Source organism: Pelobates fuscus, chromosome 1, assembly GCF_036172605.1.
Source record: "Pelobates fuscus isolate aPelFus1 chromosome 1, aPelFus1.pri, whole genome shotgun sequence".
In the NCBI taxonomy this organism is placed as follows: domain Eukaryota; kingdom Metazoa; phylum Chordata; class Amphibia; order Anura; family Pelobatidae; genus Pelobates; species Pelobates fuscus.
In genome coordinates this window covers 71196275-71268363 of record NC_086317.1, presented here as the reverse complement: position 1 = coordinate 71268363, position 72089 = coordinate 71196275, and positions in this window count along the sequence as shown.

Sequence of the window (72089 nt, the reverse complement as noted above, 5' to 3'; positions counted from 1 at the left end):
CTTGTTGCTAATGGGCTGTCGCAATTAACAAAAGTCAGTAGCAGTTACTAATTATCAGCCAGTTTCCAATTCTGAAGGTTTTGTTTTTTTACTGCCTGACCATCAATAACGTCCGTTTCCAAAGATACTGACAACTTGCAGACTAGCTACTTACAGATAAAGCATATAAATCCCGGTTTTCTAAGTTGGAAAGAAGATGTCTGATGGTAATCCACGATTATTAAAGTATTAGCCCCACCTGCTAAACAAGTGGGGCTTGGGGGTGAACAGTGATTTTACCACCACCATTATTTAATTTGAAGCCTCCATTCAATGCCTGCAACTGGGGGCATAGATGACTTATTTTAGCCCCCTTCGTTATATTACAGGCAGTGCAGAATTATTAGGCAAATGAGTATTTTGACCACATCATCCTCTTTATGCATGTTGTCTTACTCCAAGCTGTATAGGCTTGAAAGCCTACTACCAATTAAGCATATTAGGTGATGTGCATCTCTGTAATGAGAAGGGGTGTGGTCTAATGACATCAACACCCTATATCAGGTGTGCATAATTATTAGGCAACTTCCTTTCCTTTGGCAAAATGGGTCAAAAGAAGGACTTGACAGGCTCAGAAAAGTCAAAAATAGTGAGATATCTTGCAGAGAGATGCAGCACTCTTAAAATTGCAAAGCTTCTGAAGCGTGATCATCGAACAATCAAGCGTTTCATTCAAAATAGTCAACAGGGTCGCAAGAAGCGTGTGGAGAAACCAAGGCGCAAAATAACTGCCCATGAACTGAGAAAAGTCAAGCGTGCAGCTGCCAAGATGCCACTTGCCACCAGTTTGGCCATATTTCAGAGCTGCAACATCACTGGAGTGCCCAAAAGCACAAGGTGTGCAATACTCAGAGACATGGCCAAGGTAAGAAAGGCTGAAAGACGACCACCACTGAACAAGACACACAAGCTGAAACGTCAAGACTGGGCCAAGAAATATCTCAAGACTGATTTTTCTAAGGTTTTATGGACTGATGAAATGAGAGTGAGTCTTGATGGGCCAGATGGATGGATTGGTAAAGGGCAGAAAGCTCCAGTCCGACTCAGACGCCAGCAAGGTGGAGGTGGAGTACTGGTTTGGGCTAGTATCATCAAAGATGAGCTTGTGGGGCCTTTTCGGGTTGAGGATGGAGTCAAGCTCAACTCCCAGTCCTACTGCCAGTTTCTGGAAGACACCTTCTTCAAGCAGTGGTACAGGAAGAAGTCTGCATCCTTCAGGAAACGTGATTTTCATGCAGGACAATGCTCCATCACACGCGTCCAAGTACTCCACAGTGTGGCTGGCAAGAAAGGGTATAAAAGAAGAAATTCTAATGACATGGCCTCCTTGTTCACCTGATCTGAACCCCATTGAGAACCTGTGGTCCATCATCAAATGTGAGATTTACAAGGAGGGAAAACAGTACACCTCTCTGAACAGTGTCTGGGAGGCTGTGGTTGCTGCTGCACGCAATGTTGATGGTGAACAGATCAAAACACTGACAGAATCCATGGATGGCAGGCTTTTGAGTGTCCTTGCAAAGAAAGGTGGCTATATTGGTCACTGATTTGTTTTTGTTATGTTTTTGAATGTAAGAAATGTATATTTGTGAATGTTGAGATGTTATATTGGTTTCACTGGTAAAAATAAATAATTGAAATGGGTATATATTTGTTTTTTGTTAAGTTGCCTAATAATTATGCACAGTAATAGTCACCTGCACACACGGATATCCCCCTAAAATAGCTATAACTAAAAACAAACTAAAAACTACTTCCAAAAATATTCAGCTTTGATATTAATGAGTTTTTTGGGTTCATTGAGAACATGGTTGTTGTTCAATAATAAAATTAATCCTCAAAAATACAACTTGCCTAATAATTCTGCACTCCCTGTACAGGCACAGTCCCCAGAAATGACCAGTCACTAACTTAAGGTTATAGTAGCTTCTCACTGTTTAGCAGATATTCCCCACCAACAGCATGGCATGCGGCAGTATAAGGGAGGTTAAAACCTCCCCTATATAGTAAAACCTCCACTATATATGATAGTCATATTGACCCACAGGGGATTTTTCTAAAGGAACGCTATAGGACTGGAACACAAACCTGTATTCCTGATCCTATAGTGTTAAAACCACCATTTAGGTGGCTTGCCCTCTCTTAGCCACCTTAGAAGGGGTTAAAACATACCCTATTACCAGCGCCGCATGGGTCCGCCAGCGCTGATCTGCCTCCTTGGTGACATAATCAGAATTCACGATTTTTAGCCAATCCAATGCATCTCTTGAATCAGTGCATCTCTATGAGAAAATGTCAGCGTCTCCATGCAGAGCGTGGAGATGCTGAACAGCAATGCTGCCTACTGTGCAACACTGCCCCAGGAAGCACCTCCAGTGGCCATCTGAGAAGTGGCCACTTGAAAGTGTGCCTAGGGGTCAATGTAAACACTGCCATTTCTCTGAAAATGCGGTGTTACATGAAAATACCTGCAGGTAAAGGCCCCAGGGAGAGTGCGCAGCTTAGCAGACAAGGGCACATGTATGAGTGTGGGATGGATGATGCATTATTGGCTATGTGCTACGTGTGGGTGTGTGAGATGTGAGTAAGTGGGTGGTGACAGATTAGACTGACCTCAGTGCCACTTAGGAGCCGGGCCAGCAACAAGTTTCCCGCCCACCCTCCCTTTGCTGCTTTGCGCCCGGGGTGTTGTCACAGCAAGGCGGGGGCATGTCCTTGCCAAATAAGGGATGGTTTTGTAGGTTAGATGAAAAAAGGGGGATAATGGCTGGGTCTCATTCTCTCCCTGTCTCTTATGGTGAACCTGGAGGGGGTCCCAGGTTGGACATGTCCCCACTGTGTTGAAAGCCGACTGGTGGGGAGCATTATGGTTGGGCCCCACCGAGCGGAAAACCAGCTGGTGGGGAGCCCTGAAAAGGAAGATGTTTTTATTATGTCGAGGGGGGGAGTTGAGAGCCTTTGGGAAGAAGGACTTAGATTGGCAAGGACGGTTTTTATTCGGTTATATGTTACAGGAGTTATACAGTATTTGGTTGTGTTAATAAATGCTGTGGCCTGTTTTATCCAAGAAGTTGTGTCTGTCATTATTTGAAGGGGTAAGTTATGGTTTTATTGGGGATGAGGGGAATACAGTTGCAAGAAAAAGTATGTGAACCCTTTGGAATGATATGGATTTCTGCACAAATTGGTCATAAAATGTGATCTGATCATCATCTAAGTCACAACAATAGACAATCACAGTCTGCTTAAACTAATAACACACAAAGAATGAAATGTTGCCATGTTTTATTGCATGTATTGCATCCAGAACTGGCATGCCCTGTGAGGAGAATGCAGCCGGAAGAACAACGGGATGCTGGCCATAGACAACGTAAAAAGGGGTTTTGCCGGAAGAATCATGAGTGCCGTTATTCCGAGCAAACTCAGCCCAAGGAAGAAGGTCAGACCAATTGTTTTGATGGTGGGACACAAAACAACGGAGGTACTGCTCCAGAGACTGATTGGCACGTTCTGCAGCTCCATTAGACTGGGGATGGTAAGCGGAAGAAAATGAGAGAGAAATACCCATTTCTGAACAAAAGGCTTTCCAGAACCTGGAAATAAATTGGCTACCCCTATCGGACACAATAGATACGGGAATACCATGTAACCGGAATACCTCTCTAGCGAAGATAAGAGCTAGTTCCCTGGATGTGGGCAACTTGTGAAGAGGCACAAAGTGAGCTTTTTTGGAAAACCGATCTACTATCATCAGGATAGCTGTGTAACCATTCGAAGGAGGTAATTAAACAATAAAATCCATGGATAGGTTAGACCAAGGTCTCTCGGGAATGGGTAACGGATGCAGAAGCCCACAAGGAACTCTACGAGAAGATTTCATACAGGCACAAGTAGTACAAGCACCTATATAGTCACTGACATAATACCGAGAAACAGCTGACATCGTTTTGGAAATACCAGGATGTCCAGCAGTCTTAGTATCATGATATAACAACACAATATCCCATCTCTCGGGAACATCAACAAACAATTTATCAATAGGCCTCTCGCTAGGTACTATGCTTTATTTCGCCTGTATGGCCTGCAAGAGGGATGAAGAAATGGACAAAATAGTAGTAGCTATTATCCTGTCTGGGGGAATGACAGGAGTAACATCAATCTCCTGTTTGTCAGCAGTTTCGAACTGTCTGGACAGAGCGTCTGCTTTAATGTTACGATCACCTGGTCTATAGGTGATAATATAATTGAAACGGGAAAAAACAGTGACCACCTAGCCTGCCTAGAAGATAATATTTTAGCTTCACCAAGGTAGGATAGGTTCTTGTGATCCGTAAAAATGAGGATAGGATCCTTAGTTCCTTCTAACAAGTGTCTCCATTCTTTAAGAGCTAAGATAATAGCAAGGAGTTCGCGATTACCCACATCATAATTCTTTTCAGCTTTGAATATTTGTCTAGAAAAGAAGCCACAAGGATGCAATGGCTTTTCAGGCGACTCTCTTTGGGACAAAACAGCACCTACCCCGATATCAGAAGCATCAGCTTCAAGAATATAAGGCAGTGAGGGGATAGGATGCTGTAAAATAGGTGCAGAGGCGAATGTATTTTTAAGAAATTCAAAAGCCTGAAGTGCTTCGGGAGACCAGACACGACCAGACGCTACAATAGAAGAAAAACCCTTAATAAAGCGTCTATAATAGTTAGAGAAACCAAGAAAACGCAGAATGGCTTTCAAACCTTGTGGTTTCTATGACAGCAGAAAGCTTCTGGGGATCCATACGAAAACCTTTAGCGGAAATCAAATACCCCAAAAACTGGAGTTCGGATTGGTCAAACAAACATTTTTCTAGTTTACAAGACCATTAGCAAGAAGGGTCTTCAGGACTGTTGTAACATGTCTGTAATGAGTGTGTAAATCTGTAGAATATATTAGTATGTCGTCCAAGTAAACAATTACAAATGTGTGAATAAAGTCTCTTAAGACGTCATTAATAAATTCTTGAAATACTGCTGGGGCATTGCAAAGACCAAATGGCATAACAGTATACTCGTAATGACCGGATCTAGTGTTGAATGCCGTCTTCCATTCGTGGTCTTTCTTAATACGTATTAAATTGTTTGCACCTCTAAGGTCCAATTTAGTGAATACAGTAGCATGTTTCAGCCTGTCAAACAATTCTGTGATTAAAGGTATAGGGTATGCATTTTTGATAGTGATTTTATTTAGACCTCTATAATCGATACACGGTCTTAAATCACCTTCTTTCTTAGATTCGAAGAAGAACCCCGCTCCAGCCGGAGAAGAGGATCTCCTAATGAACCCCTTTTCTAGTGATTCCTTAACATAATCCATAATACGGTTTTCTTGAATAGATAAAGGGTACACCCTGCCCTTTGGAGGTGTAGTGTCAGGCAATAAATCGATAGCGCAATCATAGGGTCTGTGAGGTGGTAATTTATCAGCCTCCCTTTTATCGAATACAGTCTTGAGAAACAAGTACTGAGGAGGTATAACAGTAGACAAAGGAGGAGTAGTAGGAACATTAATAGAATTTAAAGGGGTGACTTTAATCATACAAGATTCGTGGCAGGCTTTGCTCCATGATTTTAATTGCCCCGACTCCCAGTCGAAAATGGGATTGTGAGAACGTAGCAATGGGTACCCTAACACGATATGAGAAGAGGGAGAGGTGATAACCTGGAACTGAACAGTCTCAAAGTGTAAATCCCCTGTATACATGAATAATGGTACAGTTTCATGGGTAACAACTGGAGTACTTAAAGGTCTACCATCTATGGCCTCAATGGCCAAGGGTATCTCCCTCTCTCTGATGGGAATGTTGTTTTTTGTAACAAAACCAGAGTCTATGAAGTTATCAGCAGCCCCGGAATCAACCAAGGCTAGTATGCTTTCAGCTATACAACTCTCTCCCATATGAAGAGAAACAGGGAGAAGCAAACGGTTAGGAGGCAATTTAGGAGACTTAGATATCACACCCAAGGCCAGTCCCCTAAAAGGTCTTAGCACAGGACATTATTTTATCATATGGTCTCTCCTACCACAGTATAGGCAGAGTCCGTCCCTTCTTCTATGCAATTTTTCAGTATCAGAGAGTTTGGCAACCCCTAATTGCATGGGTTCCTCCTCAGATACTCTGAAACTCTCAGGTTTATCAACTTTGAGGTTATTAGGTGTAACTAAACGTCTATTCCTGTTCTTGGTATAGAGCCTGTCACGAATTCTGTTATCTATATCAATGAGGTAGTCAATAAGGTCCTCTAATGCAATAGGAAGCTCCCTAGCTGCTACCTCATCCAATATATTGTCAGATAAACCTTCCATAAATGCAGTAGTTAACCTATTGTTGGTCCAATCTACCTGTGAAGCAAGGGTACGAAACTGAATGGCATAGTCAGCCACAGACCTAGAGCCCTATTTGATTCTCGTTAATGTTCTGGCGGCATTCTTTGACCTTTTAGTTGTGTCAAAAGTTCTACGGAAAGCCGTAAGAAAACTATTGATATTATGCACCATAGGTCCATTGGCCTCCCAAATAGGATTTGCCCACTCAAGTGCTTTGTCAGTAAGTTGATGCATCAAAAAACCCACGTTAGACCTATCAGTGGGAAAGGAACGTGGATACATCTCAAAGTGGAATTCTATTTGACTAATGAAACCTCTGCATGTCTTAGCTTCCCCTCCATACCTAGGAGGGGGTGTTAAATGGGGCGAAGTATTAGGCATAGTGGATACTTCGGGAAGAAGAGGTGTAGGAGGGTTAGGTGCGGTTGCAGGAATAGATCTAGACAAGAGCGTCTGGAGAGCCTGGGCTATCTGATCCATACGGTGGTCCTGCTCTACAAACCTAGCCTCATGAGAAGCCATTTGCTGAGCTAAATCTGCAGGGTCCATGGCCCTATCGTAATGTAACGAAAATATACCCCAACACGCAGGATTCAACTCAACAAAAGACAACACAGAGGTGAGATACGTCTACCGGACCTTAGAGTGCCCGTACTCGACGTATATAGGAGAAGTACAGAGTCAGGAACGATCTAAAGGTCAAGGGCACTAAGAGACAGCGTTAACTAGGACTAGCCGAGGTCTGGTACACAGTAAACAGCAAGCCGGCAAACAGAACAGATAAGGATAAAGAAATAACGTAGTCAGAAAACAAAGCCAAGGTCAAGTACGAAGGAACACTACTGAACACAACAAGCGCTAAAGGGAACTGAAACAGAAACCACGATAGGGCAAGGAACCAAGGGAAAAATGTGAGTATAAATAACTAAACAACTATTTTGATTGGTCCCTGTCATCTCCACGCCCCCAAAAGGTAAGTGTATCGGGAGTGTGGCATGACAGGGACCAATGGGAGGCCTTTTCCAATTTAGGCTCCCACTGTCCATTTAAGCCCGAGACCCGCGGCGCGCTCTTAGAGTCAGGCGGGACACGTGACCGCTTCTCGCGGTCACTGCCCGCCTTCCTGTTCCTGCCTTCCTGTTCTTTGGAATTTTCCCACTCTGTGTAAAATGACAAAGAGCACTCTGATTGGTGGGCTTGAAATCCATCCAATCACAGTGCTCTGTGTCATTTTACACAGCGTGGGAAAATTCCAAAGAACTTTCCCACGCCGTGTAAAATGACACAGAGCACTGTGATTGGATGTATTTCAAGCCATCCAATCACAGTGCTCTATGTCATTTTACACAGCATGGGAAAGTTCTTTGGAATTTTCCCACGCTGTGTAAAATGACAAAGAGCACTCTGATTGGCTTAAACCAGCCAATCAGAGTGTTCTTAGCCTAATTGCAGGGCATGGCAAGGCTTTATAAGCCTTCCCCCGCCCTGCAGAGATCAGTCTGCGCGGAGCCCTCCATGGGTGAAGATGGCTAATTTTTTTTTGCGCTGTTTTTTTTTTTTTTTATTGCGTCGGTTATTATGTTTTTTTATTTGGACTTTTTTGGGGCTGAAAAAAGATTTTAGAAGAAAGAAAACATCGAATGGTAAGTTGTTTTTTTCTAATTTTTTTACAGGTTCTTAGTTAAAGGTCCCCCCCGCATTATTTTTAGGGTAAGGGGGGTAATTCTTTTTTTGGGGGGGTGGGTGACTAGGGTCCCCCCCCGTTTGTATTTAGGGCCCCCACCCGCCGCTCAGGGGTGGGGGCCAGGGGGGAGGACATTAGGTCCCCCCCTTATTGTTTTTTTTTAGGGCCCCCACCCACCGCTCAGGGGTGGGGGCCGGGGGGGGGGGACAGTAGGTCCCCCCCTTATTGTTTTTTTTAGGGCCCCCACCCGCCGCACATGGGTGGGGGCCGGAGAGGGGAAGGACAGTAGGTCCCCCCCATTATCTTTATGGCCCCCACCCGCCGCCCAGAGGTGGGTGCCGGGGGGGGGATGACAGTAGGTCCCCCCCCTCATTATCATTTTGGCCCCCACCTGCTGCCCAGGGGTGGGCGCCGGGGGGGAGGGCAGTAGGTCCCCCCCATTATCATTATGGCCCCCACCCGCCGCACAGGGGTGGGGGTCTGGGGGGGAGGACAGTAGGTCCCCCCCTTCATTATCTTTATGGACCCCACCCGCCGCCCAGGTCTCCCCCCCCACTTCAATCACTATTGTGACCAGAAAGAGTCCCTGTGGGTTTTAAAATTCACCTGCCTATTGAAGTCTATGGCGGTTTGCCCGGTTCGCGAACATTTGCGGAAATTCGCGTTCGCGGTTCACAAACCGAAAATGTTATGTTTGCGACATCACTAAAGCGAAGTAAACACAGTCCTCAAAACAAACATGGTTAGATACTAGTCAATGGATTTAGTCTAAATAGCCAAAAATGACAATTCTCATATTTACTAATGCAAAAAAAAAATTACTGGCAAAAATGTTTTATTTGTATCCTGCACCCTTTACTAAAACAATGTTAATATAGGGCAGGGGGAACATTAGGTCCCCCTTGGTATTATAAAATGAATAGCCTCCACCCACCACCTATAGGTAAGAGCTGAGGGGACATTAGACCCTCCCCCCCGGGTTTTTTAAAATTAATAACCTCCATATGAAGCCTATGGGTAGGGGCTGGTACAACCTTCTGGCTGGAGATGGTGGCATGGTGGCTGGAAAGTGATCCTATCCATAGGATGGGGCATTTCTAGAGACTGGTCTGAAATAGCTGCCCAGTCATTAGTTTTTAAATACAGCATGCAGCTGCTAGCTTCTCACTATTTAGTACTTACAATGTGTCTCTAAAGTATATTAAATCAGTCTGTGTAAATAGGATACATTTATTATTAAGTGTTATTAGTAAGTGTAATTAAGTCATGTAAAATTTCTCAGAACAGTCCCGACCCTGGCCAAACTCACACTCACACCTATAATTTAAGCATCTCGATGGATGGATGGATGGATATATATTGGCTAGTTAGAGCAATGGTAATATTACTGATGTAGAACTGGGCAACTCGGGTTCAAATCAGGCTAGATCACCAGCTGGTGGGTAAGACACCAAACGATATATCTGCTCACCTTAATCTTCATAGATTATACGTTTGTTTAAGCAGGGCTTCCCATGATTACATTTTCTATAACTGTAAATCACTGCCAAATATGTTGGTGCTATATAAATGCTAATAATAAAATATATACTCGGTATAAATGTGACATTAAAAATCCTGGTAAGTGACAGTTCACCTTCAAATTATATTTATTTTTGAAAAGTAAAATATATGGCATTAAAACCCACCCACAAAATTATGGACCCCATCCATGCATACGACACTCATCCTCATATTCTTACCAATGGTAGGGGGAACCCATTCCAAAGCTTGCTCACTGTCCAGCCCCGGGAAAAGGAATGGCCGTCTTCATAGTCAGCTGGCAGAAACCGTGTAAACCCTGTATTATCCTGAATTATCCTGGGAATATATTAATCACACAGTGATATTATCTCAGCATTTTTGCTTTAATATCTATATCACTTGCCATGATTATTTATTTTATGTTTACTATTGCCCTACATTTAATTAACATACCGTATATACCCGAATATAAGCCGAGGCCCCTAATTTTACCCCCAAAAACTGGAAAAACGTATTGACTCGAGTATAAGACTAGGGTGGGAAATGCAGCAGCTACTGGTAAATTTCTAAATAAAATGAGATCCTAAAAAAATTATATTAATTGAATATTTATTTACAATGTGTGTATATAATGAATACAGTGTGTGTGTATGAATGCAGTGTGTGCGTATGAGTGCAGTGTGTGTGTATGTGTGCAGTGTGTGTGTATGTGTGCAGTGTGTGTGTATGAGTGCAGTGTGTGTGTATGAGTGCAGTGTGTGTGTGTATGAGTGCAGTGTGTGTGTGTATGAGTGCAGTGTGTGTATGAATGCAGTGTGTGTGTATGAATGCAGTGTGTGTGTATGAATGCAGTGTGTGTGTATGAGTGCAGTGTGTGTGTGAGTGCAGTGTTTGTGTGTGAGTGCAGTGTTTGTGTGTGAGTGCAGTGTGAGTGTGTGTGATGCAGTGTGTGTTTGTGTATGTGTTATTGGTGGGTGAGCATTTTGATTATTGTTATTTTATTAATTATTATTTTAATAATTTTTTTGTTCTATTATTATTTATTTTATTAATTATTATTTTAATTTATTTTGTTATATTATTTTTTTAAATTATTATTATTTTTAATATTTTATTATTATATTTATTTTTTTCGTCCCCCCTCCTTGCTTGATACATGGCAGGGAGGGAGGCTCTCACTCCCTGGTGGTCCAGTGGCATTGGCAGTTCAGTGGGGGAGGAGGGGGCTGGCAGAGCTGTAACTTACCTCTCCTGCAACTCCTGTCAGCTCCCTCCTCCTTCGCGCCGGTCCGGTCAGCTCCCCTGTCAGCTCACACTGTAAGTCTCGCGAGAGCCGCACTATGACCCCACGGCTCTCGCGAGACTTACACTGGGATGGAGTTGGTGTTGGAGGAAACCTCAAAGGATGCAGCTATAAGAAAACACATACTCTATGCTAATCTCTTTATCTAATTAATGTTTTCATCTTTCAAGTAAATCCATACCCCATAACAGCAGTGTCCATGGGCGGGGTAAAAGGGTGCACCACTGACTCGAATCACGTGACCAGAACTGCCAAAAGGGGCGAAAATGCCCAAAAAGGGGCATGTCTTTCCAAAGAATTGGAAGGCCAGTCTGGCATCAGTGTCCCCATGTCGCCCAGACCCCTAGTCTCCCAGTGTCTGTGTCCCCATTTTCTCCCATGTCTCAGTGTGTCCCGTGTCACTAGGATACTAGGGGACACTGAGACACATGGGGACACTGAGAGACATGGGGGCACTTGTGAATACATACATCGGGACACTGGGAGACATGAGGACACCGACATTTGGGGACACTGGGAGAAATGAGGAGACAGACACTAGGGACACAGACATGAGGACACAGACACTAGGAGACATGGGGACACAGACACCAGGGACACTGGCTGGGAGGCATGGGGACATAGACATGGGGACACTGGGAGGCATGGGGACACTAAGGACACAGAGACATGGGGACCCAGACACTGGGAGACATGGGGACACTGAGACACTAGGGACACTGGTTGGGAGACATAGGGACACTGGGAGACATGGGGACACTGAGACACTAGCTGGGAGTCATGGGGACACTGAGAGACATGGGGACATTAAGAGACATGGGGACACAGAGACATGGGGACATGGGGCACTTGTGGACATAGACATGGGGACACTGAGACATTTGGGAACACTGGGAGACATGGGGACTCTAAGAACATAGAGACATGGGGACACAGACACTGGGAGACATGGGGACACTGAGACACTAGGGACACTGGCTGGGAAACATAGGGACACTGGGAGACATGGGGACACTGGTTGGGAGTCATGGGGACATTGAGAGACATGGGGACACAAAGACATGGGGACACAGATACTGGGAGACTAGGGGACACAGACATTTGGGGAAACTAAGGGACACAGAGACATAGCGACACAACCACTAGGGACACTGGCTGGGATGCTTGGGGACACAGACACATGGGGACACTGGGAGACATGGGGCACTTGTGGACATAGACATGGGGACACTGGGAGACATGGGGACACTGAGACATGGGGACACTAAGGACACAGAGACATGGGGACACAGACACTGCGAGACATGGGGACACAGACACTGGCTGGGAGACATAGGGACACTGGGAGACATGGGGACACTGAGACACTGGCTGGGAGTCATGGGGAAACTGGGAGACATGGGGACACTGAGAGACATGGGACACTGAGAGACATGTGTCCCCATGTCTCCCTGCTGCCTTTCCCCCCATCCTTCACATACCTGAGCTGTAGTCTGTCTCTGCAGGCTGGGAGCTGCTGTCTGGACTCTCTGTGCTGTGTAGCAGCTCCCCCGTGGATCAGGGAGTAGAGAGAAGCAGGAAGATGCTGTAATCCCTGCCTCTCTCCACACACAGTGACCCCTACTGGCCGGTGCTGGTATTGCAAGTAATCTCCATTTATCCGGAGAAAAATATTTGCATTTGTATTGCTGGTATTACTGCAGTACCGTCATGGCCAGGCAGTCTCCAATACCAGCTGTGCCTTAAAATACCAGTCAGGTGGTAAACCTAAGAGTAGTCTGTAAAAGAATAAAAAAAATAAAATAAAAGTAAATAAAACATTTTATTATTTTTTTTTTTTACAATGGGCCTATTCCATGGGCCTGGGCCTGGGCCTGGAGCTGCAGCTCCATCAGCCCCTATGTTAATCCGGCCCTGCCAGTCTGTATTATGGCAATGTAAATTGCCATAATACAGACACTGACTCGAGTATAAGCCGAGTTGGGGTTTTTCAGCACAAAAAATGTGCTGAAAAACTCGGCTTATACTCGAGTATATACGGTATATGAGTTTGGGAACTCTGAAATATAAAATGAATTGTAGAATTCAACAATGCTATGTCTACCTATATCCTGGAACTGAGTTCTTCCACCTTGTTGCCCTGACTATTAGTACTATAAGTGCTGCAGTATTTGTCAAGAATGAACTGGAATATGATGTCAATTGGTACATCTTTATTTCGTATTTAAAAGAAAACAAAACCACACACGGAAAAGGTCATAACTTGTGTCTTTCAATGTTTTATTCAGTGGCATAATTAGAGAAGTTTTGGTTCCCTTTTAAGCACATATGACAAGCTATCTGCTCTGTTCTTTGTTTAACCTATTCAAAAATGAGAAAAGTAAATACATTTTGATTATTATTATTATGTTGTGCTGGCCAGATTAACCAGACTGTGATCACAGGAAAGTGAAACATTAGATTATTAAAAGGACACTCCAGACCCACTTAAAGGGAAACTCCAGTGCCAGGAAATCAATCAGTTTTCCTGGCACTGCAGGTACCTTCTCCCTCCCACCTCCCATCCCAGGTAGCTGAAGGGGTCACTTACCTGAGACCCCACCGATGTCCCTCAGTGGTGGTTTCGGGTCGGCGTCGCTCCTCCCAGTAATCACGTCAGCCGGTGGGCGAGACTGATCCCGCCGGCTGAGGAAACCTAATGCCCATGCGCGGCAATGCTTTTCAATGCTTTCCTATGGGGAATTGAGCAACGCACACAGCGTGCGGATGTCCAGCGACGCTCTAGCAAAGAAAATATTTGCTATGAATCAGGAAGTGCCCTCTAGTGGCTGTCTAGTAGACAGCCACTAGAGGTGGAGTTAACCCTGCAATGTAATTATTGCAGTTTATAAAAAAACTTCAATAATTACAGTTGCAGGGTTAAGAGTAGTGGCAGTTGGCACCCAGACCACTCCAATGGGCAGAAGTGGTCTGGGTGCCTGGAGAGTCCCTTTAAACTTTAGCTTACCGAAATGCTTTCTTTGTGAAAAACATCTTTTGTTTTCTACCAAAAAGTACAGATTTCAATAGAAATTGACATTTTTATAAATTAAACTTGTTACACCACCCTGGTTTGTTTAGTTCAGTGGAGCTAAACTCAAGAGGCAGACAATAGCTCAAAGCACCTGCTTTGCAAAGACTTCTCATTAAGCTGCATTGGGAAGTCTGTGATTGGACAGTCACAGAAAGTCTGGGCGTGGTTTGAAGAGGATGGGTTGTGAGGCAGCAGACAAGAGATCTGTAGCTTTTGCAAGCTGTTTTTTTTTATGTATACCCCAAACGAAAAAATGCATTATTAAATGCAAGCATTGTTTCATTTTGGGTTATTTGTCATTTTGGGTTATGTCTACTTTCTTGTTTCATTTGGGTAGTGGAGTAACCTATTTAGATTTTAATGGAAACTTTCACTTAAGATCATTTTCAATATTAGGTTTTTACATACCCTATGTCTCACAAATATATACTTGTGAAGTTTGTAAAATGAAATGTAGAAATCCACCTCTTCCATCTCATTACCCAGTTGATATTTAGTAAGTTTAGTAAAGTGAGAGAAGGACCTAGACGAACACTTATTCTGATTCATGGTCACTTCAATCTGGCATCATTATTGATGCGACCTCATGTGTTCATGGAGAGTCATGCCATTCCTGCATCATCTATGATGAAATTCAAAGTGTACCTGTAGAGTTATATCATTCTTGCGTCGATTTTTACGTGACTCAGAGTGTGCCTGCGTGTTAATTTTTTTGATGTGATTCAGAATACAATAAAAGAGAAAAGTCTGTCCTATAGAATATATAAATCGCAACGTATACAATAGGTGAAGAACAGTTAAAATACCCTTTAATAGAAATGGGGTAAAAATCGTGAGACCTAATTTAACGAAAAAGGTAAAGAGGAGAGTGTAGAGACACACACGAAAAGGAAAAATTGGTGTGTCAAATAGTAACTAAATATTGACTGTAACTACTAGTGGTGCCCTAATGTCATAAGGCTAGCCCAGTGCTGTTAGTGCCGCACTTAGTCCAAATGCTGGTAATTCGTACCACAGAGGTAGCTGTTGCTCGGTGTGCTGACATGTGATAGTGACCAACAGTTGGTATGGCGGATGACAGTAAGGGATACCAAATATCTCGTGGTTAAAATAGTAGTTTACGTGTGTTAATTTAGATACAGCAATACCGATACCTTGCACAAAGAGTCAGTATGTCCCCAACACAGTCTCAGTTGGAGAGTAGGAAAGCCATGTATTGGCATAGAGAGTGCCACCGACCAATCTTTTCACTTGACCCACTAGTAACTGAAGTAGCGTTTATTGTCTAGGACATACAATCCTAATAGGCAGTATAAGTGAGGAAAGATTAGCCGGGTATCGGTTTTGTGGAGGGAGTGAGCCGTGTGCCGACTGGAGGGATATCTAATCCCAGTGTTCCTCCCTCCGAGTGTGAACATACATACCCATGAAAATATTGTAAGTATATTTTAGGGTCGAGAATATTACCTATGGTTTGCTAATGTTGGGCAAACCGTACGGGTAATTAGATTCTAGTATCAAAGGTTAGTCTCGTTACTTAAGCTAACTCGTTGTGACCTATGGTTGCCGATGTCAGGAAAACCAAGGTAGTAACAAAGTAGTAAGATCGAGACAAAAAGAATATCCTTGCCCAGCTACCTGCCTATAGTTGGCAATGGTTACCGGTGTTTGGTAATAAATAGAAGATACCTAGTAACCCCCTGTTGCATGTATATATTGCTGTAAGATAAACAGAAAGTTTTTAGTACATGGAGGGTAGAATGGTGCCTTCATGGGTACCAGGTATAGTAAAGCAGTAGAAGACAGGGAAGAAGGAAGGGCATGTAATCACTGCCTAATAGTTCCTTTTCAAAATTTAAAAAATAATAATAATATTGTTATTATTAGGTAGTACCCTAATGGATACTTCAGGTTACTGTTCGTCCGGAGCCCAATTGGGCATCCCGTACATGTCGGGTAGTAAGCCGGGATGCTGGACAATAGTAAGGATATCGCTAGAGAGCAAGGTTCTGGTCAACCAAGAGATTTTCGTAACAGTGTCCGTGGAGTTAGGGTAACCTTAAGGTGACCGGGTTATTGTCTGACCCGAGACCGATAATAGGTGCCACACTTCAGCCCGACGCGCGTTTCGCCTGTTGTGTAAGGAGGCTCATCAGGGGGAGAAGTCTTCCCTGATTCGTCAGGTTTAAAAAGCCCGCTCCCAAATCTTATTGGTTACTGCAGATAGGGAAAGGAGGGGCCAGATTACGGTGGTCCATAGGGCTCAAAATAGTGCCAATTGCGAAATTTGCAATAGGAGTCTGTACGGTAGAGATCTCCAGTGGATAAGTTTGTAACCAACATTATCCTTAGGAGAAGTATGAGAATTGATCGGAATTGCGCTAAGTCCATCAGGGATAGTACAATGCCCACTGTGTTTAACGCAGAAAGGAGTATGACGAAAATAAAAATTAAATTAAATTAATTTGAATTCAATTCAGACAGTAAATACCAGTCAGCTGTTCACATGACCTAAAGGCTTGTTGCCATAGATCCATAATGATAAGGATTAGTGATCGTATAGTTGAATGACGATCCTAGGTAAGCCTTGACGATTAAAATTGCAAGGGGATAGGATACTAGACCGGCATTTTGGTTTAAATACTGTGACACAAGCTGGTAAGACCTTGTCAATAGGTTCCAGCGTATAGTAAGTTGTCAACTGTGGTTAGTGCGACACGAGACGAAGTCTGGTGGTCAGTCCCGGAGATGGTGATCCGAGACAGACTCTGGTGGTTTAGCCCTGTTAGTAGATCATCGGGATTTCACATACAGTGCGGCTGGAATCTAGGGATAAGACGCTACAATGAGTATAGAGGTGAATACTATGTACCGAGTTCTACAGAGAATCCCGGTGGTCAAGTATTAGATCGGGAATGGGTACCGGTGGAAGAGCGAACAAGGGTAAGCTAGTTGTTCGTGGTGGTACCCCCTAATTGCACGGATTAATGGATTGTGGTGAAACAGGTCCCTGAAGCGGAGTAATGATCACATAGGTACATCCCCTTTAGTGTATGAATGGGGTATAGTTGAACTCCTCATTCAAGCCGAGAGGGGATAACGTCTTGAAGGAAAAAATCCACTGGGACTCTTTGCGCAGCAATGCTTTATTGAAGTCGCCCTTTCTGGGGTTAGGGAGCAATTTCTCTATTGCTTGAAATTTGAGATTGTCAGGTTTGCCCTCATGAAAGTTTTGAATGTGCCGAGCCACCGGGGTAGGAGTTACCCTGTTGTTAATTGATGTAACATGCTGTAATATTCTCCGCCTGAATTGTTGGAAAGTTTTCCCAATGTACTGGGTACCGCAGCTACAGGTGATTAGATATATAATTCTGGTAGTACTGCAATTTACCAGAGCATTAGTCTCTACAGTATAGTTAGTCTGGGTGGAGGTGGTAGACTTAGAGGGTAGAATGTACTGGCAGGCCTTGCAATGTCCGCATCTATATGTTCCTTTAGTCCCTGATAGCCAGTTTGTGGTTGGCAGAGGGGATGCTAGATGGCTCCGGACAAGTTGATCTTGCAGATTGCAAGGCCTACGTGCTGTGATTGAAGGATACTTTGGTAACAATTCGGAGAGTACAGGGTTATGGAGAAGTATTGGCCAGTTGGTTTGCAAAATTTTGGACATTGGTCCCCAACCTTGATCGTAGGTGGCGATACACCGTGGGGCCTTGGATTCTTGTCTTCGTATGGTAGGTGATAGGGTTGAAGCTCTGTCCAACAGGCAAACCCGATGGAAGGCCTTTTTCAGAACCCGATTGGGGTAGCCTAGTTCCTTAAAACGAGATCTTAGGATTTGGCATTCTTTATGAAACGTATGGTCTACTGAGCAGTTCCTTTTAGCCCGCAGGTACTGGCCGTATGGGATCGAGGCCTTCAATTTGAACGGGTGATGGCTGTCCCAGTGGAGAAGGCTGTTGGTGGAGGTGGCCTTCCTAAATAATTCTGTTTCTATGGTCCCATCCATTAGTAGCAGGATCTTTAGGTCCAAAAAGACCAGCTCGTGTTCGTCTATAACATAAGTTAGCTTCAGGTTGATGTCATTTGCGTTCAGGTCCTTGACAAATTCCTGAAACATGGGGACGGATCCTGCCCACATAATTAAGAGGTCATCTATGTACCTATGCCAACTTAGAACAAATTCACGGAAATGGTCAAAACGGGGTGAGGAGACAATACACTGCTCCCACCATCCCAGGAATAAGTTGGCATAGGTAGGTGCGCAAGCCGTCCCCATGGCAGTCCCAGAGATCTGTAGGTAGTGTTGGCCATTAAAGACAAAGTAGTTGTGAGTTAATATAAATTCAAGTAGGGTTAGAATAAACTCAGTCTGAAGGTTGCTATAAGCAGTGTTCTCCAGGAAGAACCTGCAAGCCCTGAGGCCTTTGTCATGGGGGATGTTGGTATATAAAGCAACAACGTCAAGGCTGGCCAGCTGGGTATACGGTGGGACTGTCAAGTTCTGTAGCATCAGCAGGGTGGATTTCGTATCCTGTAAGAAGGATGGTAGTTTTAACACCATGGGGTGAAGAATGCTCTCGATGAATTTACTAGGCGACTCTGTTAGGCAATTATTACCCGACACAATGGGCCTGCCAGGTGGGGGATATGAACCCTTGTGTATCTTTGGTAAGCAATAGAAAGTTGCTATGGTGGGATTTTTGTGTGGTAGGAGAAACCGGAATTCATCTTTGTTAATGATGGAACTGCTCAGGGCCTCGTTGAGGAGTCTCTCTAGCTCGTCCACGAACATCTTGGTTGGGTCTGAGGGGAGAGCCCTGTAATATAATGGGTCGGAAAGGTGTGACATGCACATCTCAATATAGTCAGGGCGGTTCATTAGTACAGTGTTTCTACCTTTATCAGCTGGTTTTATAATGATTTCTGTTTGTTTTCGGAGATCTTTTAGGGCCTGCCGTTCCATGAAACTGAGGTTATTAGTGCCGGGATTGTGGGTCGGAGCGGAATCCAGCTCTTTTAGTGACATCTGGACAAAAAGATCTACATGTGGTGAGTCAGCAAAGTTAGGTGTAAAATAACTTGCTGGTTTAAAACTCGTGAGGGGTCTTGAGAGATCACTTTCGACCAGGAGAGTGTCCAAGGTTCTCGAAAATTCGTAGTCCTCCGCTGAGAGACCCATTTCGTTGGCCATCACTTGGTCTTTTTTTGCGTGAAAGATGTTCAGGGCTAATTTCCGGCCAAACAGATTAAGGTCCTTAGACCAGGTAAACTTATTACAGGTAGGTGTGGGTACAAAGGAAAGTCCCCGATTTAATAGGGATAAGTGGTGTTTGTTTAATATGAAATCTGATAGATTAATGATTTTATTAGAGGCTATTGTCTCGGTGGACGGTTCTGGTTCTTGTATCCCCAGCGATCCCTGTCTCTCAGGCGACCTCGTTGCTGTCGCGGTTGGTCCTGCTCTAAAAAAGAGTTTGAGGAGGAAATGGTAGAGGTCTGAGAGTTTATGATGTCAGTGGTTACTGGGATATCCAGAAACGAAACAATCTTATCAGGGTTTTTTAGTATGCTTTTGTTACTGGTGTTTGAAGAGGACCTAGGCTCCCTTGAGTGGTCCCTATTACGGTTAAACGGTGATCTCCGTCTCCTTTGTGGAGGTTGATCTTGGTCGGACCAATCCGTCTCACCTGAGGAGGAGCCCTGATAGTTATTACGCCTTCTAGAGTATTTGGTTGAAGGCCTAAAAATTGTGCCGTTTTTGAAATCCTTAAAATCTCGCTGAAATTTGTTGTGTTTTTTAATTTTTAGATGGTGTCTGAAATTATTAATGTTCTGTTGTAATTTGTTTTCCATTTGTACAAAGAGAGCGTCAGTGTTGTAGTTTTTTATTCCAACAATGTCATTTTTAAGTTTGGAGTTGATTAGTTCAAAGTTTGTCGATTCCAGTCTGACCAGAAAATCCATTAATCTGGACGAGCAGTCAAGTAGGATAGAGTTCCATTCACTTAACTGCTCGTCCGTCTGGATTTTATCTGGTGTTAATATCTCTGGGCGAAGACCTCTGGGAACCAGTTTCTGTTCCAAGTATTGCTTCAGACTGGTTAGTTCCCAGAGGCTTCGAATTTGGTCCTGATATGTTTTTTGAATGTTAAAAAAAGCGGTATTAATGTCATCAGTAATCACAGCATTAAGGTTAAGTGGATTCGTAGAAAAAACGTTAGTTATTTCGTCATGGCCTAGGTTATGGTCCCCTAGACGATCCAGGAGGTCAGTCATTCAAAGATTTGTATTTGGGTGCTGCCGTACAGAACTTAATATTCAATAACTGTTCGTGTATTGGTATGGTAGCCCAATCTAGTTGTAAAGAGGCCCAATTGGTATTAAAACCTTGAGAAAATGAATAGAAAGAAAAGGGCCAGTCAATAACGAGGACAGAGCAGGGGGTAACCCTAATAGTGGAATAGAATAAAAGAGAAAAGTCTGTCCTATAGAATATATAAATCGCAACGTATACAATAGGTGAAGAACAGTTAAAATACCCTTTAATAGAAATGGGGTAAAAATCGTGAGACCTAATTTAACGAAAAAGGTAAAGAGGAGAGTGTAGAGACACACACGAAAAGGAAAAATTGGTGTGTCAAATAGTAACTAAATATTGACTGTAACTACTAGTGGTGCCCTAATGTCATAAGGCTAGCCCAGTGCTGTTAGTGCCGCACTTAGTCCAAATGCTGGTAATTCGTACCACAGAGGTAGCTGTTGCTCGGTGTGCTGACATGTGATAGTGACCAACAGTTGGTATGGCGGATGACAGTAAGGGATACCAAATATCTCGTGGTTAAAATAGTAGTTTACGTGTGTTAATTTAGATACAGCAATACCGATACCTTGCACAAAGAGTCAGTATGTCCCCAACACAGTCTCAGTTGGAGAGTAGGAAAGCCATGTATTGGCATAGAGAGTGCCACCGACCAATCTTTTCACTTGACCCACTAGTAACTGAAGTAGCGTTTATTGTCTAGGACATACAATCCTAATAGGCAGTATAAGTGAGGAAAGATTAGCCGGGTATCGGTTTTGTGGAGGGAGTGAGCCGTGTGCCGACTGGAGGGATATCTAATCCCAGTGTTCCTCCCTCCGAGTGTGAACATACATACCCATGAAAATATTGTAAGTATATTTTAGGGTCGAGAATATTACCTATGGTTTGCTAATGTTGGGCAAACCGTACGGGTAATTAGATTCTAGTATCAAAGGTTAGTCTCGTTACTTAAGCTAACTCGTTGTGACCTATGGTTGCCGATGTCAGGAAAACCAAGGTAGTAACAAAGTAGTAAGATCGAGACAAAAAGAATATCCTTGCCCAGCTACCTGCCTATAGTTGGCAATGGTTGCCGGTGTTTGGTAATAAATAGAAGATACCTAGTAACCCCCTGTTGCATGTATATATTGCTGTAAGATAAACAGAAAGTTTTTAGTACATGGAGGGTAGAATGGTGCCTTCATGGGTACCAGGTATAGTAAAGCAGTAGAAGACAGGGAAGAAGGAAGGGTATGTAATCACTGCCTAATAGTTCCTTTTCAAAATTTAAAAAATAATAATAATATTGTTATTATTAGGTAGTACCCTGATGGATACTTCAGGTTACTGTTCGTCCGGAGCCCAATTGGGCATCCCGTACATGTCGGGTAGTAAGCCGGGATGCTGGACAATAGTAAGGATATCGCTAGAGAGCAAGGTTCTGGTCAACCAAGAGATTTTCGTAACAGTGTCCGTGGAGTTAGGGTAACCTTAAGGTGACCGGGTTATTGTCTGACCCGAGACCGATAATAGGTGCCACACTTCAGCCCGACGCGCGTTTCGCCTGTTGTGTAAGGAGGCTCATCAGGGGGAGAAGTCTTCCCTGATTCGTCAGGTTTAAAAAGCCCGCTCCCAAATCTTATTGGTTACTGCAGATAGGGAAAGGAGGGGCCAGATTACGGTGGTCCATAGGGCTCAAAATAGTGCCAATTGCGAAATTTGCAATAGGAGTCTGTACGGTAGAGATCTCCAGTGGATAAGTTTGTAACCAACATTATCCTTAGGAGAAGTATGAGAATTGATCGGAATTGCGCTAAGTCCATCAGGGATAGTACAATGCCCACTGTGTTTAACGCAGAAAGGAGTATGACGAAAATAAAAATTAAATTAAATTAATTTGAATTCAATTCAGACAGTAAATACCAGTCAGCTGTTCACATGACCTAAAGGCTTGTTGCCATAGATCCATAATGATAAGGATTAGTGATCGTATAGTTGAATGACGATCCTAGGTAAGCCTTGACGATTAAAATTGCAAGGGGATAGGATACTAGACCGGCATTTTGGTTTAAATACTGTGACACAAGCTGGTAAGACCTTGTCAATAGGTTCCAGCGTATAGTAAGTTGTCAACTGTGGTTAGTGCGACACGAGACGAAGTCTGGTGGTCAGTCCCGGAGATGGTGATCCGAGACAGACTCTGGTGGTTTAGCCCTGTTAGTAGATCATCGGGATTTCACATACAGTGCGGCTGGAATCTAGGGATAAGACGCTACAATGAGTATAGAGGTGAATACTATGTACCGAGTTCTACAGAGAATCCCGGTGGTCAAGTATTAGATCGGGAATGGGTACCGGTGGAAGAGCGAACAAGGGTAAGCTAGTTGTTCGTGGTGGTACCCCCTAATTGCACGGATTAATGGATTGTGGTGAAACAGGTCCCTGAAGCGGAGTAATGATCACATAGGTACATCCCCTTTAGTGTATGAATGGGGTATAGTTGAACTCCTCATTCAAGCCGAGAGGGGATAACGTCTTGAAGGAAAAAATCCACTGGGACTCTTTGCGCAGCAATGCTTTATTGAAGTCGCCCTTTCTGGGGTTAGGGAGCAATTTCTCTATTGCTTGAAATTTGAGATTGTCAGGTTTGCCCTCATGAAAGTTTTGAATGTGCCGAGCCACCGGGGTAGGAGTTACCCTGTTGTTAATTGATGTAACATGCTGTAATATTCTCCGCCTGAATTGTTGGAAAGTTTTCCCAATGTACTGGGTACCGCAGCTACAGGTGATTAGATATATAATTCTGGTAGTACTGCAATTTACCAGAGCATTAGTCTCTACAGTATAGTTAGTCTGGGTGGAGGTGGTAGACTTAGAGGGTAGAATGTACTGGCAGGCCTTGCAATGTCCGCATCTATATGTTCCTTTAGTCCCTGATAGCCAGTTTGTGGTTGGCAGAGGGGATGCTAGATGGCTCCGGACAAGTTGATCTTGCAGATTGCAAGGCCTACGTGCTGTGATTGAAGGATACTTTGGTAACAATTCGGAGAGTACAGGGTTATGGAGAAGTATTGGCCAGTTGGTTTGCAAAATTTTGGACATTGGTCCCCAACCTTGATCGTAGGTGGCGATACACCGTGGGGCCTTGGATTCTTGTCTTCGTATGGTAGGTGATAGGGTTGAAGCTCTGTCCAACAGGCAAACCCGATGGAAGGCCTTTTTCAGAACCCGATTGGGGTAGCCTAGTTCCTTAAAACGAGATCTTAGGATTTGGCATTCTTTATGAAACGTATGGTCTACTGAGCAGTTCCTTCTAGCCCGCAGGTACTGGCCGTATGGGATCGAGGCCTTCAATTTGAACGGGTGATGGCTGTCCCAGTGGAGAAGGCTGTTGGTGGAGGTGGCCTTCCTAAATAATTCTGTTTCTATGGTCCCATCCATTAGTAGCAGGATCTTTAGGTCCAAAAAGACCAGCTCGTGTTCGTCTATAACATAAGTTAGCTTCAGGTTGATGTCATTTGCGTTCAGGTCCTTGACAAATTCCTGAAACATGGGGACGGATCCTGCCCACATAATTAAGAGGTCATCTATGTACCTATGCCAACTTAGAACAAATTCACGGAAATGGTCAAAACGGGGTGAGGAGACAATACACTGCTCCCACCATCCCAGGAATAAGTTGGCATAGGTAGGTGCGCAAGCCGTCCCCATGGCAGTCCCAGAGATCTGTAGGTAGTGTTGGCCATTAAAGACAAAGTAGTTGTGAGTTAATATAAATTCAAGTAGGGTTAGAATAAACTCAGTCTGAAGGTTGCTATAAGCAGTGTTCTCCAGGAAGAACCTGCAAGCCCTGAGGCCTTTGTCATGGGGGATGTTGGTATATAAAGCAACAACGTCAAGGCTGGCCAGCTGGGTATACGGTGGGACTGTCAAGTTCTGTAGCATCAGCAGGGTGGATTTTGTATCCTGTAAGAAGGATGGTAGTTTTAACACCATGGGGTGAAGAATGCTCTCGATGAATTTACTAGGCGACTCTGTTAGGCAATTATTACCCGACACAATGGGCCTGCCAGGTGGGGGATATGAACCCTTGTGTACCTTTGGTAAGCAATAGAAAGTTGCTATGGTGGGATTTTTGTGTGGTAGGAGAAACCGGAATTCATCTTTGTTAATGATGGAACTGCTCAGGGCCTCGTTGAGGAGTCTCTCTAGCTCGTCCACGAACATCTTGGTTGGGTCTGAGGGGAGAGCCCTGTAATATAATGGGTCGGAAAGGTGTGACATGCACATCTCAATATAGTCAGGGCGGTTCATTAGTACAGTGTTTCCACCTTTATCAGCTGGTTTTATAATGATTTCTGTTTGTTTTCGGAGATCTTTTAGGGCCTGCCGTTCCATGAAACTGAGGTTATTAGTGCCGGGATTGTGGGTCGGAGCGGATTCCAGCTCTTTTAGTGACATCTGGACAAAAAGATCTACATGTGGTGAGTCAGCAAAGTTAGGTGTAAAATAACTTGCTGGTTTAAAACTCGTGAGGGGTCTTGAGAGATCACTTTCGACCAGGAGAGTGTCCAAGGTTCTCGAAAATTCGTAGTCCTCCGCTGAGAGACCCATTTCGTTGGCCATCACTTGGTCTTTTTTTGCGTGAAAGATGTTCAGGGCTAATTTCCGGCCAAACAGATTAAGGTCCTTAGACCAGGTAAACTTATTACAGGTAGGTGTGGGTACAAAGGAAAGTCCCCGATTTAATAGGGATAAGTGGTGTTTGTTTAATATGAAATCTGATAGATTAATGATTTTATTAGAGGCTATTGTCTCGGTGGACGGTTCTGGTTCTTGTATCCCCAGCGATCCCTGTCTCTCAGGCGACCTCGTTGCTGTCGCGGTTGGTCCTGCTCTAAAAAAGAGTTTGAGGAGGAAATGGTAGAGGTCTGAGAGTTTATGATGTCAGTGGTTACTGGGATATCCAGAAACGAAACAATCTTATCAGGGTTTTTTAGTATGCTTTTGTTACTGGTGTTTGAAGAGGACCTAGGCTCCCTTGAGTGGTCCCTATTACGGTTAAACGGTGATCTCCGTCTCCTTTGTGGAGGTTGATCTTGGTCGGACCAATCCGTCTCACCTGAGGAGGAGCCCTGATAGTTATTACGCCTTCTAGAGTATTTGGTTGAAGGCCTAAAAATTGTGCCGTTTTTGAAATCCTTAAAATCTCGCTGAAATTTGTTGTGTTTTTTAATTTTTAGATGGTGTCTGAAATTATTAATGTTCTGTTGTAATTTGTTTTCCATTTGTACGAAGAGAGCGTCAGTGTTGTAGTTTTTTATTCCAACAATGTCATTTTTAAGTTTGGAGTTGATTAGTTCAAAGTTTGTCGATTCCAGTCTGACCAGAAAATCCATTAATCTGGACGAGCAGTCAAGTAGGATAGAGTTCCATTCACTTAACTGCTCGTCCGTCTGGATTTTATCTGGTGTTAATATCTCTGGGCGAAGACCTCTGGGAACCAGTTTCTGTTCCAAGTATTGCTTCAGACTGGTTAGTTCCCAGAGGCTTCGAATTTGGTCCTGATATGTTTTTTGAATGTTAAAAAAAGCGGTATTAATGTCATCAGTAATCACAGCATTAAGGTTAAGTGGATTCGTAGAAAAAACGTTAGTTATTTCGTCATGGCCTAGGTTATGGTCCCCTAGACGATCCAGGAGGTCAGTCATTCAAAGATTTGTATTTGGGTGCTGCCGTACAGAACTTAATATTCAATAACTGTTCGTGTATTGGTATGGTAGCCCAATCTAGTTGTAAAGAGGCCCAATTGGTATTAAAACCTTGAGAAAATGAATAGAAAGAAAAGGGCCAGTCAATAACGAGGACAGAGCAGGGGGTAACCCTAATAGTGGAATAGAATAAAAGAGAAAAGTCTGTCCTATAGAATATATAAATCGCAACGTATACAATAGGTGAAGAACAGTTAAAATACCCTTTAATAGAAATGGGGTAAAAATCGTGAGACCTAATTTAACGAAAAAGGTAAAGAGGAGAGTGTAGAGACACACACGAAAAGGAAAAATTGGTGTGTCAAATAGTAACTAAATATTGACTGTAACTACTAGTGGTGCCCTAATGTCATAAGGCTAGCCCAGTGCTGTTAGTGCCGCACTTAGTCCAAATGCTGGTAATTCGTACCACAGAGGTAGCTGTTGCTCGGTGTGCTGACATGTGATAGTGACCAACAGTTGGTATGGCGGATGACAGTAAGGGATACCAAATATCTCGTGGTTAAAATAGTAGTTTACGTGTGTTAATTTAGATACAGCAATACCGATACCTTGCACAAAGAGTCAGTATGTCCCCAACACAGTCTCAGTTGGAGAGTAGGAAAGCCATGTATTGGCATAGAGAGTGCCACCGACCAATCTTTTCACTTGACCCACTAGTAACTGAAGTAGCGTTTATTGTCTAGGACATACAATCCTAATAGGCAGTATAAGTGAGGAAAGATTAGCCGGGTATCGGTTTTGTGGAGGGAGTGAGCCGTGTGCCGACTGGAGGGATATCTAATCCCAGTGTTCCTCCCTCCGAGTGTGAACATACATACCCATGAAAATATTGTAAGTATATTTTAGGGTCGAGAATATTACCTATGGTTTGCTAATGTTGGGCAAACCGTACGGGTAATTAGATTCTAGTATCAAAGGTTAGTCTCGTTACTTAAGCTAACTCGTTGTGACCTATGGTTGCCGATGTCAGGAAAACCAAGGTAGTAACAAAGTAGTAAGATCGAGACAAAAAGAATATCCTTGCCCAGCTACCTGCCTATAGTTGGCAATGGTTGCCGGTGTTTGGTAATAAATAGAAGATACCTAGTAACCCCCTGTTGCATGTATATATTGCTGTAAGATAAACAGAAAGTTTTTAGTACATGGAGGGTAGAATGGTGCCTTCATGGGTACCAGGTATAGTAAAGCAGTAGAAGACAGGGAAGAAGGAAGGGTATGTAATCACTGCCTAATAGTTCCTTTTCAAAATTTAAAAAATAATAATAATATTGTTATTATTAGGTAGTACCCTGATGGATACTTCAGGTTACTGTTCGTCCGGAGCCCAATTGGGCATCCCGTACATGTCGGGTAGTAAGCCGGGATGCTGGACAATAGTAAGGATATCGCTAGAGAGCAAGGTTCTGGTCAACCAAGAGATTTTTGTAACAGTGTCCGTGGAGTTAGGGTAACCTTAAGGTGACCGGGTTATTGTCTGACCCGAGACCGATAATAGGTGCCACACTTCAGCCCGACGCGCGTTTCGCCTGTTGTGTAAGGAGGCTCATCAGGGGGAGAAGTCTTCCCTGATTCGTCAGGTTTAAAAAGCCCGCTCCCAAATCTTATTGGTTACTGCAGATAGGGAAAGGAGGGGCCAGATTACGGTGGTCCATAGGGCTCAAAATAGTGCCAATTGCGAAATTTGCAATAGGAGTCTGTACGGTAGAGATCTCCAGTGGATAAGTTTGTAACCAACATTATCCTTAGGAGAAGTATGAGAATTGATCGGAATTGCGCTAAGTCCATCAGGGATAGTACAATGCCCACTGTGTTTAACGCAGAAAGGAGTATGACGAAAATAAAAATTAAATTAAATTAATTTGAATTCAATTCAGACAGTAAATACCAGTCAGCTGTTCACATGACCTAAAGGCTTGTTGCCATAGATCCATAATGATAAGGATTAGTGATCGTATAGTTGAATGACGATCCTAGGTAAGCCTTGACGATTAAAATTGCAAGGGGATAGGATACTAGACCGGCATTTTGGTTTAAATACTGTGACACAAGCTGGTAAGACCTTGTCAATAGGTTCCAGCGTATAGTAAGTTGTCAACTGTGGTTAGTGCGACACGAGACGTAGTCTGGTGGTCAGTCCCGGAGATGGTGATCCGAGACAGACTCTGGTGGTTTAGCCCTGTTAGTAGATCATCGGGATTTCACATACAGTGCGGCTGGAATCTAGGGATAAGACGCTACAATGAGTATAGAGGTGAATACTATGTACCGAGTTCTACAGAGAATCCCGGTGGTCAAGTATTAGATCGGGAATGGGTACCGGTGGAAGAGCGAACAAGGGTAAGCTAGTTGTTCGTGGTGGTACCCCCTAATTGCACGGATTAATGGATTGTGGTGAAACAGGTCCCTGAAGCGGAGTAATGATCACATAGGTACATCCCCTTTAGTGTATGAATGGGGTATAGTTGAACTCCTCATTCAAGCCGAGAGGGGATAACGTCTTGAAGGAAAAAATCCACTGGGACTCTTTGCGCAGCAATGCTTTATTGAAGTCGCCCTTTCTGGGGTTAGGGAGCAATTTCTCTATTGCTTGAAATTTGAGATTGTCAGGTTTGCCCTCATGAAAGTTTTGAATGTGCCGAGCCACCGGGGTAGGAGTTACCCTGTTGTTAATTGATGTAACATGCTGTAATATTCTCCGCCTGAATTGTTGGAAAGTTTTCCCAATGTACTGGGTACCGCAGCTACAGGTGATTAGATATATAATTCTGGTAGTACTGCAATTTACCAGAGCATTAGTCTCTACAGTATAGTTAGTCTGGGTGGAGGTGGTAGACTTAGAGGGTAGAATGTACTGGCAGGCCTTGCAATGTCCGCATCTATATGTTCCTTTAGTCCCTGATAGCCAGTTTGTGGTTGGCAGAGGGGATGCTAGATGGCTCCGGACAAGTTGATCTTGCAGATTGCAAGGCCTACGTGCTGTGATTGAAGGATACTTTGGTAACAATTCGGAGAGTACAGGGTTATGGAGAAGTATTGGCCAGTTGGTTTGCAAAATTTTGGACATTGGTCCCCAACCTTGATCGTAGGTGGCGATACACCGTGGGGCCTTGGATTCTTGTCTTCGTATGGTAGGTGATAGGGTTGAAGCTCTGTCCAACAGGCAAACCCGATGGAATGCCTTTTTCAGGACCCGATTGGGGTAGCCTAGTTCCTTAAAACGAGATCTTAGGATTTGGCATTCTTTATGAAACGTATGGTCTACTGAGCAGTTCCTTCTAGCCCGCAGGTACTGGCCGTATGGGATCGAGGCCTTCAATTTGAACGGGTGATGGCTGTCCCAGTGGAGAAGGCTGTTGGTGGAGGTGGCCTTCCTAAATAATTCTGTTTCTATGGTCCCATCCATTAGTAGCAGGATCTTTAGGTCCAAAAAGACCAGCTCGTGTTCGTCTATAACATAAGTTAGCTTCAGGTTGATGTCATTTGCGTTCAGGTCCTTGACAAATTCCTGAAACATGGGGACGGATCCTGCCCACATAATTAAGAGGTCATCTATGTACCTATGCCAACTTAGAACAAATTCACGGAAATGGTCAAAACGGGGTGAGGAGACAATACACTGCTCCCACCATCCCAGGAATAAGTTGGCATAGGTAGGTGCGCAAGCCGTCCCCATGGCAGTCCCAGAGATCTGTAGGTAGTGTTGGCCATTAAAGACAAAGTAGTTGTGAGTTAATATAAATTCAAGTAGGGTTAGAATAAACTCAGTCTGAAGGTTGCTATAAGCAGTGTTCTCCAGGAAGAACCTGCAAGCCCTGAGGCCTTTGTCATGGGGGATGTTGGTATATAAAGCAACAACGTCAAGGCTGGCCAGCTGGGTATACGGTGGGACTGTCAAGTTCTGTAGCATCAGCAGGGTGGATTTCGTATCCTGTAAGAAGGATGGTAGTTTTAACACCATGGGGTGAAGAATGCTCTCGATGAATTTACTAGGCGACTCTGTTAGGCAATTATTACCCGACACAATGGGCCTGCCAGGTGGGGGATATGAACCCTTGTGTACCTTTGGTAAGCAATAGAAAGTTGCTATGGTGGGATTTTTGTGTGGTAGGAGAAACCGGAATTCATCTTTGTTAATGATGGAACTGCTCAGGGCCTCGTTGAGGAGTCTCTCTAGCTCGTCCACGAACATCTTGGTTGGGTCTGAGGGGAGAGCCCTGTAATATAATGGGTCGGAAAGGTGTGACATGCACATCTCAATATAGTCAGGGCGGTTCATTAGTACAGTGTTTCCACCTTTATCAGCTGGTTTTATAATGATTTCTGTTTGTTTTCGGAGATCTTTTAGGGCCTGCCGTTCCATGAAACTGAGGTTATTAGTGCCGGGATTGTGGGTCGGAGCGGATTCCAGCTCTTTTAGTGACATCTGGACAAAAAGATCTACATGTGGTGAGTCAGCAAAGTTAGGTGTAAAATAACTTGCTGGTTTAAAACTCGTGAGGGGTCTTGAGAGATCACTTTCGACCAGGAGAGTGTCCAAGGTTCTCGAAAATTCGTAGTCCTCCGCTGAGAGACCCATTTCGTTGGCCATCACTTGGTCTTTTTTTGCGTGAAAGATGTTCAGGGCTAATTTCCGGCCAAACAGATTAAGGTCCTTAGACCAGGTAAACTTATTACAGGTAGGTGTGGGTACAAAGGAAAGTCCCCGATTTAATAGGGATAAGTGGTGTTTGTTTAATATGAAATCTGATAGATTAATGATTTTATTAGAGGCTATTGTCTCGGTGGACGGTTCTGGTTCTTGTATCCCCAGCGATCCCTGTCTCTCAGGCGACCTCGTTGCTGTCGCGGTTGGTCCTGCTCTAAAAAAGAGTTTGAGGAGGAAATGGTAGAGGTCTGAGAGTTTATGATGTCAGTGGTTACTGGGATATCCAGAAACGAAACAATCTTATCAGGGTTTTTTAGTATGCTTTTGTTACTGGTGTTTGAAGAGGACCTAGGCTCCCTTGAGTGGTCCCTATTACGGTTAAACGGTGATCTCCGTCTCCTTTGTGGAGGTTGATCTTGGTCGGACCAATCCGTCTCACCTGAGGAGGAGCCCTGATAGTTATTACGCCTTCTAGAGTATTTGGTTGAAGGCCTAAAAATTGTGCCGTTTTTGAAATCCTTAAAATCTCGCTGAAATTTGTTGTGTTTTTTAATTTTTAGATGGTGTCTGAAATTATTAATGTTCTGTTGTAATTTGTTTTCCATTTGTACGAAGAGAGCGTCAGTGTTGTAGTTTTTTATTCCAACAATGTCATTTTTAAGTTTGGAGTTGATTAGTTCAAAGTTTGTCGATTCCAGTCTGACCAGAAAATCCATTAATCTGGACGAGCAGTCAAGTAGGATAGAGTTCCATTCACTTAACTGCTCGTCCGTCTGGATTTTATCTGGTGTTAATATCTCTGGGCGAAGACCTCTGGGAACCAGTTTCTGTTCCAAGTATTGCTTCAGACTGGTTAGTTCCCAGAGGCTTCGAATTTGGTCCTGATATGTTTTTTGAATGTTAAAAAAGCGGTATTAATGTCATCAGTAATCACAGCATTAAGGTTAAGTGGATTCGAAGAAAAAACGTTAGTTATTTCGTCATGGCCTAGGTTATGGTCCCCTAGACGATCCAGGAGGTCAGTCATTCAAAGATTTGTATTTGGGTGCTGCCGTACAGAACTTAATATTCAATAACTGTTCGTGTATTGGTATGGTAGCCCAATCTAGTTGTAAAGAGGCCCAATTGGTATTAAAACCTTGAGAAAATGAATAGAAAGAAAAGGGCCAGTCAATAACGAGGACAGAGCAGGGGGTAACCCTAATAGTGGAATAGAATAAAAGAGAAAAGTCTGTCCTATAGAATATATAAATCGCAATGTATACAATAGGTGAAGAACAGTTAAAATACCCTTTAATAGAAATGGGGTAAAAATCGTGAGACCTAATTTAACGAAAAAGGTAAAGAGGAGAGTGTAGAGACACACACGAAAAGGAAAAATTGGTGTGTCAAATAGTAACTAAATATTGACTGTAACTACTAGTGGTGCCCTAATGTCATAAGGCTAGCCCAGTGCTGTTAGTGCCGCACTTAGTCCAAATGCTGGTAATTCGTACCACAGAGGTAGCTGTTGCTCGGTGTGCTGACATGTGATAGTGACCAACAGTTGGTATGGCGGATGACAGTAAGGGATACCAAATATCTCGTGGTTAAAATAGTAGTTTACGTGTGTTAATTTAGATACAGCAATACCGATACCTTGCACAAAGAGTCAGTATGTCCCCAACACAGTCTCAGTTGGAGAGTAGGAAAGCCATGTATTGGCATAGAGAGTGCCACCGACCAATCTTTTCACTTGACCCACTAGTAACTGAAGTAGCGTTTATTGTCTAGGACATACAATCCTAATAGGCAGTATAAGTGAGGAAAGATTAGCCGGGTATCGGTTTTGTGGAGGGAGTGAGCCGTGTGCCGACTGGAGGGATATCTAATCCCAGTGTTCCTCCCTCCGAGTGTGAACATACATACCCATGAAAATATTGTAAGTATATTTTAGGGTCGAGAATATTACCTATGGTTTGCTAATGTTGGGCAAACCGTACGGGTAATTAGATTCTAGTATCAAAGGTTAGTCTCGTTACTTAAGCTAACTCGTTGTGACCTATGGTTGCCGATGTCAGGAAAACCAAGGTAGTAACAAAGTAGTAAGATCGAGACAAAAAGAATATCCTTGCCCAGCTACCTGCCTATAGTTGGCAATGGTTGCCGGTGTTTGGTAATAAATAGAAGATACCTAGTAACGCCCTGTTGCATGTATATATTGCTGTAAGATAAACAGAAAGTTTTTAGTACATGGAGGGTAGAATGGTGCCTTCATGGGTACCAGGTATAGTAAAGCAGTAGAAGACAGGGAAGAAGGAAGGGTATGTAATCACTGCCTAATAGTTCCTTTTCAAAATTTAAAAAATAATAATAATATTGTTATTATTAGGTAGTACCCTGATGGATACTTCAGGTTCCAAATTAGAAAAGTAGAACCAAAAACTCGTACCCCAAATTAAAGGAGGAGAGGTGTCCTATAGGATAAACCACTCTCTCTTCTCTATATGGAGCGAGTGTATATTTTATAGCAACCCATTCGCAGTATTTGTTGATTAACTAAAATATAACCTTTAATAAATCATTTAAAATAAGTAGTGGAAAAAAAATGTAAATCAAGTAGAAAAAATATATATATATATACACACAAAATCTAAAAAGGCTGTAGTCAACTAGCCTTTATTACTGTCAGGGCTTAAATAGCCTCAGTCTGTTTACAGCCACGGTGGTTACAACAAAAAAGTAAAAAAGTAGTGGTTATTCAGGTTTGTAAAGATTGTCGGAGTTTGACTTAAACACCATCCACATGCCACAACAACTTGCCACCCTGGAGGCAAACAAACCCAAACAAATCCAGATTAGAGCCCCCTATAATTAGCTGAAAAAAATCCTCACTGCAGCTAGGCTCCAGACAAGCAAGCTACCACTGGCCACCAACTGTCAGTAAGGCTCCAGACAAGCAAGCTATCACTGGCCACCAACTGTCAGTAAGGCTCCAGACAAGCAAGCTACCACTGGCCACCAACTGTCAGTAAGGCTCCAGACAAGCAAGCTATCACTGGCCACCAACTGTCAGTAAGGCTTCAGACAAGCAAGCTATCACTGGCCACCAACTGTCAGTAAGGCTCCAGACAAGCAAGCTATCACTGGCCACCAACTGTCAGTAAGGCTTCAGACAAGCAAGCTATCACTGGCCACCAACTGTCAGTAAGGCTTTAGACAAGCAAGCTACCACTGGCCACCAACTGTCAGTAAGGCTTGAGAACGATCTACTGAAGTTCCGCCGGAGCTTAAAAACAGCTTTATTTGCTCAGGCGTACGGGATGACATGAAAATTTTTAACTTGGTCCAAATGCATGTGATTATAATGCTGTTGTTTGCTGGATATTGTTTTGTCTGTTTTTTATTGCTGGTATGCGCATCGAGACCCTATGGGTAATAAGACTGCGTTTCTTAAGAATTTTTAATAAATAAATAAATAAATAAATAGGACACAGTTTAGTAGTCTGTAAATAGCGTAACACTCAGGGGTAAGTAGTGACCAGGAAAAGCCTGATCAAAACCTCCACATCCCTAGTCTATAGCGGTAAGAGTAGTTAAGCTAAGTGTCCCTGCCAACGGTTACACAGAAACAGCTCACTGCTTCAGTTCAATTGTTCCAAGATTCGCTGGAGAGAGTAAAGGAAACATACTATCGGTCCCTATTTTTCAACTCCCTAAAGTTACGATAATTCTTAAACAGGCGTCCCTGCGCTAGAGAAACAACTGGAGAGTATTTCAAAGAAAACCGAGAGGGATCCTGAGAAATTCTGATAGAAATATCTCTTTCTCAGATGGCTCAGCTCCCTCTGGTGGTGATTATCCCTCAGGACGTGAAGGCCCCTCAGGTCCCTCTGGCCCTATCCAGTCCACGTCTACTACTTTTTTAGACCAGGACTGGCCACGACCACAAAGGGAAAGACTAAGGGACAGAAAGAAGTGGGGGTACAAGATGCACAAATCCAACTACCAATAGAGACCCATATGGAAAACAAAATTATAAATCTATCTAATTTTGAATTGAAACCTAGGCATCTTACCCTACTGTCTAAGGGACTATCGTTTATACCAACCCCTACGTATAACATGTTCAATTGGGCCAAAGACGTTAACTTATTTGGACGTAAACTGGCCCTACATGCCTACCATGAAAAGAGAAGTCTGAAAAATCTTAAAGAATTAGGCCTGACCCCTGAAGATAGTGATATTTTCCAACTCCTGACAGATTTATCCTCTGAACAGACACTTGGAGAATCATTGACCGATTTGAAACCACTATCGTGGTTTACCCCTAACCTTAAAGAATTTCCCTGCATTGACATGTTTGTCCAGATCTGTACCAATGAATTAGAGAACCAAGGTATACACGAACCATCCAGGTCTAATCTAAACTATGTAGAAAAGTTGGCTCTACAAGAGCTAAAACAACAAGATGACATGGTTATAAAATCCTCCGACAAGGGGGGGAATATTGTTCTCATGGAAAGGGGACAATATGTGGACATGTGTATGGCACACCTTTCTGATACAGCTGCTTACCAGCTACTTAAGGATGACCCAACGAAGGTTTTCTTTAAGGAATTACAAGAGCTGGCACAGTTAGCTTTAACTGACAAAATAATTACCCAGAATGAATTCAAATACATTGTTGCACAATCTAATATAACCATAGCAACCTTTTACTGTCTCCCCAAGGTGCACAAAGATATGCACAAACCTCCGGGGAGACCAATTATTTCTGGGAACCATAGCTTAACTGAGCGAGCTAGTAAATTCCTGGACAAGATATTAAAACCACTGGTACAGAAACTGAAATCCTACATACGCGATACGAAACAGACCCTTCTGGCCCTAGAGAATCTGACGGTGCCCCCTTATACATCTATAGCCAGCTTGGATGTAGTGGCATTATATAACAACATCCCACACGAGAATGGTATAGCTGGAGTAGCCTATTTTTTGGAACAATCGGGAACCTTTATCGAACAAGAACAAACTTTTATTCTAACTTTGCTCCGTTTTGTGTTAACACACAACTATTTCACCTTTAATGGAAAATATTATTTACAGACAAGGGGCACGGCTATGGGTTCGTCTTGCGCACCCAGCTATGCGAATCTATTTTTGGGATGGTGGGAGGAGACAATTGTGTTTAATGTGTCAAACTCAAATTACTTTCCATCTATACACAAATGGTTTCGCTACATAGATGATATTCTGATCTTTTGGACAGGTTCTTTCTCCCAATTCAAACAGCTGGTTGATGAACTCAATCACAATGATATTAACCTCCAACTCACTCATGTCATTGACGAAAAACACCTGGTCTTCTTAGATCTGAACATAAACATACATGAAAATGGGGATGTAAGCACATCACTTTTTAGGAAACCCACAGCAACAAACAGTTTGCTGCACTGGCAAAGCTACCACCCTTTCCATGTAAAGGCCAACATTCCATATGGCCAATATTTAAGGGCTAAGAGAAACTGTTCAAACCAGGAGGATTTTGAAAAAGAAGCGAGAGATTTAAGAACTAGATTTAAGTCATTGGGCTATCCCAACAGAATTCTCAAAAGAGCCTACCAAAGAACCACTAATGTAGACAGATCCGAAAGCCTACATAGACCTCCTAGGGAACTCAGCAACACCCCGAGTCTGACAAGATTCATAGGAACTTTTGATAAACATTGGAACACAGCACAACATGTCTTAAGCAGAAACTGGCCGTTACTACAATATGACACCAGTTTGAGAAAGACCATCACTAAACAACCCTCTATGACTTGTAGACGAGCAAACAATCTTGGTGACATACTAACACACAGTCACCTGAAACCTGGCTCGACTACACCTCTTACCTCCACCTGGTTAACAACCAAAGGCCTTTTCAAATGCGGACATTGTAAAGCCTGTAAATTTATTGCACCAACCAGGTCTGTCTGGAATAAAAGAACTTCAACAGAGATAACCATCAATGCATTCATCAACTGTAGTTCCACCAATGTTATCTATATAATAACATGTGAGTGTGGGCTACAGTATATAGGAAAAACCTATCAGCAACTACGCAGACGCATCTTACAGCATATTAATTCTATCTCCAATCTACACATTGAAACTCCGATTTCAAAACATGTAAGGATCAACCATGCGTCTAAACCTGAAGTCTTGAAGTTCCAGGTACTGCAACAACTGACTCTTAACCATCGAAAGGGTGACATTAATATTTCTTTGCTAAAGGCTGAGTCTCGCTGGATCTATTCTTTTCAGACCCTATACCCTAGAGGACTGAATGAAGAATTTAATTTTACTCCGTTTATTCATGCCTAGGAATCTCTGGGAAGATAAAAAAGAGGGGTCTGTTCCGTCACCTTTCGAATATTTTAACTAGTAGATGTTGAAAATGTGAAGTGTACATTTTCCTACAGCATTACTAGTTTGGTTTCTCTACATTCATCGTGGCACTTACAGAGAGGGGTTAATCCCTATTGGAGATTGTACAGAATTCCAGATAATGGAACTACAGCATGATTTACAGCACTGGCTTACAACATAAGAAACAGGATTTCATTTTTTTCTCATAAATTTCTTTTCTTTTTACATGTCTCTTCACATTTTTTTCTCTTCCCTAACTTTATCTTATATTTATGCTCATATAAACCCTACATTCCACTAATCAAAGGATCTAGACATTATAAAAGAGAATACTGGGACACAGAGTGCCTCACTGGATCCCGAGGAGAATGTAGTCACATCTAAGGTGTGGGGGTGCTTGATGAACCATTACTTCCTAGAAACACCTAGAAAACGTTTCGTTTTAACTGAGTGCCAGCACATCAACATCAGACTGTATGTTGTACAAGGACATTATATTCTTAGTGTCTGGCCATGTGTGTATATATAGAAACGGAGCAGGTATATAACTACTGATTGTGAACCTCTTATTGAAAATCTGGTTTGAAGGTGGATGCTTGTTGTCCTATGGACACTTCTGCCTCTAGTACCCAAAGACGATATAATCATTACTGTACCACTATAGGGTACAGCAATTTTAATGATGTCGGTTGAAGTGCCGAATCTGTACCCGATCTCGATGGGTTAAACCAACACTCACTTACTCCCAGCCCCTCCCCTCCCAGTATTGGCTAACAATCGACCAATGGGAGGAGAGGGAGGGATATTTAAACTACCACCAGGCAGTAACCCGGTTCCCCTGGACGAGCCAATGTATTGGCGAAACGCGCGTCGGGACGCCTGATTAATTTATGTTTAACACTAGCTAGAGATGGAGCTTGAAAACTAGGGACAGATAGAAGTTTTCTTTGAAATACTCTCCAGTTGTTTCTCTAGCGCAGGGACGCCTGTTTAAGAATTATCGTAACTTTAGGGAGTTGAAAAATAGGGACCGATAGTATGTTTCCTTTACTCTCTCCAGCGAATCTTGGAACAATTGAACTGAAGCAGTGAGCTGTTTCTGTGTAACCGTTGGCAGGGACACTTAGCTTAACTACTCTTACCGCTATAGACTAGGGATGTGGAGGTTTTGATCAGGCTTTTCCTGGTCACTACTTACCCCTGAGTGTTACGCTATTTACAGACTACTAAACTGTGTCCTAGCTGCAGTGAGGATTTTTTCAGCTAATTATAGGGGGCTCTAATCTGGATTTGTTTGGGTTTGTTTGCCTCCAGGGTGGCAAGTTGTTGTGGCATGTGGATGGTGTTTAAGTCAAACTCCGACAATCTTTACAAACCTGAATAACCACTACTTTTTTACTTTTTTGTTGTAACCACCGTGGCTGTAAACAGACTGAGGCTATTTAAGCCCTGACAGTAATAAAGGCTAGTTGACTACAGCCTTTTTAGATTTTGTGTGTATATATATATATATTTTTTCTACTTGATTTACATTTTTTTTCCACTACTTATTTTAAATGATTTATTAAAGGTTATATTTTAGTTAATCAACAAATACTGCGAATGGGTTGCTATAAAATATACACTCGCTCCATATAGAGAAGAGAGAGTGGTTTATCCTATAGGACACCTCTCCTCCTTTAATTTGGGGTACGAGTTTTTGGTTCTACTTTTCTAATTTATTTCTCATAGGGGTTACCCCCCAATAATCACTAGCAACCTGACACTGTCTCTCTACCTGAGTCTCTTTTTTGCATTTCATACTTCAGGTTCCTGTTCGTCCGGAGCCCAATTGGGCATCCCGTACATGTCGGGTAGTAAGCCGGGATGCTGGACAATAGTAAGGATATCGCTAGAGAGCAAGGTTCTGGTCAACCAAGAGATTTTCGTAACAGTGTCCGTGGAGTTAGGGTAACCTTAAGGTGACCGGGTTATTGTCTGACCCGAGACCGATAATAGGTGCCACACTTCAGCCCGACGCGCGTTTCGCCTGTTGTGTAAGGAGGCTCATCAGGGGGAGAAGTCTTCCCTGATTCGTCAGGTTTAAAAAGCCCGCTCCCAAATCTTATTGGTTACTGCAGATAGGGAAAGGAGGGGCCAGATTACGGTGGTCCATAGGGCTCAAAATAGTGCCAATTGCGAAATTTGCAATAGGAGTCTGTACGGTAGAGATCTCCAGTGGATAAGTTTGTAACCAACATTATCCTTAGGAGAAGTATGAGAATTGATCGGAATTGCGCTAAGTCCATCAGGGATAGTACAATGCCCACTGTGTTTAACGCAGAAAGGAGTATGACGAAAATAAAAATTAAATTAAATTAATTTGAATTCAATTCAGACAGTAAATACCAGTCAGCTGTTCACATGACCTAAAGGCTTGTTGCCATAGATCCATAATGATAAGGATTAGTGATCGTATAGTTGAATGACGATCCTAGGTAAGCCTTGACGATTAAAATTGCAAGGGGATAGGATACTAGACCGGCATTTTGGTTTAAATACTGTGACACAAGCTGGTAAGACCTTGTCAATAGGTTCCAGCGTATAGTAAGTTGTCAACTGTGGTTAGTGCGACACGAGACGAAGTCTGGTGGTCAGTCCCGGAGATGGTGATCCGAGACAGACTCTGGTGGTTTAGCCCTGTTAGTAGATCATCGGGATTTCACATACAGTGCGGCTGGAATCTAGGGATAAGACGCTACAATGAGTATAGAGGTGAATACTATGTACCGAGTTCTACAGAGAATCCCGGTGGTCAAGTATTAGATCGGGAATGGGTACCGGTGGAAGAGCGAACAAGGGTAAGCTAGTTGTTCGTGGTGGTACCCCCTAATTGCACGGATTAATGGATTGTGGTGAAACAGGTCCCTGAAGCGGAGTAATGATCACATAGGTACATCCCCTTTAGTGTATGAATGGGGTATAGTTGAACTCCTCATTCAAGCCGAGAGGGGATAACGTCTTGAAGGAAAAAATCCACTGGGACTCTTTGCGCAGCAATGCTTTATTGAAGTCGCCCTTTCTGGGGTTAGGGAGCAATTTCTCTATTGCTTGAAATTTGAGATTGTCAGGTTTGCCCTCATGAAAGTTTTGAATGTGCCGAGCCACCGGGGTAGGAGTTACCCTGTTGTTAATTGATGTAACATGCTGTAATATTCTCCGCCTGAATTGTTGGAAAGTTTTCCCAATGTACTGGGTACCGCAGCTACAGGTGATTAGATATATAATTCTGGTAGTACTGCAATTTACCAGAGCATTAGTCTCTACAGTATAGTTAGTCTGGGTGGAGGTGGTAGACTTAGAGGGTAGAATGTACTGGCAGGCCTTGCAATGTCCGCATCTATATGTTCCTTTAGTCCCTGATAGCCAGTTTGTGGTTGGCAGAGGGGATGCTAGATGGCTCCGGACAAGTTGATCTTGCAGATTGCAAGGCCTACGTGCTGTGATTGAAGGATACTTTGGTAACAATTCGGAGAGTACAGGGTTATGGAGAAGTATTGGCCAGTTGGTTTGCAAAATTTTGGACATTGGTCCCCAACCTTGATCGTAGGTGGCGATACACCGTGGGGCCTTGGATTCTTGTCTTCGTATGGTAGGTGATAGGGTTGAAGCTCTGTCCAACAGGCAAACCCGATGGAAGGCCTTTTTCAGAACCCGATTGGGGTAGCCTAGTTCCTTAAAACGAGATCTTAGGATTTGGCATTCTTTATGAAACGTATGGTTCTACTGAGCAGTTCCTTCTAGCCCGTACTGGCCGTATGGGATCGAGGCCTTCAATTTGAACGGGTGATGGCTGTCCCAGTGGAGAAGGCTGTTGGTGGAGGTGGCCTTCCTAAATAATTCTGTTTCTATGGTCCCATCCATTAGTAGCAGGATCTTTAGGTCCAAAAAGACCAGCTCGTGTTCGTCTATAACATAAGTTAGCTTCAGGTTGATGTCATTTGCGTTCAGGTCCTTGACAAATTCCTGAAACATGGGGACGGATCCTGCCCACATAATTAAGAGGTCATCTATGTACCTATGCCAACTTAGAACAAATTCACGGAAATGGTCAAAACGGGGTGAGGAGACAATACACTGCTCCCACCATCCCAGGAATAAGTTGGCATAGGTAGGTGCGCAAGCCGTCCCCATGGCAGTCCCAGAGATCTGTAGGTAGTGTTGGCCATTAAAGACAAAGTAGTTGTGAGTTAATATAAATTCAAGTAGGGTTAGAATAAACTCAGTCTGAAGGTTGCTATAAGCAGTGTTCTCCAGGAAGAACCTGCAAGCCCTGAGGCCTTTGTCATGGGGGATGTTGGTATATAAAGCAACAACGTCAAGGCTGGCCAGCTGGGTATACGGTGGGACTGTCAAGTTCTGTAGCATCAGCAGGGTGGATTTCGTATCCTGTAAGAAGGATGGTAGTTTTAACACCATGGGGTGAAGAATGCTCTCGATGAATTTACTAGGCGACTCTGTTAGGCAATTATTACCCGACACAATGGGCCTGCCAGGTGGGGGATATGAACCCTTGTGTACCTTTGGTAAGCAATAGAAAGTTGCTATGGTGGGATTTTTGTGTGGTAGGAGAAACCGGAATTCATCTTTGTTAATGATGGAACTGCTCAGGGCCTCGTTGAGGAGTCTCTCTAGCTCGTCCACGAACATCTTGGTTGGGTCTGAGGGGAGAGCCCTGTAATATAATGGGTCGGAAAGGTGTGACATGCACATCTCAATATAGTCAGGGCGGTTCATTAGTACAGTGTTTCCACCTTTATCAGCTGGTTTTATAATGATTTCTGTTTGTTTTCGGAGATCTTTTAGGGCCTGCCGTTCCATGAAACTGAGGTTATTAGTGCCGGGATTGTGGGTCGGAGCGGATTCCAGCTCTTTTAGTGACATCTGGACAAAAAGATCTACATGTGGTGAGTCAGCAAAGTTAGGTGTAAAATAACTTGCTGGTTTAAAACTCGTGAGGGGTCTTGAGAGATCACTTTCGACCAGGAGAGTGTCCAAGGTTCTCGAAAATTCGTAGTCCTCCGCTGAGAGACCCATTTCGTTGGCCATCACTTGGTCTTTTTTTGCGTGAAAGATGTTCAGGGCTAATTTCCGGCCAAACAGATTAAGGTCCTTAGACCAGGTAAACTTATTACAGGTAGGTGTGGGTACAAAGGAAAGTCCGCGATTTAATAGGGATAAGTGGTGTTTGTTTAATATGAAATCTGATAGATTAATGATTTTATTAGAGGCTATTGTCTCGGTGGACGGTTCTGGTTCTTGTATCCCCAGCGATCCCTGTCTCTCAGGCGACCTCGTTGCTGTCGCGGTTGGTCCTGCTCTAAAAAAGAGTTTGAGGAGGAAATGGTAGAGGTCTGAGAGTTTATGATGTCAGTGGTTACTGGGATATCCAGAAACGAAACAATCTTATCAGGGTTTTTTAGTATGCTTTTGTTACTGGTGTTTGAAGAGGACCTAGGCTCCCTTGAGTGGTCCCTATTACGGTTAAACGGTGATCTCCGTCTCCTTTGTGGAGGTTGATCTTGGTCGGACCAATCCGTCTCACCTGAGGAGGAGCCCTGATAGTTATTACGCCTTCTAGAGTATTTGGTTGAAGGCCTAAAAATTGTGCCGTTTTTGAAATCCTTAAAATCTCGCTGAAATTTGTTGTGTTTTTTAATTTTTAGATGGTGTCTGAAATTATTAATGTTCTGTTGTAATTTGTTTTCCATTTGTACAAAGAGAGCGTCAGTGTTGTAGTTTTTTATTCCAACAATGTCATTTTTAAGTTTGGAGTTGATTAGTTCAAAGTTTGTCGATTCCAGTCTGACCAGAAAATCCATTAATCTGGACGAGCAGTCAAGTAGGATAGAGTTCCATTCACTTAACTGCTCGTCCGTCTGGATTTTATCTGGTGTTAATATCTCTGGGCGAAGACCTCTGGGAACCAGTTTCTGTTCCAAGTATTGCTTCAGACTGGTTAGTTCCCAGAGGCTTCGAATTTGGTCCTGATATGTTTTTTGAATGTTAAAAAAAGCGGTATTAATGTCATCAGTAATCACAGCATTAAGGTTAAGTGGATTCGAAGAAAAAACGTTAGTTATTTCGTCATGGCCTAGGTTATGGTCCCCTAGACGATCCAGGAGGTCAGTCATTCAAAGATTTGTATTTGGGTGCTGCCGTACAGAACTTAATATTCAATAACTGTTCGTGTATTGGTATGGTAGCCCAATCTAGTTGTAAAGAGGCCCAATTGGTATTAAAACCTTGAGAAAATGAATAGAAAGAAAAGGGCCAGTCAATAACGAGGACAGAGCAGGGGGTAACCCTAATAGTGGAATAGAATAAAAGAGAAAAGTCTGTCCTATAGAATATATAAATCGCAACGTATACAATAGGTGAAGAACAGTTAAAATACCCTTTAATAGAAATGGGGTAAAAATCGTGAGACCTAATTTAACGAAAAAGGTAAAGAGGAGAGTGTAGAGACACACACGAAAAGGAAAAATTGGTATGTCAAATAGTAACTAAATATTGACTGTAACTACTAGTGGTGCCCTAATGTCATAAGGCTAGCCCAGTGCTGTTAGTGCCGCACTTAGTCCAAATGCTGGTAATTCGTACCACAGAGGTAGCTGTTGCTCGGTGTGCTGACATGTGATAGTGACCAACAGTTGGTATGGCGGATGACAGTAAGGGATACCAAATATCTCGTGGTTAAAATAGTAGTTTACGTGTGTTAATTTAGATACAGCAATACCGATACCTTGCACAAAGAGTCAGTATGTCCCCAACACAGTCTCAGTTGGAGAGTAGGAAAGCCATGTATTGGCATAGAGAGTGCCACCGACCAATCTTTTCACTTGACCCACTAGTAACTGAAGTAGCGTTTATTGTCTAGGACATACAATCCTAATAGGCAGTATAAGTGAGGAAAGATTAGCCGGGTATCGGTTTTGTGGAGGGAGTGAGCCGTGTGCCGACTGGAGGGATATCTAATCCCAGTGTTCCTCCCTCCGAGTGTGAACATACATACCCATGAAAATATTGTAAGTATATTTTAGGGTCGAGAATATTACCTATGGTTTGCTAATGTTGGGCAAACCGTACGGGTAATTAGATTCTAGTATCAAAGGTTAGTCTCGTTACTTAAGCTAACTCGTTGTGACCTATGGTTGCCGATGTCAGGAAAACCAAGGTAGTAACAAAGTAGTAAGATCGAGACAAAAAGAATATCCTTGCCCAGCTACCTGCCTATAGTTGGCAATGGTTGCCGGTGTTTGGTAATAAATAGAAGATACCTAGTAACCCCCTGTTGCATGTATATATTGCTGTAAGATAAACAGAAAGTTTTTAGTACATGGAGGGTAGAATGTTGCCTTCATGGGTACCAGGTATAGTAAAGCAGTAGAAGACAGGGAAGAAGGAAGGGTATGTAATCACTGCCTAATAGTTCCTTTTCAAAATTTAAAAAATAATAATAATATTGTTATTATTAGGTAGTACCCTGATGGATACTTCAGGTTCCTGTTCGTCCGGAGCCCAATTGGGCATCCCGTACATGTCGGGTAGTAAGCCGGGATGCTGGACAATAGTAAGGATATCGCTAGAGAGCAAGGTTCTGGTCAACCAAGAGATTTTCGTAACAGTGTCCGTGGAGTTAGGGTAACCTTAAGGTGACCGGGTTATTGTCTGACCCGAGACCGATAATAGGTGCCACACTTCAGCCCGACGCGCGTTTTGCCTGTTGTGTAAGGAGGCTCATCAGGGGGAGAAGTCTTCCCTGATTCGTCAGGTTTAAAAAGCCCGCTCCCAAATCTTATTGGTTACTGCAGATAGGGAAAGGAGGGGCCAGATTACGGTGGTCCATAGGGCTCAAAATAGTGCCAATTGCGAAATTTGCAATAGGAGTCTGTACGGTAGAGATCTCCAGTGGATAAGTTTGTAACCAACATTATCCTTAGGAGAAGTATGAGAATTGATCGGAATTGCGCTAAGTCCATCAGGGATAGTACAATGCCCACTGTGTTTAACGCAGAAAGGAGTATGACGAAAATAAAAATTAAATTAAATTAATTTGAATTCAATTCAGACAGTAAATACCAGTCAGCTGTTCACATGACCTAAAGGCTTGTTGCCATAGATCCATAATGATAAGGATTAGTGATCGTATAGTTGAATGACGATCCTAGGTAAGCCTTGACGATTAAAATTGCAAGGGGATAGGATACTAGACCGGCATTTTGGTTTAAATACTGTGACACAAGCTGGTAAGACCTTGTCAATAGGTTCCAGCGTATAGTAAGTTGTCAACTGTGGTTAGTGCGACACGAGACGTAGTCTGGTGGTCAGTCCCGGAGATGGTGATCCGAGACAGACTCTGGTGGTTTAGCCCTGTTAGTAGATCATCGGGATTTCACATACAGTGCGGCTGGAATCTAGGGATAAGACGCTACAATGAGTATAGAGGTGAATACTATGTACCGAGTTCTACAGAGAATCCCGGTGGTCAAGTATTAGATCGGGAATGGGTACCGGTGGAAGAGCGAACAAGGGTAAGCTAGTTGTTCGTGGTGGTACCCCCTAATTGCACGGATTAATGGATTGTGGTGAAACAGGTCCCTGAAGCGGAGTAATGATCACATAGGTACATCCCCTTTAGTGTATGAATGGGGTATAGTTGAACTCCTCATTCAAGCCGAGAGGGGATAACGTCTTGAAGGAAAAAATCCACTGGGACTCTTTGCGCAGCAATGCTTTATTGAAGTCGCCCTTTCTGGGGTTAGGGAGCAATTTCTCTATTGCTTGAAATTTGAGATTGTCAGGTTTGCCCTCATGAAAGTTTTGAATGTGCCGAGCCACCGGGGTAGGAGTTACCCTGTTGTTAATTGATGTAACATGCTGTAATATTCTCCGCCTGAATTGTTGGAAAGTTTTCCCAATGTACTGGGTACCGCAGCTACAGGTGATTAGATATATAATTCTGGTAGTACTGCAATTTACCAGAGCATTAGTCTCTACAGTATAGTTAGTCTGGGTGGAGGTGGTAGACTTAGAGGGTAGAATGTACTGGCAGGCCTTGCAATGTCCGCATCTATATGTTCCTTTAGTCCCTGATAGCCAGTTTGTGGTTGGCAGAGGGGATGCTAGATGGCTCCGGACAAGTTGATCTTGCAGATTGCAAGGCCTACGTGCTGTGATTGAAGGATACTTTGGTAACAATTCGGAGAGTACAGGGTTATCCATTCATTAGTAGCAGGATCTTTAGGTCCAAAAAGACCAGCTCGTGTTCGTCTATAACATAAGTTAGCTTCAGGTTGATGTCATTTGCGTTCAGGTCCTTGACAAATTCCTGAAACATGGGGACGGATCCTGCCCACATAATTAAGAGGTCATCTATGTACCTATGCCAACTTAGAACAAATTCACGGAAATGGTCAAAACGGGGTGAGGAGACAATACACTGCTCCCACCATCCCAGGAATAAGTTGGCATAGGTAGGTGCGCAAGCCGTCCCCATGGCAGTCCCAGAGATCTGTAGGTAGTGTTGGCCATTAAAGACAAAGTAGTTGTGAGTTAATATAAATTCAAGTAGGGTTAGAATAAACTCAGTCTGAAGGTTGCTATAAGCAGTGTTCTCCAGGAAGAACCTGCAAGCCCTGAGGCCTTTGTCATGGGGGATGTTGGTATATAAAGCAACAACGTCAAGGCTGGCCAGCTGGGTATACGGTGGGACTGTCAAGTTCTGTAGCATCAGCAGGGTGGATTTCGTATCCTGTAAGAAGGATGGTAGTTTTAACACCATGGGGTGAAGAATGCTCTCGATGAATTTACTAGGCGACTCTGTTAGGCAATTATTACCCGACACAATGGGCCTGCCAGGTGGGGGATATGAACCCTTGTGTACCTTTGGTAAGCAATAGAAAGTTGCTATGGTGGGATTTTTGTGTGGTAGGAGAAACCGGAATTCATCTTTGTTAATGATGGAACTGCTCAGGGCCTTGTTGAGGAGTCTCTCTAGCTCGTCCACGAACATCTTGGTTGGGTCTGAGGGGAGAGCCCTGTAATATAATGGGTCGGAAAGGTGTGACATGCACATCTCAATATAGTCAGGGCGGTTCATTAGTACAGTGTTTCCACCTTTATCAGCTGGTTTTATAATGATTTCTGTTTGTTTTCGGAGATCTTTTAGGGCCTGCCGTTCCATGAAACTGAGGTTATTAGTGCCGGGATTGTGGGTCGGAGCGGATTCCAGCTCTTTTAGTGACATCTGGACAAAAAGATCTACATGTGGTGAGTCAGCAAAGTTAGGTGTAAAATAACTTGCTGGTTTAAAACTCGTGAGGGGTCTTGAGAGATCACTTTCGACCAGGAGAGTGTCCAAGGTTCTCGAAAATTCGTAGTCCTCCGCTGAGAGACCCATTTCGTTGGCCATCACTTGGTCTTTTTTTGCGTGAAAGATGTTCAGGGCTAATTTCCGGCCAAACAGATTAAGGTCCTTAGACCAGGTAAACTTATTACAGGTAGGTGTGGGTACAAAGGAAAGTCCCCGATTTAATAGGGATAAGTGGTGTTTGTTTAATATGAAATCTGATAGATTAATGATTTTATTAGAGGCTATTGTCTCGGTGGACGGTTCTGGTTCTTGTATCCCCAGCGATCCCTGTCTCTCAGGCGACCTCGTTGCTGTCGCGGTTGGTCCTGCTCTAAAAAAGAGTTTGAGGAGGAAATGGTAGAGGTCTGAGAGTTTATGATGTCAGTGGTTACTGGGATATCCAGAAACGAAACAATCTTATCAGGGTTTTTTAGTATGCTTTTGTTACTGGTGTTTGAAGAGGACCTAGGCTCCCTTGAGTGGTCCCTATTACGGTTAAACGGTGATCTCCGTCTCCTTTGTGGAGGTTGATCTTGGTCGGACCAATCCGTCTCACCTGAGGAGGAGCCCTGATAGTTATTACGCCTTCTAGAGTATTTGGTTGAAGGCCTAAAAATTGTGCCGTTTTTGAAATCCTTAAAATCTCGCTGAAATTTGTTGTGTTTTTTAATTTTTAGATGGTGTCTGAAATTATTAATGTTCTGTTGTAATTTGTTTTCCATTTGTACGAAGAGAGCGTCAGTGTTGTAGTTTTTTATTCCAACAATGTCATTTTTAAGTTTGGAGTTGATTAGTTCAAAGTTTGTCGATTCCAGTCTGACCAGAAAATCCATTAATCTGGACGAGCAGTCAAGTAGGATAGAGTTCCATTCACTTAACTGCTCGTCCGTCTGGATTTTATCTGGTGTTAATATCTCTGGGCGAAGACCTCTGGGAACCAGTTTCTGTTCCAAGTATGGCTTCAGACTGGTTAGTTCCCAGAGGCTTCGAATTTGGTCCTGATATGTTTTTTGAATGTTAAAAAAAGCGGTATTAATGTCATCAGTAATCACAGCATTAAGGTTAAGTGGATTCGTAGAAAAAACGTTAGTTATTTCGTCATGGCCTAGGTTATGGTCCCCTAGACGATCCAGGAGGTCAGTCATTCAAAGATTTGTATTTGGGTGCTGCCGTACAGAACTTAATATTCAATAACTGTTCGTGTATTGGTATGGTAGCCCAATCTAGTTGTAAAGAGGCCCAATTGGTATTAAAACCTTGAGAAAATGAATAGAAAGAAAAGGGCCAGTCAATAACGAGGACAGAGCAGGGGGTAACCCTAATAGTGGAATAGAATAAAAGAGAAAAGTCTGTCCTATAGAATATATAAATCGCAACGTATACAATAGGTGAAGAACAGTTAAAATACCCTTTAATAGAAATGGGGTAAAAATCGTGAGACCTAATTTAACGAAAAAGGTAAAGAGGAGAGTGTAGAGACACACACGAAAAGGAAAAATTGGTGTGTCAAATAGTAACTAAATATTGACTGTAACTACTAGTGGTGCCCTAATGTCATAAGGCTAGCCCAGTGCTGTTAGTGCCGCACTTAGTCCAAATGCTGGTAATTCGTACCACAGAGGTAGCTGTTGCTCGGTGTGCTGACATGTGATAGTGACCAACAGTTGGTATGGCGGATGACAGTAAGGGATACCAAATATCTCGTGGTTAAAATAGTAGTTTACGTGTGTTAATTTAGATACAGCAATACCGATACCTTGCACAAAGAGTCAGTATGTCCCCAACACAGTCTCAGTTGGAGAGTAGGAAAGCCATGTATTGGCATAGAGAGTGCCACCGACCAATCTTTTCACTTGACCCACTAGTAACTGAAGTAGCGTTTATTGTCTAGGACATACAATCCTAATAGGCAGTATAAGTGAGGAAAGATTAGCCGGGTATCGGTTTTGTGGAGGGAGTGAGCCGTGTGCCGACTGGAGGGATATCTAATCCCAGTGTTCCTCCCTCCGAGTGTGAACATACATACCCATGAAAATATTGTAAGTATATTTTAGGGTCGAGAATATTACCTATGGTTTGCTAATGTTGGGCAAACCGTACGGGTAATTAGATTCTAGTATCAAAGGTTAGTCTCGTTACTTAAGCTAACTCGTTGTGACCTATGGTTGCCGATGTCAGGAAAACCAAGGTAGTAACAAAGTAGTAAGATCGAGACAAAAAGAATATCCTTGCCCAGCTACCTGCCTATAGTTGGCAATGGTTGCCGGTGTTTGGTAATAAATAGAAGATACCTAGTAACCCCCTGTTGCATGTATATATTGCTGTAAGATAAACAGAAAGTTTTTAGTACATGGAGGGTAGAATGGTGCCTTCATGGGTACCAGGTATAGTAAAGCAGTAGAAGACAGGGAAGAAGGAAGGGTATGTAATCACTGCCTAATAGTTCCTTTTCAAAATTTAAAAAATAATAATAATATTGTTATTATTAGGTAGTACCCTGATGGATACTTCAGGTTCCTGTTCGTCCGGAGCCCAATTGGGCATCCCGTACATGTCGGGTAGTAAGCCGGGATGCTGGACAATAGTAAGGATATCGCTAGAGAGCAAGGTTCTGGTCAACCAAGAGATTTTCGTAACAGTGTCCGTGGAGTTAGGGTAACCTTAAGGTGACCGGGTTATTGTCTGACCCGAGACCGATAATAGGTGCCACACTTCAGCCCGACGCGCGTTTCGCCTGTTGTGTAAGGAGGCTCATCAGGGGGAGAAGTCTTCCCTGATTCGTCAGGTTTAAAAAGCCCGCTCCCAAATCTTATTGGTTACTGCAGATAGGGAAAGGAGGGGCCAGATTACGGTGGTCCATAGGGCTCAAAATAGTGCCAATTGCGAAATTTGCAATAGGAGTCTGTACGGTAGAGATCTCCAGTGGATAAGTTTGTAACCAACATTATCCTTAGGAGAAGTATGAGAATTGATCGGAATTGCGCTAAGTCCATCAGGGATAGTACAATGCCCACTGTGTTTAACGCAGAAAGGAGTATGACGAAAATAAAAATTAAATTAAATTAATTTGAATTCAATTCAGACAGTAAATACCAGTCAGCTGTTCACATGACCTAAAGGCTTGTTGCCATAGATCCATAATGATAAGGATTAGTGATCGTATAGTTGAATGACGATCCTAGGTAAGCCTTGACGATTAAAATTGCAAGGGGATAGGATACTAGACCGGCATTTTGGTTTAAATACTGTGACACAAGCTGGTAAGACCTTGTCAATAGGTTCCAGCGTATAGTAAGTTGTCAACTGTGGTTAGTGCGACACGAGACGAAGTCTGGTGGTCAGTCCCGGAGATGGTGATCCGAGACAGACTCTGGTGGTTTAGCCCTGTTAGTAGATCATCGGGATTTCACATACAGTGCGGCTGGAATCTAGGGATAAGACGCTACAATGAGTATAGAGGTGAATACTATGTACCGAGTTCTACAGAGAATCCCGGTGGTCAAGTATTAGATCGGGAATGGGTACCGGTGGAAGAGCGAACAAGGGTAAGCTAGTTGTTCGTGGTGGTACCCCCTAATTGCACGGATTAATGGATTGTGGTGAAACAGGTCCCTGAAGCGGAGTAATGATCACATAGGTACATCCCCTTTAGTGTATGAATGGGGTATAGTTGAACTCCTCATTCAAGCCGAGAGGGGATAACGTCTTGAAGGAAAAAATCCACTGGGACTCTTTGCGCAGCAATGCTTTATTGAAGTCGCCCTTTCTGGGGTTAGGGAGCAATTTCTCTATTGCTTGAAATTTGAGATTGTCAGGTTTGCCCTCATGAAAGTTTTGAATGTGCCGAGCCACCGGGGTAGGAGTTACCCTGTTGTTAATTGATGTAACATGCTGTAATATTCTCCGCCTGAATTGTTGGAAAGTTTTCCCAATGTACTGGGTACCGCAGCTACAGGTGATTAGATATATAATTCTGGTAGTACTGCAATTTACCAGAGCATTAGTCTCTACAGTATAGTTAGTCTGGGTGGAGGTGGTAGACTTAGAGGGTAGAATGTACTGGCAGGCCTTGCAATGTCCGCATCTATATGTTCCTTTAGTCCCTGATAGCCAGTTTGTGGTTGGCAGAGGGGATGCTAGATGGCTCCGGACAAGTTGATCTTGCAGATTGCAAGGCCTACGTGCTGTGATTGAAGGATACTTTGGTAACAATTCGGAGAGTACAGGGTTATGGAGAAGTATTGGCCAGTTGGTTTGCAAAATTTTGGACATTGGTCCCCAACCTTGATCGTAGGTGGCGATACACCGTGGGGCCTTGGATTCTTGTCTTCGTATGGTAGGTGATAGGGTTGAAGCTCTGTCCAACAGGCAAACCCGATGGAAGGCCTTTTTCAGAACCCGATTGGGGTAGCCTAGTTCCTTAAAACGAGATCTTAGGATTTGGCATTCTTTATGAAACGTATGGTCTACTGAGCAGTTCCTTCTAGCCCGCAGGTACTGGCCGTATGGGATCGAGGCCTTCAATTTGAACGGGTGATGGCTGTCCCAGTGGAGAAGGCTGTTGGTGGAGGTGGCCTTCCTAAATAATTCTGTTTCTATGGTCCCATCCATTAGTAGCAGGATCTTTAGGTCCAAAAAGACCAGCTCGTGTTCGTCTATAACATAAGTTAGCTTCAGGTTGATGTCATTTGCGTTCAGGTCCTTGACAAATTCCTGAAACATGGGGACGGATCCTGCCCACATAATTAAGAGGTCATCTATGTACCTATGCCAACTTAGAACAAATTCACGGAAATGGTCAAAACGGGGTGAGGAGACAATACACTGCTCCCACCATCCCAGGAATAAGTTGGCATAGGTAGGTGCGCAAGCCGTCCCCATGGCAGTCCCAGAGATCTGTAGGTAGTGTTGGCCATTAAAGACAAAGTAGTTGTGAGTTAATATAAATTCAAGTAGGGTTAGAATAAACTCAGTCTGAAGGTTGCTATAAGCAGTGTTCTCCAGGAAGAACCTGCAAGCCCTGAGGCCTTTGTCATGGGGGATGTTGGTATATAAAGCAACAACGTCAAGGCTGGCCAGCTGGGTATACGGTGGGACTGTCAAGTTCTGTAGCATCAGCAGGGTGGATTTCGTATCCTGTAAGAAGGATGGTAGTTTTAACACCATGGGGTGAAGAATGCTCTCGATGAATTTACTAGGCGACTCTGTTAGGCAATTATTACCCGACACAATGGGCCTGCCAGGTGGGGGATATGAACCCTTGTGTACCTTTGGTAAGCAATAGAAAGTTGCTATGGTGGGATTTTTGTGTGGTAGGAGAAACCGGAATTCATCTTTGTTAATGATGGAACTGCTCAGGGCCTCGTTGAGGAGTCTCTCTAGCTCGTCCACGAACATCTTGGTTGGGTCTGAGGGGAGAGCCCTGTAATATAATGGGTCGGAAAGGTGTGACATGCACATCTCAATATAGTCAGGGCGGTTCATTAGTACAGTGTTTCCACCTTTATCAGCTGGTTTTATAATGATTTCTGTTTGTTTTCGGAGATCTTTTAGGGCCTGCCGTTCCATGAAACTGAGGTTATTAGTGCCGGGATTGTGGGTCGGAGCGGATTCCAGCTCTTTTAGTGACATCTGGACAAAAAGATCTACATGTGGTGAGTCAGCAAAGTTAGGTGTAAAATAACTTGCTGGTTTAAAACTCGTGAGGGGTCTTGAGAGATCACTTTCGACCAGGAGAGTGTCCAAGGTTCTCGAAAATTCGTAGTCCTCCGCTGAGAGACCCATTTCGTTGGCCATCACTTGGTCTTTTTTTGCGTGAAAGATGTTCAGGGCTAATTTCCGGCCAAACAGATTAAGGTCCTTAGACCAGGTAAACTTATTACAGGTAGGTGTGGGTACAAAGGAAAGTCCGCGATTTAATAGGGATAAGTGGTGTTTGTTTAATATGAAATCTGATAGATTAATGATTTTATTAGAGGCTATTGTCTCGGTGGACGGTTCTGGTTCTTGTATCCCCAGCGATCCCTGTCTCTCAGGCGACCTCGTTGCTGTCGCGGTTGGTCCTGCTCTAAAAAAGAGTTTGAGGAGGAAATGGTAGAGGTCTGAGAGTTTATGATGTCAGTGGTTACTGGGATATCCAGAAACGAAACAATCTTATCAGGGTTTTTTAGTATGCTTTTGTTACTGGTGTTTGAAGAGGACCTAGGCTCCCTTGAGTGGTCCCTATTACGGTTAAACGGTGATCTCCGTCTCCTTTGTGGAGGTTGATCTTGGTCGGACCAATCCGTCTCACCTGAGGAGGAGCCCTGATAGTTATTACGCCTTCTAGAGTATTTGGTTGAAGGCCTAAAAATTGTGCCGTTTTTGAAATCCTTAAAATCTCGCTGAAATTTGTTGTGTTTTTTAATTTTTAGATGGTGTCTGAAATTATTAATGTTCTGTTGTAATTTGTTTTCCATTTGTACGAAGAGAGCGTCAGTGTTGTAGTTTTTTATTCCAACAATGTCATTTTTAAGTTTGGAGTTGATTAGTTCAAAGTTTGTCGATTCCAGTCTGACCAGAAAATCCATTAATCTGGACGAGCAGTCAAGTAGGATAGAGTTCCATTCACTTAACTGCTCGTCCGTCTGGATTTTATCTGGTGTTAATATCTCTGGGCGAAGACCTCTGGGAACCAGTTTCTGTTCCAAGTATGGCTTCAGACTGGTTAGTTCCCAGAGGCTTCGAATTTGGTCCTGATATGTTTTTTGAATGTTAAAAAAAGCGGTATTAATGTCATCAGTAATCACAGCATTAAGGTTAAGTGGATTCGTAGAAAAAACGTTAGTTATTTCGTCATGGCCTAGGTTATGGTCCCCTAGACGATCCAGGAGGTCAGTCATTCAAAGATTTGTATTTGGGTGCTGCCGTACAGAACTTAATATTCAATAACTGTTCGTGTATTGGTATGGTAGCCCAATCTAGTTGTAAAGAGGCCCAATTGGTATTAAAACCTTGAGAAAATGAATAGAAAGAAAAGGGCCAGTCAATAACGAGGACAGAGCAGGGGGTAACCCTAATAGTGGAATAGAATAAAAGAGAAAAGTCTGTCCTATAGAATATATAAATCGCAACGTATACAATAGGTGAAGAACAGTTAAAATACCCTTTAATAGAAATGGGGTAAAAATCGTGAGACCTAATTTAACGAAAAAGGTAAAGAGGAGAGTGTAGAGACACACACGAAAAGGAAAAATTGGTGTGTCAAATAGTAACTAAATATTGACTGTAACTACTAGTGGTGCCCTAATGTCATAAGGCTAGCCCAGTGCTGTTAGTGCCGCACTTAGTCCAAATGCTGGTAATTCGTACCACAGAGGTAGCTGTTGCTCGGTGTGCTGACATGTGATAGTGACCAACAGTTGGTATGGCGGATGACAGTAAGGGATACCAAATATCTCGTGGTTAAAATAGTAGTTTACGTGTGTTAATTTAGATACAGCAATACCGATACCTTGCACAAAGAGTCAGTATGTCCCCAACACAGTCTCAGTTGGAGAGTAGGAAAGCCATGTATTGGCATAGAGAGTGCCACCGACCAATCTTTTCACTTGACCCACTAGTAACTGAAGTAGCGTTTATTGTCTAGGACATACAATCCTAATAGGCAGTATAAGTGAGGAAAGATTAGCCGGGTATCGGTTTTGTGGAGGGAGTGAGCCGTGTGCCGACTGGAGGGATATCTAATCCCAGTGTTCCTCCCTCCGAGTGTGAACATACATACCCATGAAAATATTGTAAGTATATTTTAGGGTCGAGAATATTACCTATGGTTTGCTAATGTTGGGCAAACCGTACGGGTAATTAGATTCTAGTATCAAAGGTTAGTCTCGTTACTTAAGCTAACTCGTTGTGACCTATGGTTGCCGATGTCAGGAAAACCAAGGTAGTAACAAAGTAGTAAGATCGAGACAAAAAGAATATCCTTGCCCAGCTACCTGCCTATAGTTGGCAATGGTTGCCGGTGTTTGGTAATAAATAGAAGATACCTAGTAACCCCCTGTTGCATGTATATATTGCTGTAAGATAAACAGAAAGTTTTTAGTACATGGAGGGTAGAATGGTGCCTTCATGGGTACCAGGTATAGTAAAGCAGTAGAAGACAGGGAAGAAGGAAGGGTATGTAATCACTGCCTAATAGTTCCTTTTCAAAATTTAAAAAATAATAATAATATTGTTATTATTAGGTAGTACCCTGATGGATACTTCAGGTTCCTGTTCGTCCGGAGCCCAATTGGGCATCCCGTACATGTCGGGTAGTAAGCCGGGATGCTGGACAATAGTAAGGATATCGCTAGAGAGCAAGGTTCTGGTCAACCAAGAGATTTTCGTAACAGTGTCCGTGGAGTTAGGGTAACCTTAAGGTGACCGGGTTATTGTCTGACCCGAGACCGATAATAGGTGCCACACTTCAGCCCGACGCGCGTTTCGCCTGTTGTGTAAGGAGGCTCATCAGGGGGAGAAGTCTTCCCTGATTCGTCAGGTTTAAAAAGCCCGCTCCCAAATCTTATTGGTTACTGCAGATAGGGAAAGGAGGGGCCAGATTACGGTGGTCCATAGGGCTCAAAATAGTGCCAATTGCGAAATTTGCAATAGGAGTCTGTACGGTAGAGATCTCCAGTGGATAAGTTTGTAACCAACATTATCCTTAGGAGAAGTATGAGAATTGATCGGAATTGCGCTAAGTCCATCAGGGATAGTACAATGCCCACTGTGTTTAACGCAGAAAGGAGTATGACGAAAATAAAAATTAAATTAAATTAATTTGAATTCAATTCAGACAGTAAATACCAGTCAGCTGTTCACATGACCTAAAGGCTTGTTGCCATAGATCCATAATGATAAGGATTAGTGATCGTATAGTTGAATGACGATCCTAGGTAAGCCTTGACGATTAAAATTGCAAGGGGATAGGATACTAGACCGGCATTTTGGTTTAAATACTGTGACACAAGCTGGTAAGACCTTGTCAATAGGTTCCAGCGTATAGTAAGTTGTCAACTGTGGTTAGTGCGACACGAGACGAAGTCTGGTGGTCAGTCCCGGAGATGGTGATCCGAGACAGACTCTGGTGGTTTAGCCCTGTTAGTAGATCATCGGGATTTCACATACAGTGCGGCTGGAATCTAGGGATAAGACGCTACAATGAGTATAGAGGTGAATACTATGTACCGAGTTCTACAGAGAATCCCGGTGGTCAAGTATTAGATCGGGAATGGGTACCGGTGGAAGAGCGAACAAGGGTAAGCTAGTTGTTCGTGGTGGTACCCCCTAATTGCACGGATTAATGGATTGTGGTGAAACAGGTCCCTGAAGCGGAGTAATGATCACATAGGTACATCCCCTTTAGTGTATGAATGGGGTATAGTTGAACTCCTCATTCAAGCCGAGAGGGGATAACGTCTTGAAGGAAAAAATCCACTGGGACTCTTTGCGCAGCAATGCTTTATTGAAGTCGCCCTTTCTGGGGTTAGGGAGCAATTTCTCTATTGCTTGAAATTTGAGATTGTCAGGTTTGCCCTCATGAAAGTTTTGAATGTGCCGAGCCACCGGGGTAGGAGTTACCCTGTTGTTAATTGATGTAACATGCTGTAATATTCTCCGCCTGAATTGTTGGAAAGTTTTCCCAATGTACTGGGTACCGCAGCTACAGGTGATTAGATATATAATTCTGGTAGTACTGCAATTTACCAGAGCATTAGTCTCTACAGTATAGTTAGTCTGGGTGGAGGTGGTAGACTTAGAGGGTAGAATGTACTGGCAGGCCTTGCAATGTCCGCATCTATATGTTCCTTTAGTCCCTGATAGCCAGTTTGTGGTTGGCAGAGGGGATGCTAGATGGCTCCGGACAAGTTGATCTTGCAGATTGCAAGGCCTACGTGCTGTGATTGAAGGATACTTTGGTAACAATTCGGAGAGTACAGGGTTATGGAGAAGTATTGGCCAGTTGGTTTGCAAAATTTTGGACATTGGTCCCCAACCTTGATCGTAGGTGGCGATACACCGTGGGGCCTTGGATTCTTGTCTTCGTATGGTAGGTGATAGGGTTGAAGCTCTGTCCAACAGGCAAACCCGATGGAAGGCCTTTTTCAGAACCCGATTGGGGTAGCCTAGTTCCTTAAAACGAGATCTTAGGATTTGGCATTCTTTATGAAACGTATGGTCTACTGAGCAGTTCCTTCTAGCCCGCAGGTACTGGCCGTATGGGATCGAGGCCTTCAATTTGAACGGGTGATGGCTGTCCCAGTGGAGAAGGCTGTTGGTGGAGGTGGCCTTCCTAAATAATTCTGTTTCTATGGTCCCATCCATTAGTAGCAGGATCTTTAGGTCCAAAAAGACCAGCTCGTGTTCGTCTATAACATAAGTTAGCTTCAGGTTGATGTCATTTGCGTTCAGGTCCTTGACAAATTCCTGAAACATGGGGACGGATCCTGCCCACATAATTAAGAGGTCATCTATGTACCTATGCCAACTTAGAACAAATTCACGGAAATGGTCAAAACGGGGTGAGGAGACAATACACTGCTCCCACCATCCCAGGAATAAGTTGGCATAGGTAGGTGCGCAAGCCGTCCCCATGGCAGTCCCAGAGATCTGTAGGTAGTGTTGGCCATTAAAGACAAAGTAGTTGTGAGTTAATATAAATTCAAGTAGGGTTAGAATAAACTCAGTCTGAAGGTTGCTATAAGCAGTGTTCTCCAGGAAGAACCTGCAAGCCCTGAGGCCTTTGTCATGGGGGATGTTGGTATATAAAGCAACAACGTCAAGGCTGGCCAGCTGGGTATACGGTGGGACTGTCAAGTTCTGTAGCATCAGCAGGGTGGATTTCGTATCCTGTAAGAAGGATGGTAGTTTTAACACCATGGGGTGAAGAATGCTCTCGATGAATTTACTAGGCGACTCTGTTAGGCAATTATTACCCGACACAATGGGCCTGCCAGGTGGGGGATATGAACCCTTGTGTACCTTTGGTAAGCAATAGAAAGTTGCTATGGTGGGATTTTTGTGTGGTAGGAGAAACCGGAATTCATCTTTGTTAATGATGGAACTGCTCAGGGCCTCGTTGAGGAGTCTCTCTAGCTCGTCCACGAACATCTTGGTTGGGTCTGAGGGGAGAGCCCTGTAATATAATGGGTCGGAAAGGTGTGACATGCACATCTCAATATAGTCAGGGCGGTTCATTAGTACAGTGTTTCCACCTTTATCAGCTGGTTTTATAATGATTTCTGTTTGTTTTCGGAGATCTTTTAGGGCCTGCCGTTCCATGAAACTGAGGTTATTAGTGCCGGGATTGTGGGTCGGAGCGGATTCCAGCTCTTTTAGTGACATCTGGACAAAAAGATCTACATGTGGTGAGTCAGCAAAGTTAGGTGTAAAATAACTTGCTGGTTTAAAACTCGTGAGGGGTCTTGAGAGATCACTTTCGACCAGGAGAGTGTCCAAGGTTCTCGAAAATTCGTAGTCCTCCGCTGAGAGACCCATTTCGTTGGCCATCACTTGGTCTTTTTTTGCGTGAAAGATGTTCAGGGCTAATTTCCGGCCAAACAGATTAAGGTCCTTAGACCAGGTAAACTTATTACAGGTAGGTGTGGGTACAAAGGAAAGTCCGCGATTTAATAGGGATAAGTGGTGTTTGTTTAATATGAAATCTGATAGATTAATGATTTTATTAGAGGCTATTGTCTCGGTGGACGGTTCTGGTTCTTGTATCCCCAGCGATCCCTGTCTCTCAGGCGACCTCGTTGCTGTCGCGGTTGGTCCTGCTCTAAAAAAGAGTTTGAGGAGGAAATGGTAGAGGTCTGAGAGTTTATGATGTCAGTGGTTACTGGGATATCCAGAAACGAAACAATCTTATCAGGGTTTTTTAGTATGCTTTTGTTACTGGTGTTTGAAGAGGACCTAGGCTCCCTTGAGTGGTCCCTATTACGGTTAAACGGTGATCTCCGTCTCCTTTGTGGAGGTTGATCTTGGTCGGACCAATCCGTCTCACCTGAGGAGGAGCCCTGATAGTTATTACGCCTTCTACAGTATTTGGTTGAAGGCCTAAAAATTGTGCCGTTTTTGAAATCCTTAAAATCTTGCTGAAATTTGTTGTGTTTTTTAATTTTTAGATGGTGTCTGAAATTATTAATGTTCTGTTGTAATTTGTTTTCCATTTGTACGAAGAGAGCGTCAGTGTTGTAGTTTTTTATTCCAACAATGTCATTTTTAAGTTTGGAGTTGATTAGTTCAAAGTTTGTCGATTCCAGTCTGACCAGAAAATCCATTAATCTGGACGAGCAGTCAAGTAGGATAGAGTTCCATTCACTTAACTGCTCGTCCGTCTGGATTTTATCTGGTGTTAATATCTCTGGGCGAAGACCTCTGGGAACCAGTTTCTGTTCCAAGTATTGCTTCAGACTGGTTAGTTCCCAGAGGCTTCGAATTTGGTCCTGATATGTTTTTTGAATGTTAAAAAAAGCGGTATTAATGTCATCAGTAATCACAGCATTAAGGTTAAGTGGATTCGTAGAAAAAACGTTAGTTATTTCGTCATGGCCTAGGTTATGGTCCCCTAGACGATCCAGGAGGTCAGTCATTCAAAGATTTGTATTTGGGTGCTGCCGTACAGAACTTAATATTCAATAACTGTTCGTGTATTGGTATGGTAGCCCAATCTAGTTGTAAAGAGGCCCAATTGGTATTAAAACCTTGAGAAAATGAATAGAAAGAAAAGGGCCAGTCAATAACGAGGACAGAGCAGGGGGTAACCCTAATAGTGGAATAGAATAAAAGAGAAAAGTCTGTCCTATAGAATATATAAATCGCAACGTATACAATAGGTGAAGAACAGTTAAAATACCCTTTAATAGAAATGGGGTAAAAATCGTGAGACCTAATTTAACGAAAAAGGTAAAGAGGAGAGTGTAGAGACACACACGAAAAGGAAAAATTGGTGTGTCAAATAGTAACTAAATATTGACTGTAACTACTAGTGGTGCCCTAATGTCATAAGGCTAGCCCAGTGCTGTTAGTGCCGCACTTAGTCCAAATGCTGGTAATTCGTACCACAGAGGTAGCTGTTGCTCGGTGTGCTGACATGTGATAGTGACCAACAGTTGGTATGGCGGATGACAGTAAGAGATACCAAATATCTCGTGGTTAAAATAGTAGTTTACGTGTGTTAATTTAGATACAGCAATACCGATACCTTGCACAAAGAGTCAGTATGTCCCCAACACAGTCTCAGTTGGAGAGTAGGAAAGCCATGTATTGGCATAGAGAGTGCCACCGACCAATCTTTTCACTTGACCCACTAGTAACTGAAGTAGCGTTTATTGTCTAGGACATACAATCCTAATAGGCAGTATAAGTGAGGAAAGATTAGCCGGGTATCGGTTTTGTGGAGGGAGTGAGCCGTGTGCCGACTGGAGGGATATCTAATCCCAGTGTTCCTCCCTCCGAGTGTGAACATACATACCCATGAAAATATTGTAAGTATATTTTAGGGTCGAGAATATTACCTATGGTTTGCTAATGTTGGGCAAACCGTACGGGTAATTAGATTCTAGTATCAAAGGTTAGTCTCGTTACTTAAGCTAACTCGTTGTGACCTATGGTTGCCGATGTCAGGAAAACCAAGGTAGTAACAAAGTAGTAAGATCGAGACAAAAAGAATATCCTTGCCCAGCTACCTGCCTATAGTTGGCAATGGTTGCCGGTGTTTGGTAATAAATAGAAGATACCTAGTAACCCCCTGTTGCATGTATATATTGCTGTAAGATAAACAGAAAGTTTTTAGTACATGGAGGGTAGAATGGTGCCTTCATGGGTACCAGGTATAGTAAAGCAGTAGAAGACAGGGAAGAAGGAAGGGTATGTAATCACTGCCTAATAGTTCCTTTTCAAAATTTAAAAAATAATAATAATATTGTTATTATTAGGTAGTACCCTAATGGGTACTTCAGGTTACTGTTCGTCCGGAGCCCAATTGGGCATCCCGTACATGTCGGGTAGTAAGCCGGGATGCTGGACAATAGTAAGGATATCGCTAGAGAGCAAGGTTCTGGTCAACCAAGAGATTTTCGTAACAGTGTCCGTGGAGTTAGGGTAACCTTAAGGTGACCGGGTTATTGTCTGACCCGAGACCGATAATAGGTGCCACACTTCAGCCCGACGCGCGTTTCGCCTGTTGTGTAAGGAGGCTCATCAGGGGGAGAAGTCTTCCCTGATTCGTCAGGTTTAAAAAGCCCGCTCCCAAATCTTATTGGTTACTGCAGATAGGGAAAGGAGGGGCCAGATTACGGTGGTCCATAGGGCTCAAAATAGTGCCAATTGCGAAATTTGCAATAGGAGTCTGTACGGTAGAGATCTCCAGTGGATAAGTTTGTAACCAACATTATCCTTAGGAGAAGTATGAGAATTGATCGGAATTGCGCTAAGTCCATCAGGGATAGTACAATGCCCACTGTGTTTAACGCAGAAAGGAGTATGACGAAAATAAAAATTAAATTAAATTAATTTGAATTCAATTCAGACAGTAAATACCAGTCAGCTGTTCACATGACCTAAAGGCTTGTTGCCATAGATCCATAATGATAAGGATTAGTGATCGTATAGTTGAATGACGATCCTAGGTAAGCCTTGACGATTAAAATTGCAAGGGGATAGGATACTAGACCGGCATTTTGGTTTAAATACTGTGACACAAGCTGGTAAGACCTTGTCAATAGGTTCCAGCGTATAGTAAGTTGTCAACTGTGGTTAGTGCGACACGAGACGAAGTCTGGTGGTCAGTCCCGGAGATGGTGATCCGAGACAGACTCTGGTGGTTTAGCCCTGTTAGTAGATCATCGGGATTTCACATACAGTGCGGCTGGAATCTAGGGATAAGACGCTACAATGAGTATAGAGGTGAATACTATGTACCGAGTTCTACAGAGAATCCCGGTGGTCAAGTATTAGATCGGGAATGGGTATCGGTGGAAGAGCGAACAAGGGTAAGCTAGTTGTTCGTGGTGGTACCCCCTAATTGCACGGATTAATGGATTGTGGTGAAACAGGTCCCTGAAGCGGAGTAATGATCACATAGGTACATCCCCTTTAGTGTATGAATGGGGTATAGTTGAACTCCTCATTCAAGCCGAGAGGGGATAACGTCTTGAAGGAAAAAATCCACTGGGACTCTTTGCGTAGCAATGCTTTATTGAAGTCGCCCTTTCTGGGGTTAGGGAGCAATTTCTCTATTGCTTGAAATTTGAGATTGTCAGGTTTGCCCTCATGAAAGTTTTGAATGTGCCGAGCCACCGGGGTAGGAGTTACCCTGTTGTTAATTGATGTAACATGCTGTAATATTCTCCGCCTGAATTGTTGGAAAGTTTTCCCAATGTACTGGGTACCGCAGCTACAGGTGATTAGATATATAATTCTGGTAGTACTGCAATTTACCAGAGCATTAGTCTCTACAGTATAGTTAGTCTGGGTGGAGGTGGTAGACTTAGAGGGTAGAATGTACTGGCAGGCCTTGCAATGTCCGCATCTATATGTTCCTTTAGTCCCTGATAGCCAGTTTGTGGTTGGCAGAGGGGATGCTAGATGGCTCCGGACAAGTTGATCTTGCAGATTGCAAGGCCTACGTGCTGTGATTGAAGGATACTTTGGTAACAATTCGGAGAGTACAGGGTTATGGAGAAGTATTGGCCAGTTGGTTTGCAAAATTTTGGACATTGGTCCCCAACCTTGATCGTAGGTGGCGATACACCGTGGGGCCTTGGATTCTTGTCTTCGTATGGTAGGTGATAGGGTTGAAGCTCTGTCCAACAGGCAAACCCGATGGAAGGCCTTTTTCAGAACCCGATTGGGGTAGCCTAGTTCCTTAAAACGAGATCTTAGGATTTGGCATTCTTTATGAAACGTATGGTCTACTGAGCAGTTCCTTCTAGCCCGCAGGTACTGGCCGTATGGGATCGAGGCCTTCAATTTGAACGGGTGATGGCTGTCCCAGTGGAGAAGGCTGTTGGTGGAGGTGGCCTTCCTAAATAATTCTGTTTCTATGGTCCCATCCATTAGTAGCAGGATCTTTAGGTCCAAAAAGACCAGCTCGTGTTCGTCTATAACATAAGTTAGCTTCAGGTTGATGTCATTTGCGTTCAGGTCCTTGACAAATTCCTGAAACATGGGGACGGATCCTGCCCACATAATTAAGAGGTCATCTATGTACCTATGCCAACTTAGAACAAATTCACGGAAATGGTCAAAACGGGGTGAGGAGACAATACACTGCTCCCACCATCCCAGGAATAAGTTGGCATAGGTAGGTGCGCAAGCCGTCCCCATGGCAGTCCCAGAGATCTGTAGGTAGTGTTGGCCATTAAAGACAAAGTAGTTGTGAGTTAATATAAATTCAAGTAGGGTTAGAATAAACTCAGTCTGAAGGTTGCTATAAGCAGTGTTCTCCAGGAAGAACCTGCAAGCCCTGAGGCCTTTGTCATGGGGGATGTTGGTATATAAAGCAACAACGTCAAGGCTGGCCAGCTGGGTATACGGCAACCATAGGTCACAACGAGTTAGCTTAAGTAACGAGACTAACCTTTGATACTAGAATCTAATTACCCGTACGGTTTGCCCAACATTAGCAAACCATAGGTAATATTCTCGACCCTAAAATATACTTACAATATTTTCATGGGTATGTATGTTCACACTCGGAGGGAGGAACACTGGGATTAGATATCCCTCCAGTCGGCACACGGCTCACTCCCTCCACAAAACAAGTGGAGCTTTTAGATTTCAGCAGGCGTTCTGTAAAAGTAAAATACATACAGAAAATAGTGCAATATGTCTATAACACAGTATATAGAAAAGGGTTAAAATATTTGTCAAACTCACAAGCCTGGAGTCATACCCTCATATGACTCTGGTGGTATAAGCCTCTGGACCATTTGGGGGTTGTCCAGACCCTTCTTTGGCAGCGTGCTGGATGTTGAGTAATTCCTTTGGTGTCTTTCTGACTGGTTTCCAAAATAGGAGTAAGTACCCAGTGTGTCAGGATTTAAAAAACGATTTATTCCAAAGAAATATAAAAACAAGATATATATATAATAAAAAATACTTATCCCAGACTATTGAGTCTACCCAGTATTACCTGGGATAAGTATTTTTTATTATATATATATCTTGTTTTTATATTTCTTTGGAATAAATCGTTTTTTAAATCCTGACACACTGGGTACTTACTCCTATTTTGGAAACCAGTCAGAAAGACACCAAAGGAATTACTCAACATCCAGCACGCTGCCAAAGAAGGGTCTGGACAACCCCCAAATGGTCCAGAGGCTTATACCACCAGAGTCATATGAGGGTATGACTCCAGGCTTGTGAGTTTGACAAATATTTTAACCCTTTTCTATATACTGTGTTATAGACATATTGCACTATTTTCTGTATGTATTTTACTTTTACAGAACGCCTGCTGAAATCTAAAAGCTCCACTTGTTTTATGTATGTATAATTCTATGTTTTAAGTGGTGTAGGGGATACCACTTTACAGGTGTTTTTGAGCTAGTACACTATACCTACTTCCACGTTGTGCATATTTTCTGTTGTATATTCTGCACTCCCTCCACAAAACCGATACCCGGCTAATCTTTCCTCACTTATACTGCCTATTAGGATTGTATGTCCTAGACAATAAACGCTACTTCAGTTACTAGTGGGTCAAGTGAAAAGATTGGTCGGTGGCACTCTCTATGCCAATACATGGCTTTCCTACTCTCCAACTGAGACTGTGTTGGGGACATACTGACTCTTTGTGCAAGGTATCGGTATTGCTGTATCTAAATTAACACACGTAAACTACTATTTTAACCACGAGATATTTGGTATCCCTTACTGTCATCCGCCATACCAACTGTTGGTCACTATCACATGTCAGCACACCGAGCAACAGCTACCTCTGTGGTACGAATTACCAGCATTTGGACTAAGTGCGGCACTAACAGCACTGGGCTAGCCTTATGACATTAGGGCACCACTAGTAGTTACAGTCAATATTTAGTTACTATTTGACACACCAATTTTTCCTTTTCGTGTGTGTCTCTACACTCTCCTCTTTACCTTTTTCGTTAAATTAGGTCTCACGATTTTTACCCCATTTCTATTAAAGGGTATTTTAACTGTTCTTCACCTATTGTATACGTTGCGATTTATATATTCTATAGGACAGACTTTTCTCTTTTATTCTATTCCACTATTAGGGTTACCCCCTGCTCTGTCCTCGTTATTGACTGGCCCTTTTCTTTCTATTCATTTTCTCAAGGTTTTAATACCAATTGGGCCTCTTTACAACTAGATTGGGCTACCATACCAATACACGAACAGTTATTGAATATTAAGTTCTGTACGGCAGCACCCAAATACAAATCTTTGAATGACTGACCTCCTGGATCGTCTAGGGGACCATAACCTAGGCCATGACGAAATAACTAACGTTTTTTCTACGAATCCACTTAACCTTAATGCTGTGATTACTGATGACATTAATACCGCTTTTTTTAACATTCAAAAAACATATCAGGACCAAATTCGAAGCCTCTGGGAACTAACCAGTCTGAAGCAATACTTGGAACAGAAACTGGTTCCCAGAGGTCTTCGCCCAGAGATATTAACACCAGATAAAATCCAGACGGACGAGCAGTTAAGTGAATGGAACTCTATCCTACTTGACTGCTCGTCCAGATTAATGGATTTTCTGGTCAGACTGGAATCGACAAACTTTGAACTAATCAACTCCAAACTTAAAAATGACATTGTTGGAATAAAAAACTACAACACTGATGCTCTCTTCGTACAAATGGAAAACAAATTACAACAGAACATTAATAATTTCAGACACCATCTAAAAATTAAAAAACACAACAAATTTCAGCGAGATTTTAAGGATTTCAAAAACGGCACAATTTTTAGGCCTTCAACCAAATACTCTAGAAGGCGTAATAACTATCAGGGCTCCTCCTCAGGTGAGACGGATTGGTCCGACCAAGATCAACCTCCACAAAGGAGACGGAGATCACCGTTTAACCGTAATAGGGACCACTCAAGGGAGCCTAGGTCCTCTTCAAACACCAGTAACAAAAGCATACTAAAAAACCCTGATAAGATTGTTTCGTTTCTGGATATCCCAGTAACCACTGACATCATAAACTCTCAGACCTCTACCATTTCCTCCTCAAACTCTTTTTTAGAGCAGGACCAACCGCGACAGCAACGAGGTCGCCTGAGAGACAGGGATCGCTGGGGATACAAGAACCAGAACCGTCCACCGAGACAATAGCCTCTAATAAAATCATTAATCTATCAGATTTCATATTAAACAAACACCACTTATCCCTATTAAATCGGGGACTTTCCTTTGTACCCACACCTACCTGTAATAAGTTTACCTGGTCTAAGGACCTTAATCTGTTTGGCCGGAAATTAGCCCTGAACATCTTTCACGCAAAAAAAGACCAAGTGATGGCCAACGAAATGGGTCTCTCAGCGGAGGACTACGAATTTTCGAGAACCTTGGACACTCTCCTGGTCGAAAGTGATCTCTCAAGACCCCTCACGAGTTTTAAACCAGCAAGTTATTTTACACCTAACTTTGCTGACTCACCACATGTAGATCTTTTTGTCCAGATGTCACTAAAAGAGCTGGAATCCGCTCCGACCCACAATCCCGGCACTAATAACCTCAGTTTCATGGAACGGCAGGCCCTAAAAGATCTCCGAAAACAAACAGAAATCATTATAAAACCAGCTGATAAAGGTGGAAACACTGTACTAATGAACCGCCCTGACTATATTGAGATGTGCATGTCACACCTTTCCGACCCATTATATTACAGGGCTCTCCCCTCAGACCCAACCAAGATGTTCGTGGACGAGCTAGAGAGACTCCTCAACGAGGCCCTGAGCAGTTCCATCATTAACAAAGATGAATTCCGGTTTCTCCTACCACACAAAAATCCCACCATAGCAACTTTCTATTGCTTACCAAAGGTACACAAGGGTTCATATCCCCCACCTGGCAGGCCCATTGTGTCGGGTAATAATTGCCTAACAGAGTCGCCTAGTAAATTCATCGAGAGCATTCTTCACCCCATGGTGTTAAAACTACCATCCTTCTTACAGGATACGAAATCCACCCTGCTGATGCTACAGAACTTGACAGTCCCACCGTATACCCAGCTGGCCAGCCTTGACGTTGTTGCTTTATATACCAACATCCCCCATGACAAAGGCCTCAGGGCTTGCAGGTTCTTCCTGGAGAACACTGCTTATAGCAACCTTCAGACTGAGTTTATTCTAACCCTACTTGAATTTATATTAACTCACAACTACTTTGTCTTTAATGGCCAACACTACCTACAGATCTCTGGGACTGCCATGGGGACGGCTTGCGCACCTACCTATGCCAACTTATTCCTGGGATGGTGGGAGCAGTGTATTGTCTCCTCACCCCGTTTTGACCATTTCCGTGAATTTGTTCTAAGTTGGCATAGGTACATAGATGACCTCTTAATTATGTGGGCAGGATCCGTCCCCATGTTTCAGGAATTTGTCAAGGACCTGAACGCAAATGACATCAACCTGAAGCTAACTTATGTTATAGACGAACACGAGCTGGTCTTTTTGGACCTAAAGATCCTGCTACTAATGGATGGGACCATAGAAACAGAATTATTTAGGAAGGCCACCTCCACCAACAGCCTTCTCCACTGGGACAGCCATCACCCGTTCAAATTGAAGGCCTCGATCCCATACGGCCAGTACCTGCGGGCTAGAAGGAACTGCTCAGTAGACCATACGTTTCATAAAGAATGCCAAATCCTAAGATCTCGTTTTAAGGAACTAGGCTACCCCAATCGGGTTCTGAAAAAGGCCTTCCATCGGGTTTGCCTGTTGGACAGAGCTTCAACCCTATCACCTACCATACGAAGACAAGAATCCAAGGCCCCACGGTGTATCGCCACCTACGATCAAGGTTGGGGACCAATGTCCAAAATTTTGCAAACCAACTGGCCAATACTTTTCCATAACCCTGTACTCTCCGAATTGTTACCAAAGTATCCTTCAATCACAGCACGTAGGCCTTGCAATCTGCAAGATCAACTTGTCCGGAGCCATCTAGCATCCCCTCTGCCAACCACAAACTGGCTATCAGGGACTAAAGGAACATATAGATGCGGACATTGCAAGGCCTGCCAGTACATTCTACCCTCTAAGTCTACCACCTCCACCCAGACTAACTATACTGTAGAGACTAATGCTCTGGTAAATTGCAGTACTACCAGAATTATATATCTAATCACCTGTAGCTGCGGTACCCAGTACATTGGGAAAACTTTCCAACAATTCAGGCGGAGAATATTACAGCATGTTACATCAATTAACAACAGGGTAACTCCTACCCCGGTGGCTCGGCACATTCAAAACTTTCATGAGGGCAAACCTGACAATCTCAAATTTCAAGCAATAGAGAAATTGCTCCCTAACCCCAGAAAGGGCGACTTCAATAAAGCATTGCTGCGCAAAGAGTCCCAGTGGATTTTTTCCTTCAAGACGTTATCCCCTCTCGGCTTGAATGAGGAGTTCAACTATACCCCATTCATACACTAAAGGGGATGTACCTATGTGATCATTACTCCGCTTCAGGGACCTGTTTCACCACAATCCATTAATCCGTGCAATTAGGGGGTACCACCACGAACAACTAGCTTACCCTTGTTCGCTCTTCCACCGGTACCCATTCCCGATCTAATACTTGACCACCGGGATTCTCTGTAGAACTCGGTACATAGTATTCACCTCTATACTCATTGTAGCGTCTTATCCCTAGATTCCAGCCGCACTGTATGTGAAATCCCGATGATCTACTAACAGGGCTAAACCACCAGAGTCTGTCTCGGATCACCATCTCCGGGACTGACCACCAGACTTCGTCTCGTGTCGCACTAACCACAGTTGACAACTTACTATACGCTGGAACCTATTGACAAGGTCTTACCAGCTTGTGTCACAGTATTTAAACCAAAATGCCGGTCTAGTATCCTATCCCCTTGCAATTTTAATCGTCAAGGCTTACCTAGGATCGTCATTCAACTATACGATCACTAATCCTTATCATTATGGATCTATGGCAACAAGCCTTTAGGTCATGTGAACAGCTGACTGGTATTTACTGTCTGAATTGAATTCAAATTAATTTAATTTAATTTTTATTTTCGTCATACTCCTTTCTGCGTTAAACACAGTGGGCATTGTACTATCCCTGATGGACTTAGCGCAATTCCGATCAATTCTCATACTTCTCCTAAGGATAATGTTGGTTACAAACTTATCCACTGGAGATCTCTACCGTACAGACTCCTATTGCAAATTTCGCAATTGGCACTATTTTGAGCCCTATGGACCACCGTAATCTGGCCCCTCCTTTCCCTATCTGCAGTAACCAATAAGATTTGGGAGCGGGCTTTTTAAACCTGACGAATCAGGGAAGACTTCTCCCCCTGATGAGCCTCCTTACACAACAGGCGAAACGCGCGTCGGGCTGAAGTGTGGCACCTATTATCGGTCTCGGGTCAGACAATAACCCGGTCACCTTAAGGTTACCCTAACTCCACGGACACTGTTCCGAAAATCTCTTGGTTGACCAGAACCTTGCTCTCTAGCGATATCCTTACTATTGTCCAGCATCCCGGCTTACTACCCGACATGTACGGGATGCCCAATTGGGCTCTGGACGAACAGTAACCTGAAGTATCCATCAGGGTACTACCTAATAATAACAATATTATTATTATTTTTTAAATTTTGAAAAGGAACTATTAGGCAGTGATTACATACCCTTCCTTCTTCCCTGTCTTCTACTGCTTTACTATACCTGGTACCCATGAAGGCACCATTCTACCCTCCATGTACTAAAAACTTTCTGTTTATCTTACAGCAATATATACATGCAACAGGGGGTTACTAGGTATCTTCTATTTATTACCAAACACCGGCAACCATTGCCAACTATAGGCAGGTAGCTGGGCAAGGATATTCTTTTTGTCTCGATCTTACTACTTTGTTACTACCTTGGTTTTCCTGACATCGGCAACCATAGGTCACAACGAGTTAGCTTAAGTAACGAGACTAACCTTTGATACTAGAATCTAATTACCCGTACGGTTTGCCCAACATTAGCAAACCATAGGTAATATTCTCGACCCTAAAATATACTTACAATATTTTCATGGGTATGTATGTTCACACTCGGAGGGAGGAACACTGGGATTAGATATCCCTCCAGTCGGCACACGGCTCACTCCCTCCACAAAACCGATACCCGGCTAATCTTTCCTCACTTATACTGCCTATTAGGATTGTATGTCCTAGACAATAAACGCTACTTCAGTTACTAGTGGGTCAAGTGAAAAGATTGGTCGGTGGCACTCTCTATGCCAATACATGGCTTTCCTACTCTCCAACTGAGACTGTGTTGGGGACATACTGACTCTTTGTGCAAGGTATCGGTATTGCTGTATCTAAATTAACACACGTAAACTACTATTTTAACCACGAGATATTTGGTATCCCTTACTGTCATCCGCCATACCAACTGTTGGTCACTATCACATGTCAGCACACCGAGCAACAGCTACCTCTGTGGTACGAATTACCAGCATTTGGACTAAGTGCGGCACTAACAGCACTGGGCTAGCCTTATGACATTAGGGCACCACTAGTAGTTACAGTCAATATTTAGTTACTATTTGACACACCAATTTTTCCTTTTCGTGTGTGTCTCTACACTCTCCTCTTTACCTTTTTCGTTAAATTAGGTCTCACGATTTTTACCCCATTTCTATTAAAGGGTATTTTAACTGTTCTTCACCTATTGTATACGTTGCGATTTATATATTCTATAGGACAGACTTTTCTCTTTTATTCTATTCCACTATTAGGGTTACCCCCTGCTCTGTCCTCGTTATTGACTGGCCCTTTTCTTTCTATTCATTTTCTCAAGGTTTTAATACCAATTGGGCCTCTTTACAACTAGATTGGGCTACCATACCAATACACGAACAGTTATTGAATATTAAGTTCTGTACGGCAGCACCCAAATACAAATCTTTGAATGACTGACCTCCTGGATCGTCTAGGGGACCATAACCTAGGCCATGACGAAATAACTAACGTTTTTTCTACGAATCCACTTAACCTTAATGCTGTGATTACTGATGACATTAATACCGCTTTTTTTAACATTCAAAAAACATATCAGGACCAAATTCGAAGCCTCTGGGAACTAACCAGTCTGAAGCAATACTTGGAACAGAAACTGGTTCCCAGAGGTCTTCGCCCAGAGATATTAACACCAGATAAAATCCAGACGGACGAGCAGTTAAGTGAATGGAACTCTATCCTACTTGACTGCTCGTCCATATTAATGGATTTTCTGGTCAGACTGGAATCGACAAACTTTGAACTAATCAACTCCAAACTTAAAAATGACATTGTTGGAATAAAAAACTACAACACTGACGC